At 34.3% G+C, this 72,089-nt stretch overlaps 6 protein-coding genes across 6 annotated transcripts; 3 read left to right on the top strand and 3 right to left on the bottom strand.

Annotated features, from left to right (window-relative positions):
• The first annotated feature begins 11,277 nt into the window (after window positions 1-11,277).
• Window positions 11,278-12,906, top strand: LOC109175198 (xyloglucan endotransglucosylase/hydrolase 2-like). Its single transcript, XM_019324453.1, has 3 exons — window positions 11,278-11,671; window positions 11,987-12,180; window positions 12,329-12,906. The coding sequence occupies exons 1-3, from the start codon at window positions 11,384-11,386 to the stop codon at window positions 12,690-12,692; spliced, it is 846 nt and encodes a 281-aa protein (XP_019179998.1). The 5' UTR covers window positions 11,278-11,383; the 3' UTR covers window positions 12,693-12,906.
• Window positions 12,907-13,716: 810 nt separating this feature from the next.
• LOC109175196 lies at window positions 13,717-17,640 on the bottom strand. Its single transcript, XM_019324451.1, has 7 exons — window positions 17,007-17,640; window positions 16,697-16,799; window positions 16,059-16,588; window positions 15,793-15,886; window positions 14,626-15,665; window positions 13,977-14,075; window positions 13,717-13,847 (listed from the first exon to the last, which is right to left on the bottom strand). The coding sequence occupies exons 1-7, from the start codon at window positions 17,571-17,573 to the stop codon at window positions 13,743-13,745; spliced, it is 2,538 nt and encodes an 845-aa protein (XP_019179996.1). The 5' UTR covers window positions 17,574-17,640; the 3' UTR covers window positions 13,717-13,742.
• A 7,461-nt stretch (window positions 17,641-25,101) lies between these two features.
• LOC109175197 (crocetin glucosyltransferase, chloroplastic-like) lies at window positions 25,102-26,628 on the top strand. The gene has a single exon (XM_019324452.1). It carries the CDS (start codon window positions 25,145-25,147, stop codon window positions 26,534-26,536), a length of 1,392 nt encoding a protein of 463 aa, XP_019179997.1. The 5' UTR covers window positions 25,102-25,144; the 3' UTR covers window positions 26,537-26,628.
• Window positions 26,629-40,396: 13,768 nt separating this feature from the next.
• On the bottom strand, window positions 40,397-42,280 carry LOC109175093 (crocetin glucosyltransferase, chloroplastic-like). Its single transcript, XM_019324342.1, has one exon. It carries the CDS (start codon window positions 42,216-42,218, stop codon window positions 40,821-40,823), a length of 1,398 nt encoding a protein of 465 aa, XP_019179887.1. The 5' UTR covers window positions 42,219-42,280; the 3' UTR covers window positions 40,397-40,820.
• Window positions 42,281-46,540: 4,260 nt separating this feature from the next.
• LOC109175128 (crocetin glucosyltransferase, chloroplastic-like) lies at window positions 46,541-47,926 on the top strand. Its single transcript, XM_019324380.1, has one exon. It carries the CDS (start codon window positions 46,541-46,543, stop codon window positions 47,924-47,926), a length of 1,386 nt encoding a protein of 461 aa, XP_019179925.1.
• A 4,858-nt stretch (window positions 47,927-52,784) lies between these two features.
• LOC109175177 (receptor-like kinase TMK4) lies at window positions 52,785-61,445 on the bottom strand. Its single transcript, XM_019324432.1, has 3 exons — window positions 61,302-61,445; window positions 59,099-61,249; window positions 52,785-53,749 (listed from the first exon to the last, which is right to left on the bottom strand). The coding sequence occupies exons 2-3, from the start codon at window positions 61,194-61,196 to the stop codon at window positions 53,265-53,267; spliced, it is 2,583 nt and encodes an 860-aa protein (XP_019179977.1). The 5' UTR covers window positions 61,197-61,249; window positions 61,302-61,445; the 3' UTR covers window positions 52,785-53,264.
• Between the last annotated feature and the right edge of the window lie 10,644 nt (window positions 61,446-72,089).

The following is a 72,089-nucleotide window of genomic DNA, read 5'->3' as shown; positions in this document are numbered from 1 at the left end:
TTTTTAGTCTTTTTCTTTTTCAGAACATCCCCTTTAGTCTTAGTATTATTATGACATTACCATTTTTGGTCCTTCATCAACAAAATCATTTAAATTCCATAAAATACAAGGGGATTTAGGACCAGGACTATGTGGTCCAATGGTACCCGGGTTGGACTTCCATTTGGATTTAGAAAATTATGAGTTCGAGCCTCAGTGGAGGCGTTATTGGTTCTTTGTGTTTCAATCAATAGGTTGAGAAAGTATATGAACAGATACTACAATGTAATAGAGCCAGTAACTTTCAAAACAAGGGCATTTAGGTCTTCAATTATGAATTTTTTCAAATAAAAAAGAAATAAAATTATAACAGGTCAACTTACTTTGTAAGCATTACAAGAAAAATGCACATAAACAACAGTTTTTAACCGGTGTCTATTAGAAAAAAAAAAAATTGTTGTTAAAACTAGTGTTGTTAATATAAAGTCACGCTCAAAGACAATGATTTTTTATCGTTGTCTTATATATCAAAGACAACGGTTAAAAACCATTGTCTATTCAAGTGTTGTGAAAACCATTACGTGTTGTTAAAGTTATGCTTGAAGACAATAGTTAAAAGCCATTATCTCTTCAAGTGTTGTTGAAACTAATGTTGTTAAAAGTCACGCATATATTATAATAAATTTTATTATTTAAAAGGAATGTGGTAGTGATAATGCAAATTACTTAAAGCGTGGGGACAGGGACAGTCTATGCGGGTACAACCACCCAATAAATTGATTGATATATTGTAAATATATCATTTACTTGAAAATTGAAATAAGTTATGTCTATATCAATTTTAGTGTTTTTCTTTTTTTTTTTTTTTGGTATGCAAAAAATGTTAGAGTTAGAATTGTGTATGTGGAGTTTAAATTTTTTATTTGAATCGGGTCAAAGTGGATTCAGGTTCTTCGTATGTAGTGAGACGAAGAAATCGATATATTGTACGCTCAAAATGGATAATGAGTGATGATATACGAAGAAATCGATATATTGTACGCTCAAAATGGATAATGAGTGAATGAGAAATTGATTATCAAAGTAGACTCATTTGAATTGGAAATTATGGTGGAAAAGATTGGAAAAAGTACTTGTCTACATTGATTTGGGAAGTAATTTGCACCACGTACTATATATATACAAAACCTTTTTAGGAAGAGTTAGAATTGTATAGCATAGAGATTATCTCTTGCTGCGGGCACAAGTTATTATATATGTCAATATATCGTATATTACTTCTAGGAGTACCGTTTTGGAAACATTAATTTCAATTTTAATTTTTAGAATTAATCTTCGGATTAAAGTTGTCCGTTATGAGGTTACAAATCTGATTTAATGTCATTGATTAATGCTATTAAATTCTACATCTCCTATAAAAAGTCTCATTATTGGTAGATGGTTTATTGGTTTTTTAAGCATCAAAATCCTTTGGTTTTCTCTCTTCCATCTCAAAATATTATTTTCTTGAAAGATATTCTACCAACACTTCCGTAAATTATACCAAGTGCTCGATCATTGTTTTCGTTCGCGCAAACTTTTTGTTTAAGTGCTCAAACACTAAAGTCGTAAACAATGTTCCTAGCACCCTCGAAAAGTAGCGAATCAGTTTTAAAGAGAGTTTGTACTACACCGACTTGAATTTCTTCTCCTTCGCGTTCTTTGTTTTCTTGGCGGTTTATATTTTCTAAAATTAAAAATCTTCTTTTTCATTTTTATTTATTTTGTATAAATAGATTTAAACCCTTTGGTTTTGTTCCAAATTTTACGGTTGGAATTATTTTTACTGAAATTATAAATCTCTATTTTCGTTTATATATATATATATATATATATATATATATATATATATATATATATATATATATATATATATATATATATTTATATTTATTTATTTATTTATTTATTTATCAACTTAATTATTCTACACCTAAAAAAAATTGAAATGGAATAGATACTAGTCTTAATTTTATTTTGGTTCTTCGTGTTTCACATACTTTTATTGATTTGGTGACCAAAACATGCACAACATTTATGACAGAACTAACAATTATGATGGATCAAAATAAGCATTTTATTAATAATAATGTATAATAAAGAGCGACATTTAATTGATGAGAAGCTAATTTCACAATTATTACATATCTTAGAGATCAAAAGAACAATTAATCATAAATACTGACAAATATAAACTATAATTTTGGATGAACAAAGATAAAGACTTTGGATATTTGATGCATTTTTCTTGATTAATTTAGAGTTACTTCATTTATCCTCTGTCGTATTTTACATGTCATATTTATTATTCATTGGGCAAATTAACTCTTTATTATTTGCTTATTATTTTTTTTAGCATTTTCTTATAATTTTTATATTTTATTCTTTTTGTATTTAATATTACTTTTAATCTAGTTTATAAATTTATAAATTTTATATAATAATACTAAACTTAACATTACAAAATTTTAAATTGTAATAAATAATTTTAGTTAAATCTCGTTAACTGAACCAAACGCATAAAATGAGATAGAAAATGTAAATATATAATATAATCATAGAGGGGCATATAATTGCATATGTAATTTTGTATACGTAATCTAGTCAATAATTCAGTCCTCATTAAAAAAATGTGCATCAATTTCACCAAACGAAAATAAATAAAAGAAAGGGGAATCTAATTTTATCTAAGGAGCATGCACCAAGGAAGTCCCAATATATGTGTAGAAAATTATGAGCAATATTATATAATAATGTAGGGAATATATCAAACTTCTTACAACAAAAATATAATATTATTATTAATTGCCATCTCTAAAGAATTATTTATTATTTACATTTATCTTAAGTCGGATAATGTAAGTTATAGGCAGACTGCGTAGTGGAGTATAGCTTTCGAGTGACTTTAATTTGGCCCCTACTTTAAATTATAATGCATAGAGGCCCCTAGTTTATATCCTATAATTGGACTACATACTAACTAAAGTTAAATATATCCTATAATTTCTGCAAATTGTTCTATATACTGACATATCCTATATACAAAGAAAAACCCTATTCTTCCATATTAAAATTATTATATAATAGCCAACTATTATATAGTGTGATGGTACCTCTATTATCATTTTAAATGGATAATCACATGATCAAATCCCGGTGTTGAACATAAACTATACTTTGTACAGAATCATGAACGTTGCAAAAAAAAAAAAAAAAAAGTATTATATAATATTTACTACTTGGCTTTTATTAATTGAAAAAATGTTTATTTTCATTAGCCATGTGTGAATAGACTAATCTCATTATAAATTAATAAAGAGTTCATACAATCATCAAATATAAAAAGGTACATAATAAAACAACAAGTAAATAATGTAATAAATTTATATAGTAATTTTCATAAGAAAATATAACATGTCTCACAAAGTACTTTCATTCATCAAAAGTCAAAACGTAGAAGTTTTCTTATTGAAATATATATAATACATTATACTTTCTCCATTGTGAATTGTACATTTGGCAAAGAACAATATATAATAACTTTATAAAGAACAAATGATTACAATTTACAACATTGCAAAATTTTCTATATTTTTTTTAATATGGCCAATCATTTGGTCCTATAATATAGGTGTCAGTTCACTTTTAGTCTTTTTTTTTTATCAGAACATCCATTTTTACTCCTAGTATTATTGTGACATGACCAATTTTAGTCCTCTGTCAAAAAATTATTGAAATTGTGTTAAATACAAGAGCATTTCGCTCTTCAATTATGAATTTTTTTTCAAAAAAATAAACATAAAATATATGACGGGCCAACACACTTTATATTAAAAAGATCAAAATATCTTTCTATTTAACGAAATTTCAACGATTTTATTAATAGAGGACCAAAATTGGTCATGTCACAATAATATTAGGACCAAAAAGAGATATTTTGATATATAAAAAAAAAAGACTAAAAATTGACTGTGACCTATAAATCTAGGACCAAAAATGAAATTAATTACTACTATTTTAATGAGCCATAATAGGGGTTTGTACTTTTTTTTTTCCTTCACTTTTTATACTATCCGATGTGATTGATTGATATCAACAATTCGGTGCTAGTAGAAAAACTAAATAGAAGTTGTTAGAATATTAAAATTTTCCATTTTAATTGTGTTTTAGGAAAAAGGGTAGGTTTGGTCCAAACAAATTTATTTTTTTTTGAACTTTAGTCCAAACAATTTAAAATAAAAATAAAAATCAAAAATCAAAACCACAAAGTGAAAGGGGGTGGGATTCCAGATCCGTGAATAGGAGCCAATAAAATAAAAGAAAAATTAAAGAATCCGAAAATGAAACCTATGAGATGATGTTTCTTCTTCAATTAAAGCTCATCTTTAGCATGTGAACTTTCTTAGATTCTAAGACATGTGTGGACTACCTTTGGACGTTTAACATCTTTTTTGTTTCTCTCTTTGTCTACTTCAACTCAATTCTCCTACATACCTCTATTCCATCCTCAAACATCATCTACCTCTCCCCTCCTTATTTTATATCACTTCAATTTTACTTAAATAAATTAATAATACATAGACTAAATTGGCTAATTTTATAGAATAAAGATAAAATTAAATATTTTACAACAATACTGACAACGTATTTGGTTGAATGAAAAACGATTTTCAATGAAGTCTATTAATTTCTTAAAATTTGTTGAACATGCTATTTTCTCTTGTTTGTTCATGAAATTTATTTTCTAACTGAAATATAATTCTTCACATTTGAAGAAAAAGTTTTCCAAGCTCAACACGACAACATTGACATTTTAATTTGTTTTCCATGACAAAAAACTTTCTTTGCTCACTTGTTAGGATAATTTTGCCATCATAGAACTTTCTTAATTACTCTTATTATTATTATTATTATTATTATTATTATTATTATTATTATTATTATTATTTTGTTGTTGTTGTTGTTGTTGTTGTTGTTGTTGTTGTTGTTGTTGTTGTTGTTGTTGTTGTTGTTGTGCATATTAAATTAGTCTTTATATTCATTATTATTTACAATTCCAAACCCGTTCAAACAATGTAATCAATATTTTCGATAATTTATTTTCTACCAACCAACAATGGAATTAATATTCCTGGTAATTCCTTTATCATGGAATTTCAATAATTTTATTCATCTTCAAAAAAAAAATTTTCACGAATCAAACGGGCTGTAATAGAGTATTTAGTATGGGTTTCCTGAATTAACAAAAAAGAATAATAAAAAAAATAAAAACCATCCATCTATTACTTGTATCTTTTGGCAAAAACATAAACCTTCTAATAACGTTAATCAAACTTTATTAAACATTAAATTTTTGCATAAAAAAATAAAGATATTGTTACAGATGAAAACAAGATTCTAATGAAATTACCTAGTGCTTGGTAAGATCGAATTGCAAGATCCCCTAGAAATTGTAATTCTATACTTTTTGGAATTGTAATTCAATGATAAATTACTCGTTTATCTTTCTTGTTATTATTATTATTATTATTATTATTATTATTATATAAGGACATTTTAGTTTTTATTCACTCATTCCCTTTTAATTTACAATCATACTATTTTTCCTATTAAATAATGTAATTTAAATTCTCACATTTTTTTCCATATAGAATTACAATTCCTTTCCACCCTAACTTTTTCTTCTAACAAAACGTCTTGTTAAAGAAGCGAGGGTTTCGGTCTAAATTAGTGAATGCACGGGAAGAACAGAAGAAAAAAAAAAAAGGGTATTTGGGGTAAGCATTAATGGGTGAATTGGATGCCTTGAAATTTGAATATTTGGATTAAGGGAGAGTCGATTTCATGACAGCTCAGAGGGGGATTTTGGAGCGGATCGAAGGTTGCGTATGAGGATGGGTTGTGTAATCCAATAATAGACTGAAGCATTTGATGGGTTTGTTTGTTTGAATTAGGAAATGTTGTCAGTGTTGTGTTCTTTGTTCATTTCGTACGATGCCCCCAGGATGTTTGCTCACACATTCAATTGGATGAGATCCAACTTCACCACAATCTATGACTCTGTAATGGTTCCGAGTATTAGGACTAGTATTATGACTCTTTGTATTTGAATCATTATATAACTACCTATCTTAGTCTTTGTATGATTCCTCTTGTATATATTCCCCGTCTGTACAGTTGTGATCACTGATCATCTAATATATTACATTCAATATAATCCATTCAGTTCTCATCCTGAGCAACTGTGCCCGGGCACGGACACGGACACAAACTCATGGGAATGGTAGACTTACAGGAACACTGGATCATATATATATATATATATGTGTGTGTGTGTGTGTGTGTGTGTGTGCGCGCGCGCTGAAGAAAAAAAAACGAATATGGATTAGGTTGGAGGAACGATCAGAAATAATGGTTCTGAGAAGCCGGGCCCGAGCACGCAGACTACAACCTATGCGGGGATCCCGAAGGGCTCGACTGCCCCCTACTCGAGGCTTGGAGTTTGAGTAGTTGAGTCTCATGCATTCACTTGCACCATTTTCATAGAATCAACTTATTAATCAAGTTGATTAATCTGGTTTGCTGACCACAAAATTTGATTTTATGTAAGAATTATCTCTTTAACATTTTAAATTTGAGTTAATCAGTTATAAAAAAAAAAAAAATTAATTCATCTCTTTAAAGTCATTTGCCAGTTAGGATTAAAAGACGAGGTTCACTCATCAGAGCACATTTTCAGAAAATATTTGCATCCGTTCTTGTTAATCAAAAAAATTTGTCAAAATTTATTACTAATATATAATTTGTATTTCATTGATTAAATAAGATTATTTTTTACGGAGTAAAACTTAAGATGAATTTGATCAATTCATTATATCTAATGAATAAAATTAGTAATTTTCTAATGAAAATCATAAATATATTAGACTTCAAGGCATTAAGAATATACCATTTGTCATCATCAAGCACTAATCAACTCTTCAACTAAGGCATTGCCAGATTTAGTTAACAAAGTTGAACTCAAGTGAAATACAATTTAATTTGTATATTGTACTGTAACATTTAGTTTGATGTTAGTATATAAATTTATATATTTAGAAATTACATTAGAAGTACTATAAAAAAAAAAAACGAATTCAAAAATTATAAGAAAATGTGAAAAAAAAAAAATCAAAGAAAGGAGAGTTGGATTGACCAATAATGCTAAATCAGTTTACACTATTCACCAATTGCAATCATGAAGTGGCTCTCAACTCTTCAACCAAGAAATGCTCTGTCGGGTCGGGGTGTGGGGAGCCCTTAGGGTTGGGGTTGAGCCTTTTGGAAGAAAGAAATGGATTACAAGCTAAATAAATGATTGAAAGTTAGGCAACAGCTGTTAATGAATAAAAAACCATGTCTTTAAAAGCAAAATGCAGCTTATAAGGAAGCCAAAACCAACTTTGTTCATTTAAAGAGCTTTCAATATAAAGCCAGCAAATTAGGGCATCATTTTCCTTTGGCTTATAGTGTGTGGTTTATTGATAAAACCAATAAGCAATATAATGGGTGCCCAGTATTTCCTCAACAATTTTTGATATGTGCCAGAAAAGTACCCCTCTTTTAGGGAACACCAATTCCTAAAACCTAATAATCTGCATGCACCTTCATTATCTAATCTACATGCATCATCATCATCATCATACTTGAGAACTAAGATTCACATGATTGTACCATGTATAATAAAAACATCTCCAACGAAAATTTTTCACAAGATATCATGTCTTTTCTTTAGACAAATCTCACTTGATCAGGAGAATATTTATAAGAATTAAATTTATAAAATTTAAATACAAAAAGCATACTCCACCCATTCAATTACCCCTTTCAAGACTATAACTTTAAACAAAGGAAAAAAAAAACACTATGTCTTGTGTACATCGTATAACAAGAGTTTGTAAGGATGCTTAATATTATAACAAAAAATCTATTATATATATATATATATATATATATATATATATATATATATATATATATATATATATATAGGTCATATATACAATTTTAGTTTACCTTAGATATACCTAAAAAAGGTTATAGATATAGATCAGAGGTGTTTTTTTTTTTTTTTTTTTTGCACCATATTGTGTAATTTCTGTTACTCCGTACTATTTAGCGAATTGATTGGCTTTAACTTGAACTATCATATTTTGTATTTTAGTTCTATTAATATAGCATTAAATGAAAAAAAAAAATGACATGATACCATCATATTAGATATGTAGAGATTTTCCTAGCGAAATTGATCAATGGTCAGGTAGTCAACTTGGTAACCACGAAGTTTTATGTTCGGCTCTTTATAGGAGCTGCAACGCATCTTCGACCCATCGAATAAGTCAAACATTAAAGATATGAAGAGATTTCTCTTCAACCCTTTCTTTTTAACCAATCGGACGCAGTATTATTCGTGAATCGTTGAAGCGTCATTTTAACATTTAATTTTTTTAAAAAAAAATTAGATTGTGTTGGACTCTTTCCCAAAAATAAATACTTTGTCTCTGACACGGGAGATGAAGAGCCTTTCTTCGTTTCCAATTGGAGACAAAGATTCGTGTCGAGCACTAGAATGAAGACTTCTCATCATCTCCGGTTAGAGACGAAGATTTCTCTTCATCTCCAATGTTGGATTTGAAAAGTACTCTGTAATTTAAAAGAAAATAACTGATTTAAAAGTAAGAAAATAATCGATTTGGGTAGGTAATCCGTAGAACCGATCAATTTAGTTTAATTGTACGAATTTGACTTGTTTAAAAAGTCAATTACACATTTTTCTGAGCTGAATGGTCCAATTATATTTTTGTATGTAGTTGATGAGCAATTTGAAACATTTTTCTCATATTTATACATGCACCTCTTTTTTTTTTTTTACATGGTAAAGAAGGGTTGCCAACTAATGGGAAATTAAATAAGTTGGAGGAAGATTCATTGTACATATAAATGTGGTGAAACCATGGGTTTTCTGAGATTTGAATTAAAGCACACATGGAAAGAGATGGAGTAGATAAACATAAACATTAAAAAGGACCACCCACTGCTCATACCCTCAAATAACTACTTGTGCTTTATTACATTCCGTCAGTACCCTCCCCCCCAACCTAGTCCGGTTGGCATCCACTTACTCGTCCAATCATGTCCAATGAGGTCTCAGGGGCCATACCAGGTTTCCATCAAATAATCATTATATTCTTCAAACCTTAATTTCCAAACCTCAACCTAAGATTATTACATTAATCTCAATTAGGTGGTACAAACCCTTTCGGTTGTTTGGTTAGAAGGAAAGAATTAGAGGGAAAAAGAATTGTAATTCGATTGGAAAAGAATAAGATGTGAATAAAGTAGGAATTCAAATTATAGTATTTGGTATGCAGATGAGAATAAAATTACAGTGTTTGATATACATAATAAGACTGAAAATTGAGTGGGAATAAGTGATACAATGATTGAAATGCCCCTATATAATAATAATAATAATAATAATAATAATAATAATAATAATAATAATAATAATAATAATAATTTGCCATATGAAACCACTTCCTGTGGTTTCTGATAGAATTCATACCCCTATAGAAGATTTTTTTTAATAAAAAAGACGAAGCTATAATATATAGGACAATAGATTCAAAGTTTCTATCAAGAATGGATGAACCAGTAAACATAAGAGAAGAAAAATATAAGAGGGGCAAAATTGTCTTTACACTTTCTTTTTTCCTCCATTAATCGTCCGAATTACAATTCTTTGGTGGGTTGGGGTTGGGGTTGGGGGTGGGGGAAGCGTATGAATTCTAATTTAGCATTTGGAAGTAATTGTAATTCCCTCTACCCAAACGGCATAATTGTGGCTCCCATTGAATTGCAATTTAACTACAGCTAAACTACTTCCAATCAGGTACTTAACCAGTTGACTAATTAAAAATAAAAAAAAAAAGTTATAAAGTTTTGCTTTACATATTAACACTCACAGGATGTAGGCAGGATTTGATTGATTTTTACTTGGAAAAAAGATATATGGAATTAACCCTATTGTAAGCATCGGTGTATAAACACCTTTTGAAACTTATAAGTTGTGATTTACCATTTCCACCAACTTCTAGAGTGAGACTTTAGGATTGGACAAATTTTAACCAATGAACATTTAGTATACTAAAAATGAATTTGTATATTAGTGATTCATGGTATAATGATGGTTAGGATTGTGATCCAATTCTTTTATTTAAAAAATTAAAAAAAAAAAAAAAAAAGGATTAGGTGGGTATGGAAGAGTGATAATGTTTTTTTTTTTTTTATAAGTCATATTTTTCAATTTCACCCGATTGTACCATGTGCCCCTTGAACCCGTTCCCAAACTCATGAGAAGGTAAATCAAATCTGTCTAGTTTTATGAGACACACCAAAATTGTGAAACAACTAGAATAATGACAGTGAGATTAGATTAATTCAATGACTTCAATTGCATTATTTCTATTGAACTCTTAGCTATTCAGTTGAATTTTTGCAATTTGAGTGGTGAAATATTCAATCACTCAAATAATATTTTGTCCAAGCATCATCGTTCCAATAACTTTTCCAAATAGGGTCTTATAATTTAAACTATAGCCCAACAAGTATTCGTGTGTATATATCACTATTAGAAATTATGGAATTTCCGACCACCTGAAAGTGATCTTAAATCAAGTCGAAAAAACCTTGTTCCGACCACTTTTGGTATCCGGAAAAACCTTCGTTGCTATTTTCGACCACTTTTTGCTTTCAACTTGATTTAGGATCACTTTCAGGTGGTCGGAAATTTCATAATTTTCAGTAGTATATATATATATATATATATATATATATATATATATATATATATATATTATTTATGCAACTTGAAACACAACTTTATCCACAAAGTGTAGTAAAAGAGTTTGGTTTGAATTTTGCCTTAATATTTCAGTTTCTGCACTACTAGATAATGGTTGCATTTTACGAAGTTAAGCACACAAGTCACAAGTACCTCATTGGGACATCAAAAAAAATGTAAAGAATCTTAAACCATCCAACTCCAGACAAAATAGACTCCCTCTCATATAGTAGTGCTAAGCTGGCAACAGCTCTAGGGCTTTCCAACTCAAGTTGCCCCCTTACCCAACCATAGTTAAAAGGGGGGTTTAGGGTCACAAGCATTATGCCCTATCTTTTATAGCTTCCCATCTCCATTCCCCACTATATATACTTCCCACTTTAAACCCCCATTTCCTCACACATTCAAAAACCAGAGCCAAGAACCACAAAGCCTCTCATCTCTCTACATATTTCTCACCAACCCATAATTAACTGTGGTGAAATGGGGACTTTGAGGATTGGGTGCTCAAAGATGTTGTTGGTAATGTTTGCTACAATCTTGATGGGTTGTTGCATGGTTTGTCATGGTGGGAATTTCTACCAAGACTTTGACTTGACTTGGGGGGGCAACCGGGCCAAGATTTTTGGGAAAGGGCAGCTCCTTTCCTTGTCTCTAGACAGAGTTTCTGGGTCTGGGTTTCAGTCCAAGAAAGAGTATCTGTTTGGCAGGATTGATATGCAGCTCAAGCTTGTTGCTGGCAACTCTGCTGGCACTGTCACAGCATACTATGTATGTATTTTACATTTTTACCTTCCCTCTAACTATTATATTCTAAAAACAAAATTATACCCTGAATTCTTGCTGTCAACTATGGATAACATAGACTGGTTTACTTTCTTGTGGTCCTTTAACGATTATGAATCCTTGCTGAACTGATCAGCTATATATGGGTACTAAGCTGGTTTACGTTCTTGTCGTCTTTTGACGGCTAGAGCCATAAGACAGGGATACATACACTCGAAAGGGGTTGTGGGGTTTTGCTCGTGATCCAAGAAAAATTAAACCTTGAATTGGTAACTGAATTGATGTTTTCTTGATGAGCAGCTATCTTCACAAGGGCCAACCCATGATGAAATTGATTTTGAGTTCTTGGGGAATGTGACTGGCCAACCTTACATTCTCCACACTAATGTCTTCACTCAAGGGAAAGGTGGCAGGGAGCAACAGTTCTACCTGTGGTTTGACCCTACCAAGAACTTCCACACATACTCCATCATTTGGAAGCCCCAACACATCATGTAAGCTAAGCTAGCAATTAATTAATTAACTCAACGAGCACATCTCGCAATTTACATCCTTTCACAATTCCAGGACATGGGTTGAAAACCCTCAGGTTTACGGTTTTAAACCTATATAATATAATGCAAAATAATTATGGTTTTGCAGTTTCTTGGTGGATAACACCCCCATAAGAGTATTCAAGAATGGTGAATCAATTGGAGTGGCATTCCCCAAGAAGCAGCCTATGAAGATATACTCAAGCCTGTGGAATGCTGATGACTGGGCCACAAGGGGAGGCTTAGTGAAGACTGATTGGTCCCATGCACCCTTCACAGCATATTACAGAAACTTCAATGCCCAGACATTTACAGCTTCCCAGTTTAATGATGGGAAATGGCAGAGCCAAGAGCTTGATGCCTATGGCAGAAGAAGGCTCAGATGGGTTCAGAAGAACTTCATGATTTACAATTACTGCACTGATTATAAACGTTTTCCTCAGGGCTTCCCTGCAGAGTGCAGACATTTCTGATGGTTCCTCATCAAAAGAAAAACACAAAAGGGATGTATAATTGGGCTGGAGATTGTATCATAATTTGTGTTTGAAATTCTTTTGTTTTTGTTCCTAGTTTTACATATACTACTTGCTCTTGTAATAAAAATGGGATGCTTTGTACTTTGCCACTTTGGGGCCCCTTCTGTGTATCTATGATCTAAATAGTTGGTTTAAATATTTTTTTTTTATACATTAAGTTTTTCAACTAATGTTAGACTAATAAGTTCTCAGAACCCCTGCCCAAGAATCGATAGAGAAGATAAATCGCGAGTTGCTAAGTAATCTCCCAGTTAGTCTCTGTCGTTGACTCCACGCACAACATATTCATTTCCACACTTTCACCAACTTGAAAAGTCCAATCTCCAACTTAAGGAGTCTAAGAACCTAAACTATAATTTGGGGAGTTCTAATTCCAAGACGTTGGTGAGAATCGAATCCCCACCCTATCGCTAGAGTGGTGACTTAAAGTCAGCCTGAGTAAGTTGAGAAAGTAATTATGAACAGATACTGCATTGTAACAAAGTCGATAGCACTAAAAAAAAAAAAAAAAAAAAAAAAGTCAGCTTGATTTAAATATTTGCAATTGCCTCTCGACTTCACACTGGCCCACTAGATTTATTATTCTTTTCTTTCATTTTAACATTTTAATGGAGATACAAATTTGTGTAGTACAAAAGTTGAGCAAAGATTGACACAGTTCAATATTAATAACAAAAACCAGTCAGACAACATATATTTGAAAGATTTGTTACAGTTTGCTGTGTATTAATCATATCACATATTTCAACACAATGCACAAACAGATAGTAGAAAAAAAAAATTAAAATTAAAATAGTGTTCCTTTGAAATACAAATTACAAATCAACCTCAATAGTCAATACCATGCATCATAAAGATATAGATGTCACAAAGAGCTAAGTATGTAGTTTCTCAATTGAACAATTGAAGCTGCTTCTAATACCAATTAGCATTTTCATCTTGTTTCTGATGATCTGTACACGCAAATAAATAAACTCACATAGAAGCTCAGGAATTGCGGTTCCTCTTTCTTTTGTTATCTGTTGTGTTCTTGGCGCGGGTTGACCTATCTGTTGTTGAGACTGAAAACGTCACCCTTGGCCGCTGCAAAGGCTGTAAATGATACACATGGATAAGCAAGTAAGAAACTCATGCTTGCATGATCAACTAAAGAAATTTAAGCTTTAAAATGTGACTGGATAATTTAAAGAGGGATATTTTAGAACAAGCATTGGTACTAACTGTTATTCTGCAATGATAATGGAGCTCATCATTCATTTGGACGAGTCGTTCTTTTGCTAGTTGTTCTGCTTGCAGTGCTTTAGTGCGTGCTTCTTTAACCTGAAGGCAATGGAATTATAAGAGATGAGATCACCTAAACGTTATCAGATTCATAGACATAAGATAACATCAACCTCAACTTTCTCCCTTGAGAGAGAGAGAGAGAGAGAGAGAGAGAGAACTTAGAAAAAATGGGGAATTGTAAATTTAGCAAGTATCTAGTATCTCTGTACAAGTACCAGCAACTTTGATCACAGATGAAGAAAAATTGTTGGCAAACCATTGTGTAGCCCAGCTACAATTATATAGGCTAGAAGTTCAAAAAATTATGTCCTCCAACTGTTGTCACTTGAAATTTGAAAACATAAACTAAAAGATTTGGATCAGTTGGTTATAGAATAACCATAAATACAAGATCCTCTCTCTCCCTTTCTCTCAACAAGAAACAAATCATATTTGCAGCATCTCAAACTATGATGAAACATATGAAGGAGAAAAATAGTTAAATGTACAGTGACCATTAAGTAGTTATTGAGAGGGAATGCAATCATAAATATAGCATGAAACAGGAAGACCTACAATGGTAGGAGATAGTTTCATGTAGCTTTACCTGAGTTGGTTCAAATGCAGCAAGATTATTCTTTTTAGATGCAGCATTCTCCAGAAACTTCCGAATGTCTGATAATTCCTTGATCAACTCAAGAGCAACTTCTTCAGCATCCTGCATCTGATGTTTTGAAAATTCAAATGCTCTTTCAGCATGCAAGCGGAATGACGTGCAATTCAGACAATCACACCGTCCTCTGCACCCTCTTGGGTTTCTCCTCAATACTCCTTTCATGGTACCGTCAGTTTGAGTAACTGAATGGTTTGAAGCCTGAACCTCAGATGACACTTTGTTGATAGTAACTGTTTGAATCAGAGCTCCATTGTTGATATAGTTTTCCTCAAAATGCTTAGACTGTAGGGTTGCTAACTTGCAGTCCTTAATCAAAGTTTCAGCATGACCAACAGTATGAACTACTGGGAGACTGGATTCTTCAATAGGTGTTGAGCTTTCATCTGAAGTGCTCTCTTTAACTAGATTACCACTGCCTTCTTGACAATCTGCCTCCATCCACACAGAAGACTCATTTAGAAGAGTTTCAGTAGGAACAACAGTATGAATTCCCGCAAAAGTAGAGGTGTTGGAATGCACGTCATCTGAAACATCTCTTTCATCCACATGTTTGCTATCTTCATGGTTAACAGCTTGGATGTCCCCTACTTCACAATTAGCTGCTTCAAGCTGTGAAATTTCTGGCATTTTGGGTGAAGATTCAGCATTAGCTATAGGACTTGAGGGAACTTCACCATTTTCCTTTCTATCATTGTTTGCAAGATCTGGCTCTAACTGTTTGGTAGTATCTGACAAAATATGTTCTACTTGAGGTGTCCCATCCATCTCAGGACTGTATGAAATAATGGGCTCAGTAATGTCTTCCGATGGTGCAAGAATTGGCTTTTCTATGGCTGAATCACTAGTAGAACTTGACATGGCAACCGATAAATTTGAAGTATGGACTTCAGATGCATTGTTAGCTGTAGATGCTTGTGAGTTCGGTGGATTAGAATCTTTTGATTCTAAAATATTTGGCTGGTCTTTGTTATCTACAAGAAATTAGCATCACAAGTTTAGCTTGACAGCTAAAATGTTGAGATGGCTAGTTACATCTATATGGATAGTAATGTTATCTATGTGTATTAGAATGAAGGACATAAAGAACAAGAGGATTACCTTTTGCAACATCCATCAGATATGGAAGCAGTCGTCTATACATAACTGAGTTTGGAGGTTTGAGAACCTTCTTTCTAGAACAAGGATTCAGAACCTATACAGACCAAACCATCTTAAATTAGGACTCATAGAAAGAGAGGTGAAGGAGTGGAGTGTGACTGCTATTCCCCAAAAATCTTTACCCAAGATAAAATAAGGCCTCCCTAAGCTCTAATGAAAGTAAAGTGAACTTCAAATTGAACTGAAATTCACAGGATGTCACTTACCATTTTGGTTTTCCAACTACTGCCATTTCTCTCAGAAGGATTCTGATAAGACTGCTTCGAGCTGAAGGCATTATTGCTTCTGCACCTTCCATTTGAGGGATTACCAAGAACATTATTCTCAATCTGCTGAGCACTTTGATCTGTGCTGGCCTTATAGTCATTTAAGTCAAATTTACTGAAGATGTCAGGATCAGGTGGTGTCATTGAAATGTCATCTCCCATTACATCATCAATTCCATTCAGAATGTTATCACGCATTGTGTCAACACTATGCAATCCACTATTGACCTCGGTTTGAGCCAAGTGAAGATTGCCACAGTTTTTCTCTGTTTGTTTGCACGGAGAGCTGATACCAAGATTGTCAATTTCTCCTCTTGCTAAAGGTTTACTATCATCTGAATCTGCAACCGTAGGTTCATTTTTAGAAGCATTGCAGTTGCTATTGTCTGGTGAAGAATTAGGCTTCACATTGTTCATATTCTGAACTTCGGGATTTAATCCTGTATCATCAAACTCAATTTCAGAAGCACCTGAATAATAGACAGATGTCAGCACTATTTGATAGCCTTCAAATTTACACACAATACTAATTATTAGTTCTATTATCCAATAATAATCAGTAAGGGCCAGAAAATTACAAGAGTCATCTTTTTCTAAGCTCATCAGAAATGGCAGCAATCTTCTATAGCTGAATGAGCTTGAAGTTTTAAATACCCTCCTTAACAAGCCTGGCTTCACAACCTACACAATATTTTTTTTTTCATTAGCATCTGGCCACCATCCTCTCATCATTAGTTCAAATATACATACAAATAACTTATAAAGAATGACACTGCTACTCTCTAACTAAAGATCAGTTCTAATAATTTAAAACAGCCAAAAGCCACAGTTAAAAAGGAACATATATAGTTCTCAAGGTGAAATTCAATCAAAAGGAAAATTCAATACCGCTTTATTTGTAGTGCTTGAATCATATGGGCGAATAAACTTGACTGGAGGCTGACCAGTTTCACGGTTTTCAATTGCTTCTTTTGATGCTACCTTAATGGGTTCTTCATCGGCTCCAACTTTCCTATCGAAACCATGGTTTTCTAAGCCCAGATCAGCTTCGCCTTTTTCCAAATCCCGTTTTAGATCCTCCAATACCATTCCAATCATCTCCGCACAGCCATTTCCAGAAGAATCGACACTCGCGCTTTTCAAACCCAGCTCCGAACTTTCGCCATTTTGTTCAATTACAGAGCTCGTAGAGAAAACCCTCCGGACTCGGAGGTTGCGTGAGCCGTCGTTGACATCCAAAAGAGCTTCTTCAGGCTGCTGCAAATAAGAGTTTTTGCGCTTCTTGGGAGTTGGATAGAGCTTTTGGAAATTTTGGTAGCTGGGACTGGATCTAGTGGTGTCTAATCTGACCCGACCCGAACGATTTTGATGGGAATAGGTCTGGGACTTGCTGCGAGTGAACATGCCTTCCTTTAATGGCTGTGGTTTGCTGCTCTTGAGGTCTTGCCTTTCCATGAATGGCTTTCTCGATCGTTCCCAAGCTTGGAGATTAGGGTTTGAAGAACGAGAATGGAGGGAAATGCATTGTGGAATTGGCGCGAGGGAGGCCCTGTAAGATTTATAGAGTCTACTTTCTGGCGGGAAATATTTAGCGCTTCTTTTATTTATTTATTTTAAATCTTAGGGATCGTTTGGAATTATTATTTGAAATAAGGTTCAAATTCGTCACTGAATATAGTCTGAAAATATAATTTTGCCACTGAACAAAAAATATATATATAATTAGACCACCAAACACTCCAAATATATGTAATTTCATCTTATAACAAGTTATCATTCAATTCATCAGGTTACCTACTTACTTGAGAGGTGAGTTGGCAAACTTAGCATTTTAAATAATTTTAGTAATAAATTTTAAAAATTAAATTAAAAATTAATTTTTTTTTTAAAAGGCCAAGGTGGTGTGGGCAAAGGACATCTCTCACGCCACCCCCGGCCCCTTCTCCCTTCCTTCGTCTCCACCATAAACGAAGGAGGAGGGTGGAACAGGGTGGCTGGCGGCTACCCTAGTGTTTTTTTTTTTTTTTAATTTATTATTAAAAATAATTTTAAAATGTCAACTCATCATCCATGTAAGTTAAGGAATTTTAATATTGCTATGTTGGGTAAACAAGCCTGAAGACTCATTCAGCAGCATGACTCTCTCCAGTCTAGAATATATAAAGCAAAATATTTCCCCGAAATTCATTCTTTGAAGCTCAACTTAGCAGTAATGCTTCTTTTATCTGGCGTAGTACCCTTGAATCCCAAGATGTCCTCAAAAGGGGTTATATATGGAGGGTTGGTGATGGAATGTCTATTAGGGTATCGGATGATCCATGGCTACTTAACAATAATTCACCTTTTATTCAATCTCAAATGACAGATCATTTTGCAGATATTAAGGTGGCTGCCCTCATCAACATCCCTACTTCTACTTGGGATCATTCTATGTTGGCGAATCTTTTCTCTCAAGAGGATATTGATCTGATCAGGAATATACCCATAGCTGAATCCTAGGGATGACAATTTCAATCCGTCCCGCGAATATCCACCCGAATACATCCTGTATGGATCGATTTTTTTTCTTTTTTTTTTTGGTGACAGTCGGGGTGGGTCTTAAAAAAGTAAACCCGCAGTTGGTCGGGTTGGCTTCGAATTTTATGTACAAAACTCGCATAGAACCCCATCCGACCCACCATGTAGTTATTTATAAAAAAATTTATAATTTCATGTAAATTTTTACTATTTTTATATCTAAACTACTAAGTTTATTTTTAAAAATTAACAATTTAGTTATTATATTTAAATATTTATATTATTTTATGTTTTATATAACTAATGAATTTTATTATTTTATTATGTGTAGGTAATTTAAATATTATTTAAAAAATAATAATAAGATTATAAGTGGTGGGGGCACCTGCACTCGGTAGGGGTGGGGGTGGATTTTGAAAAAGTCCACCCGATGCGAGTTGGGGTTAGGGGTGGAGTGGGTAGATAAAATATAAGGTGGGTCGAGTGATGGATGTAGCACTCCCCGATCCACACTCGACTCATTGTCAATCGTTATACCCTACAACACGGCGCGCGTAGCACTGTGCGCCGCACGCCTCCCAAAACGACGTCGTTTTGGGAGGCGCGGTAGGAAGTTGCTGTGATTATGTATATTTGTTCATACAATTATGTACATTTTTTATACAATTATGTACATTCTTTTTATACAATTATGTACATCCGAATCAGGAAATTTTTGTGTATTATGTTAAGAGTTTATGTGTATTATGTTAAAAGTTCATGTTTATTATGTATTAGAGAAAATTTCAATTTTTTGGTCCACTGACTATTGTAGTTGTGTTAATTGCGACACTTGACTTTCAAAAATGTTAATTTAGTACTTTGACTATGTAATTCTTATCAATTTTGGTCACGCCGACCAAATTACCGGCCAAATGTGATCAGAAAATTTTAACTCATTAAATAAAAGGGGCAAAATTGTCATTTCATGTTATTCAAAACTCCTCCTAGCTTCGTTCTCCTCTTCTCCAACCTCCTTCTCGCTTCTTCTCCGATCTCTTTCTTCTCTTCGCTGTCGGCCTCCAATTCCTCTCCTGGTCCAGACCCTAATGCACCAGGCACTTCTAAAGGTTTTTTTTATTTTATTTTATTTTATTTTATTTGATTCAAGTTCTAGCTTCCTGTTGATATTCATGTGTCTTTTCATGGTTTATATCCTCAGGAGATGGATCTAAGTCCTTCCCTCTTCAGTTTGGGTCGTTAAATCCTAGTTTCATGAATGGGATGCAGGTAAGTTCGACTTTCTTGAGCCATGAAGCTTGATATTTATAAATTTCATTTTCTCTTTAGGAATTGAGGTCTTTTTTACACCATGTTGATCTTTAGGTTCCTGCTCGAACAAGCTCAACACCGCCAAACTTGGATGAGCAGAAACGTAGCTAGGTTAGCAGTTCTTTGCTTTGTTTTGTAGTGAATAAAATATATAATCTGCCTCTCATACAGATTGCTGATTATTACTTAATTATTATCAACATGCATATAGGATATAGCCTGTTGTTTTCTTTGTTTTGTGTTAATTACATGATCATACTTAAGGTTGCTAGTTTGGCTCTGATTTTCCTTTTTATTTCTTCTCTTCAATATTTTTTTTCTTTTTTCGAGAAGGCTCGCCTCAACTCTTTTCTGATGACTCTTGCCTCGTCAAAGGCGTCCACGACGATCTCGACTCGAGATCACAAGCTCATCATTTTTTTCTCCTTCTTTGCTTCTTCTTCCGGGAACGCAAGTACAGTCACGTGAAAGTCGATTCCGTCTGTGGAGTCACGGCATCTGCACTTCTGGCCTTGTGCTCGCCGTCTGGTTATTCAAAACGACGTCGCTTGTGTTCGGCACGAGATCGGAGAACACGGTGGCGGGCGGTTGAGGCAGAGCGGACTGGAGCTTGGAGGAGGCGACAATGGTGATGATGATGTGCATGGACGTCATAACCCAAATGACCAAGAACGAGGTCGTCACCAACTTGTTGCGGTGACCAGTTCATGAAGGACGGGTTTGGGACCCAAGTGACGGTGAGCTTTGCCGCTGGGTGAAAGTCGGAAATATCGGAGAGTGAATATTTGAGTTTGCAGAGAATATCGAAGAATGAGCTTTGCCGCTGACGACATTTTGAGGTGCAGAGAATATTTGGAGAATGTTTGATATGTGCCTGAGATCTGGCTAAACATGACACCACTATAATTTCTTCTGTTTAATTGTACGTTGTAATTGAATAAGATGCAACTTCTGTCTCAGTTTGTGTGTTGAATAAGATGTAATTAGCGAAGAGGAGAAGGAGATTGGAGAAGAAGCGAGAAGGAGGTTGGAGAAGAGGAGAACGAAGCCAGAAGGAGTTTTGAATAACATGAAATGACGCTTTTGCCCCTTTTATTTAATGAGTTAATTTTCCGGTCATATTTGGCCGGTAATTTGGCCGGCGTGATCAAAATTGATAAGAATTGCATAGTCAAGGTACACAATTAACATTTTTAAAAGTCAAGTGTTGCAATTAACACAACTCTAATAGTCAGTGGACCAAAATTGAAATTTTCTCTTATGTATTATGTTAGATTATGTGTATTATATTTTTAAAAAGAGTATGTATATTTTGTTATATAATTATGTACATTCATGTATACAATTATGTGTATTCTAGTATAACATTATGTACATTTTTGAACATGTTTTTTTTTTTAAAGAAAACTTAACTGCCAAACACTGGGGCGGGAAATTTCAAAAAAATAAAAAATAAAAAATTGAAACGATGTCGTTTTGCATCTGGGCGCACAATGCAACGCACGCCGTGGTGCAGGATATAAATTGCCGTCATTCCTACTGAATCCAGACTACCTGACAGAATTATTTGGATGGATACTGATAATGGAGATTATTCAGTTCGTAACTGCTACAAAACCCTCGCTGAAAATCATCTTGTGCAGTCCCCCACCTGGACAAAAGCTTGGAAGTTGCACTTGCCACCTAAATCCAAGACATTCTTTTGGCAAGTTTTCTCATCTGTTCTTCCTACCTCTGATCTACTTCGTACTAACCATGTTCAGGTCCCAGACATTTGTGAACTTTGTACCAGTGAGGATGAATATGCTCTCCATTTATTTGCAAAGTTTTCCCTCTTGCTAGACACTGCTGGAATATCACTGCAGCTGAGGTACCCACCATCACAATTGTGACTCTTTTCTTGAATGGATTGATCTCATTTTTAGCACTAATACAAAAGTTGACTTATGCCTAATCATCACTATTTGCTGGAAAATATGAGAGGCTAGGAATGAGAAGATCTAGAACCACAAAGTCTTATCGGCTAATTACATCTGTCAAAGTGCTCAAACTTTTCTCCATGAATGGACTGCTGCCAATCAAGACAATAACCATTCCTCTTTTCCCTCTAGTGTTGCTGCTAATTGGTCAAAGCCCCCGATAGCGGGGACGGGGACCCGTTTCCTGTCAACTTCTAGTCAAATTGTTAAATAATTTTAAATTTTAATAGTAAAAATTTTAAAATATAAGTTCTAATTTCAAATTTTAAAAAATTATATATATATATATATATATATATATATATATATATATATATATATATATATATATATATATATATTCGGAGACGGGGCGGGATGGGGAGGGTTGTCCCCGTCCCCATACCCGACAGGGAATCACAAATGTTCACCGTCTCCGTTCTCGTCCCCATTCCTCGAAAATCTTCCCCATCCTCGTCTCTTTCCGGGCGGAGATCGGGGATCCCTGTCGGGGACGGGGCACATTGCCATTCCTAGTCCTGGTTGGGTCTGGTGCTGTTCACTCAACCAACGTACCTACTGCTCCAAGTCTGAGAACATATGTTGCGCCAGTGATTAAGACTAACGCCAGTGTGATGACTTCGGTGGTCTCGTCGGCGCATGTGTTTCGCCCGGCTAGCTTGGCTGTTCGACGGAGAAACTAGAAATGCCATAGGCCTAAGGCATGTTAGCTCTTGTCATAGGGTTATATAATTTGGGGGAAAACTCAATTTGGGAGGAAAGAGATGTCAACATAGAAGGAACAAAGAAAATACTTGTGATAGGACACATTTTCCCTCCCACTTAACACCCTTTTGACAGAAAAGCTAACAGAGGACCATGGGTGATTATTTAAAAAAACTAGTAGGACGTCTACTGGTCATTTTAAAGTTGAGGGACCACAGGTGGTAATACCCCAATACTCGGAGGACTATTGGAGGTATTAACTCATTTTAAAATTGTTAAAACTTGTGTAGTATTCGATGTAGACTTTTAAAAACTCTTTAATAGTCTACCAGTATTCCATTCAAACTCTTCAAGAGTCTTTAAAGGTATGTTGTATTAATGTATTCGATTCAGACTTTTATAAAATCTTTAAAAGTCTATTAGTACTAAAACATTTAATAACTTTTATAGCATCTATTAGGATAATATTTATGTAGATCGACTTTTCTTTCACTAATCTAAGGGGGGTGTATTCAATCATGACTTTCATAGAGTTTTAAAGACTTTTATGAACTTTAAAAGTTTGGGGGTATTCAATTAAACTTTTAGAGAGTCTTTAAAAGTCATGCGGTATTCAATCAAGATTTTTAAAGAGTCTTTAAAAGTCGTGTGGTATTCGATTAAGACTTTTAGAGAGTCTTTAAAAGTCACGTGGTATTCAAAAAGTTGTGAACTTTTGTAAACTTTTTAATTTTAAGACTTTTGTAGACTTTTTCTTCTCAAATATAAATAGTTGAAATCCAACCATCAACCCCCAGATTTCAAAATTTTCTTTCTAACAACTTTGAATGTTTTCTCTCTCTATTTAAACTCTATTTTTCTCCCAATTTAAACTTTATAAACCTATTTAAATTTAATAAAATTATTTTTTTCTTCATTATCTTATATTTCCCTCATACCTAAACTCTACCAATTTTTCTCTCTCTCCTAAACTTTACAATCTTCCTCTAAAAATTCGAAATAATATTATTTTTACTTCATTATTGCTTGTTTATATTGATTTTTATTTTTTCTATGAATTTTTTATCCCTAACTTTCTCTAATTCTCCCTAAATACATGTAGAAAATAATTTTTTCATCATCAAATTTTAGTATATGTGTCAGAATATTCATATAAATACTTATATATTTTGATTTTGATTTTTTTTATTTTTATATTCGTAATATATATTTTTTCTTTTTTCTTTTTTAACAATAAGTTACTACGAATAGCGAACTACTGTTCGCAACAATAATTTGGGGTTGCAAACAGTAACAACTTGTTGTTGTTCGCAGTCTCAAATTGCTATTGCAAATAATAGTTCTTGTGTGATGTCTAGCAATATATCAAGTGTAATTTTATACAAATATATATATATATATATATATATATATATATATATATATATATATATATATATATATATATTAGATTTTTTTTATGCAACTTGTAATTATATTTTTAAATATTTTATTTGATCAATTCTTTTATTATAAATTTTATTATTCAATATTGTTATGAATTTCTAATGAAATAATTTTTTTTGATGTTGATTAATAATATATATAAGTAATTAGCATATAAGTCTCAACATACTATGGATAAAAATAATAATGTTAAGAATGTTGATGTGGGTGAAGAACTACATAATAAGAAAATTGTATGATATATTATAAATGTTTTGTAAGAAAATTATAAATGATAAGAATCTAAATCATTGAAAGTTTGTAAGGATGTATTCAATTTAGAATTTCAATGACTTTTGTAGACTTTTTAAAATAAAAAGTTGATAAAAGCCTATGAATGTTTTTTATATAGACTTTTATAGAGTCTTATAAAGTTTTAAAAAATTTTGAACGACTCTATGAAAATCAATCAAAGTTTATTAAAATCTATCATTTTAAAAGTCTTTAAAACTCTACAAAAGTCATTATTGAATACACCCCCTAAATAGATGAAATCAAACTCTCAAACCCCAAACTTTTCTATTGCTAAGTAGTAAGTAGATGATAGTATATGTAGTAGAGTAATTTTACATGTATTCTTATTTTATACTCCGGCCTATTTTCTACTCTCTATGATGTGGCATGTTTTGATTATTTAATATAATTTGGAGGTTATGATTGTTATCCATTTTTATTTTTTACTCCAATAAAATTTGAACACAAATGAAAATAAGAGCATGTTTTTAGAGTTCTATATATAGTATAACTCATAATATAATTTGGGTGGTTGATGTAATCATGTGTAGTTAGTGGAAATTAGTGTTTTGGGACCGACCAATTAGTAGTGTTCTAGTTTTCTCAGACATCCAACTAACCTCATCACTAACGTAATTATTCTTGTCTTTCCTTAGTGCTGGACATATATAAACACCCAGAAGTCCAGAACCGCTTTCAAAAAAAAAAAAAAAAAAAAAAAAAAAAAACACCCAGAACCTACTTTGCTTAAAATTACACCTGACACCACACATTATATTTCATCACCATCCAAGAATGGAGGGCTGCCATGTTCTTCTGGTCATCTTCCCGGCGCAAGGCCACATTAATCCCTCTTTACAATTTGCTAAACGTCTTGTCAATCTGGGAGCTAAGGTCACCTTATCAACAGGCTTCTCCGCTATGAATCGCATGTCGAGCCGGCCGGAAATACAAGGCCTAGACTTCGCCCCCTTCTCCGACGGCTACGATGCCGGATTAGAACCCGCCGACTTAAAGGACTTCTGGGCTTCCATGAAGACCAGAGGCTCCGACGCCGTGGCCAAGCTTATCACGGCCAAGAAGGAGGAAGGCAGGCCCTTCACCCGCCTTATCTACACCTCAATCATGTCTTGGGCCGGGGTGGTGGCGCGTGGCCTTCACGTTCCGGTGACGTTGCTCTGGACCCAACCCGCCACGGTTTTGGATATTTACTACCATTACTTCACGGAGTATGGGGATTTGTTCAGGAATTGTTCTGGGAATCAAGTGGTGGAGGTTCCAGGAGTGCCGGCTCTGGGTGTCAGAGATTTTCCTTCTTTTCTGTTCTCCACTGAAACAAATGTTAATTATGATTTGGATTGGGCTATAGAAGCCATGAGAGACCAGATTGAGGATATCAACGGTGAAGAGAACCCCAAAGTTCTAGTGAACACTTTTGATGCCTTGGAGTTTGATGCTTTGAGGGCCATAAAGAAGGTGAGAATGGTTGGGATTGGGCCTTTGATTCCTTCTGCGTATTTGGATGGGGAAGACCCTTCTGATACTGCGTTTGGGGGCGACTTGAGACAAAACTCAAACGACTATGTTGAATGGTTAGATTCCCAGCCCAAGAGTTCAGTGGTTTACTTAGCATTTGGTAGCTACGCTGATGTTCCAAACACAATGCTAGAAGAGATTGCGCAAGGGCTTGTGAAGAGTAAGATGCCATTTTTGTGGGTTTTGAGAGAGACATCCAAGGGCGAAAAGCCCGAAGAAAAGTTGAGGTGCAAAGAGGAGTTGGAGGCGCAAGGGAAGATAGTGCGTTGGTGTGCACAAGTAGAAGTTCTGCAACACCCGTCTATCGGGTGTTTCCTGACTCACTGCGGGTGGAATTCAACGCTGGAAAGTCTGGCTTCAGGAGTGCCGCTTGTGGCATGTCCGCTATGGAACGACCAGTTCCCGAATGCTAAACTCATTCAAGATGTTTGGAAGTTGGGGGTGAGAGTGAGTGCTAATGAAGAAGGGGTTGTCAAAGCTGATGAGTATAAGAGGTGCATAGAGTGTGTAATGGGAGGAGGGGAAAAGGGAGAGGAATTGAGAAATAATGCTAAAAAATGGAAAGAATTGGCTAAGGGTGCAATGAAGGATGATGGATCCTCATATTTGAATCTCAAGGCATATATGGATGAAATGCTTAGCAGTCCATAAATTAGTATTGAAATTAATCTTTCAAGTAGTTTTGTTTTGGAATATACCGATATTTTTACTTTTTAAATTAATCAAATTTTTATTTTGAAATATCTTTACTTCTTACAAGTGAAAACATTGTAGAAATTTTATATTAAATTTAGTTAAATTAATAGGTAAGGACTAATATAAGATGTTAATTTGGAGTTGATGTGAGTGTAATGTAAGTTGTGTATATAGAATGAGACTTTTAGATAAGGTTGTGTTGTCCTCTCAGAATAGTGTGTGGGTAAAGAGTATAAAACAAGTTAAGCACTAGTTATATGCCAATCATGTAGAAGCTAATAACAAAGCTAAGGTAGAAGAAGTAAGAAAATTTACAAGGTGACAAGTATGCAAAATAAAGATAGGAGTCGTACTATGCCAAACTTTGACAAGATGGTACAAGGTGTCTTCACTGTCTTGGGATGGGACCATGCAATGACTTAGCATGGTCAGGGAAGATGCTGAGAGATCTAAACATAATCTAACTATACAGAGAATAATCTACGAGAAACTTAACTTGTAGTAGTGGAAGCGGAAGCACTGTAGATCTCCAGCCATGGTTGATATCCTGTTTGTATTGCCTCTTGAACAGTAGATCTGTAGAATATGGTTAGCCGTTTTGTCTCATACTTGACTCAGAACCCTAGATGATGTATTGGTATTTTCTGAGCAGTATGAGTACCATATTAAATCATATATCTTGTATCCCATCAATACAAGCTTTATATAGGCACATTGGTGGAATACAGACTTAAACCTAAAGGTCCAACCCAACCAATTACTTAATGGGCCTAGTCCACTTGCACCACATAAGTAAGACCCATAATATATAATATATATTATACGGGAAAGTCTTACAGTCTCCCACTTGGTGCAGGTACTAGAACAATTCTCATCAAAGAACAAAACAAACGAATCATAGTAATATGTCCTCTACTGAATAAGTGAGTAATATCTCCTATGATCACATGCATTTTGATTCCCTAACTTGAATCCTTTATGAACAAACCCAACGTTTATTCTTGGTACCTTAAGGGATGTTTCTCAAAATAAAATATATATATGCGCAACTTAAGAGAGGGAACTATCCAAATTGTACAAAAGAGTACACTTTATGATCTCTAAGATCCTTAAAAGCATGCCTTAAGTAGAGATCTCTTAATGTTAGCATAATGCTAAATATATTCCATGACTTCTTTATAAGTTAACATAAGCACTACCTCCAACGGCTAAGAGCTTGGAGTTGACACGTCTGTCACTCCCACTCATCAAAATAGCCAAAAGATAGTTTAGTCATAGAAGCATTCCAACAACTTAGACAACCAACCAAAACTCTAAGTCCACAAATTTGGAATGTTAAACATACACCATAACCTCCCAAATAATCTCAAGGTCCATTTTAAAATGATCTGGACATTATGAGTCTTACTTTTATATCTCTCAAAATTGTCTTGAGCCTTACAAACCAAAATGGCAAGGATCAATTTTGATGAAACTAAAGACTCTACTAAATGCAAAAGAATTTATTAAATAACAGTGCACCACAAGTTAAATGTTTTGTTCTAATAAACTCATTAATATTGTTACAACATTTTCATAAATATGTTGCACAACCAATATGAATTTATATGAACAAATACAAGATTAATACTTGTGGAATCTTTTGGACTTATTGTTTGACATACAATCCAATATGGGATGTATAAAGCCAATTAAATCTAAAATCTTTAGTGGAGTATCTTAATGATCACTTTTCTAAATGATCACTCCCACTGATTAAGATATTCTTTAGTAAAATTAATGATATACATACTCATAATTGATTTGACCAACTAATTGATGAAGATATAATTCCCCACCATTAGTTGGGCATACTAAATAATCAATTTTGGTTCCAATTGAAGTCCAACTAAATAATGAAGATATTAATTTCCCACTATAGTTGGACATACTGAAGTAATAAAATACACTTTCTAAAACCATTTTTGGAATTTGGCTTGAAAGATACATTTTATTATTATTAGAATTCAAAAGAGGTATGTCAAATCACGTAACTTACTACATTTAGTCCGAAGAACCGAGCAAGAATCGTGGATCAATTAATAAAAGTGGCTAAATTTTGAGAAGTAACTAAATACATGTTTTGCCAATGCAACCCATGAAACTTAGAATTATAATTGAACTAAATTTATTATAAATTCTAAGAAATTGTGATAAAAATATTATTTAGTAGGTTGTGGGATTTATTGACATAAAACTTGCATGTAGGCTAAAGTTTTAATTCTATTAAATCCAATTAAACCCTTATGATAATATTTTATCTCAATTACTAAATGGACAGAAGAACCTAGTGACATAAAACTTACCTGTGGGCTAAAGTTTTACTCAATTAGATCCAACTGAAATTTTATGATGAAACAATTATCAAATTAAATAAGTTGAAGAATCAAGTGACATAAAACTTGCCTGTAGGCTAAAGTTTTACTTAATAAGATTCATTACAACTATTATGATAAAAACTTAAGAAATAATGTTCCTTTCCTTAATCCGTGTGGATAGATTAAGAAATATGATATAAAGTTTACATCATAAAATTAAACTTTGTGATAGAGATGGGAATTATTACAAATAACTATAAAGTAAATAAAATTGATTTATTTCTATCACCACTGATAAAACTACTAAACTACATTCCGATACATAATTGCCTGTGGGCTAAATTATGACCGTAGTTCAGTATTTCATCCTGATTAACTATACAAATATAACGAAATTGCCTGTGGGCTAAATTCCATCATATTACATACAATTAATCACAAATGATATGTCCAAAACTGTATGTGATCAAGATAAACTGCTTAATATATAATTTTAACTGATTAAGGATGCTGTGGCTACTCCCCTACTCATTAAAATTATAAGATCACTAGACAATTACCATTGCCATCTTTATGTAATTTAAACCTTAGACAATTAGTAAATTAAAGATGCTATAGCTACTCTTTAATTAATCTAAAATTGTAATCACTTGGCAAAAAGGGGAATTTAAAGCCTAACAAAAAAATTAAACCAACACATGATAGACAATTATTAGGTATACACCCAGAAAAGTTGGTCGAGACGAAGCTCGGTTAAATACCAACTCATTAGACAGAGTAGCGTCGCAAGGGGACTAGTAGCAACAAGGCTTTTAAGCCAGGGCCATAGAACTAGTATTCCTCCCCAAGAAACTTCCCTAAGTCATGCGTTTTCATGTTTGAAGTAAAATCGTTTGGAAGATCTAAATATTGTAAATTCACATATGGATAAGGCTTTAAATTGATAAACTAAATTAACGGATTAAACGTGCTTAAATTTAGACACTACCGCAACTAAAGTAGGAACTAATATAATTCCATCCTAAATTTATGCATTTCTAAAGACATAATAAGACAAATTTGCATAATTTAAAACAGAATATTATGCTTAGGACAAATATGCATAAAAATAAACATTAAACTCATATATTCCAGACAAATTGCATAACCTAAAGCAATTTACAATATGAGATTTCAATAATTTTTAAATTTTAAATTGTAAGCCCATGACAATATGTTTTAATGCATAAAGATCAAATTTATGAGAAATAACTGAATTCACAAATTATAACAATATCAAACCAAAAAGGGTATGTTGTCATTTGTAAATCAAAATCTCACAAAACATAATTGCATAATTAAACTCAATATTATGCACTTAATGTGATCAAATGCATAAAACAATCTAAATAGTATGAAATCACACCAAATATTAATTTGTTCATACTTAATCAAATATGGGCAAAAAAACATTAATCATAATTCAAAGACTGAATGAATTATGGAATAAATGTACAGTAATGGCAATAGTTAGTTGCCTTAAAAAAAAATTTCTTATATTAAGCATTGTCACATAAACATAATTGGAAATAATTTAGTATTCATAAATAAACCATAATAATAATGTTATCATTAAAATATTAATGGTAATAAATAACCTTATAATCACCATTAATATTTGGTAATAACAACCAAAGTAGGGTAATATACCTTCTTTAATGTTTCCATTTTTCTTAAGGAAATAAAATGTGGCAATTTCAAAATTATAGCAGGCAATTCACTATAACTATAGCACTAATTACCAAAAATAAATAATGATAAAATTTAATGACTAACCTTAATGATGCAAACTGCATCTCCCATAGTGCTATAATTCTCCCATCTTCATCGTCAGTAACCTCAATGCAACGTCACGTAACAATAAACACTAAATAGGTAATCTTTCCAAACATAATAGATTACCAAGAAATAATAATTACTATGAAAGTTAATAAATGAGATTAGCCACTAAACTTAATAATAGTAATTAATAATGCCAAATTTAACTTAATAAATGACAAAACTATAATTAAGGGGATACTGAATGTCAATCTCATATTACCACATAATAATTAATCAAGACTATAATGTCTTTTAGGGAGACTGAAGTTATGGTAATAATCAAATTACCATGTAAAGACAATATACCAACTATATTGCTTACTATATTATTAAAGGAATTAATATTATTATTAAGGCCCTGAAAACTATTGATAGATTAAAAAATATAATCAACTTAAACAATAGTTGTAATTCTTAAAGGCCAAAATAACAATTATAATCCTTAAATTCTTAATGGCTTATAAATAGACCCAAGATAATAATTGTAACACTTAATCACTCAAATTAGACCCATAAACTCAATGGTCCAAGTGAGTTATGACATGGATATAAAATGGTCTAGTATTGAAATATATCCAAACATAATATTATTACCAACCATTAACAAAATATGGTAGTCGGTAATAATTAAGACTTAGTGAACATGTTAAGCATAATAATCAATATTATTACCATAATAAACATGTTATAGGTCAAACTAAAATAGTTATAATTAATATTAAAATATCACCCAATAATGATGGGATCCAAACTTTAATGACCCAATATAGGTTCCAAATAGCTTGTTCAAAATAGGTTTTAAAATCCCAAGTAAAATATAGGACTAAAATATGCCCATAATTAAATGAAAAACCAAAACAAGCGACTTTAGTAGGCCATCATGAATAAAATTGGCCTAAGAATCTAAGTAGAATGATATTTTAATAATGAATCTATGAGTTAATAATATGCTAAATCCAATCTTAATGCATGCTTTTATGAATGTATAATTATAACAAAATAATTTATGAATATACATAGCATGTTTGGATTTTTGCATATTAATATATTATTAACCCATATATCCTAAATAAATTGCAATACTTCAGGCAATTAAATATAATCTCAATATTAAATTAAAATTCAAATAACAAACTTAAAGACCTAATATTTGCCCATAATTGAATAATAATTTAATAATGAATTCAATGCCAAAATTAAAAGGAAGCTAAAAGGCGTCATCCATAAATCAAGCAATTACCATACACTTACCATTTATCAAAATAATATACAATATTAATTAAGGTAATATTAATATGACAATATTAAACCAAATAAATACCATTTACCAAAATTAATATTAATATATAATATTTAGTTAATACTCAAAATCGTCCTCGACTATAGTGGTTTTTCTCAATTTCGTCCTAAACGACTTTGGTGACCTAATATCGTCCCAGACTTTTGTGTTTCGAGCAATTTAGTCTCAGACTTTTGTGTTTTTGCTCAATTTAGTCCCCCATTTGTTATTTTGTCCATTTGGTGTTAAATAAATATACAATTAAGTAATTTTAATATTGGCATCTCTTTACTCATAGACATGTGAACTGCGAAATCCTTTTTTTTTTTTACGAATTACTCCCAGAATTACTCATAAAACTGCGAATATAAAATTTGATTTGCAGGTCCGGGAGTAATTCTGGGTGTAATTCGTACAAGAAAGAGGAATTCCGCACTTCACAAGTTGAAAATAAAGAAAGATCAATATTGAAATTACTGAATTGTCCCTTTATTTAACACCAATTTGACGGAATAACAAATGGAGGACTAAATTGAGCGAAACACAAAAGTCTGGGACGATATTAGGTCATCAAAGTCGTTTAGGACGAAATTGAGAAAAACCACTATAGTCGAGGACAATTTTGGGTATTAACTCATATAATATTAAATCAGGCAAATATTAATATGGTAAAAATATATTAATGATAAAATGGCAATTACCTTAAATGACGCAAACTTATCTTAATGCACTTGCGTCTTCTTTAGAAATTCAACGTAATGAATTGGTAGCCGTTCATCTACTGCAACGGAAAGCTGGCCATCCGATCGACGCTACTCGGAGAAGAATCGACAAAATGGAGTCTGGACGAAGCCGCACGGAGAAGGATCGGAACACCTCCGCCGGACAGTAACTTCATGCAGCGCCAAATTAAACTGCTGCAATTCGTAGAAGCCATGCAGCTTTGTTTCTCCAACAAGGGCGGTGCTACATGTATTGCCCAATAGCACTTGTACCAACAATTCTCCATGGTGGTTCCCAAAATGGCAAACAATTAAGCTCATAGTTTCATATATAATTAATCAAAATATATATATGATGATTGAAGATTCAAAATGAAATATATACACAACACAGTATACACATGTATACATACAATAACTAATTTTGTGCTTAATGTTAGATTTGAATCCAGCATACAAATATATACGAACTCCATGTATATATAAAACTTAATGTTGATTAAGGCAAAACAATCAACTAGGCAGAGATTGATAAAGGTTCTTGATACCAAATGTGAGATCTAAACATGATCTAACTATATAGAGAATAATCTACGAGAAACTTAACTCGTAGTAGCGGAAGCGGAAGCACTGTAGATCTCCAGCCATGGTTGATATCCTATTTGTATTGCCTCTTGAACAGTATATCTGCAGAATATGGTTAGCCGTTTTGTCTCATACTTGACTCAGAACCTAGATGGTGTATTGGTATTTTCTGAGCAGTATGAGTACCATATTAAATCATATATCTTGTATCACATCAATACAAGCTTTATATAGGCACATTGGTGTAATACAGACTTAAACTTAAAGGTCCAACCCAACCAATTACTTAATGGGCCTAGTCCACTTGCACCACATAAGTAAGACCCATAATATATAATATATATTATACGGGAAAGTCTTACAGATGCGACAAGGGTGTCAAGTCTCAAGTGGATTATTATTCATGAGTTATGTAATACACAATCAACAATCAGATTAACATTATCCCTGCAAATCTCTCACACTCTCAAAAATAAGTCTTACTTTTACATCATCTCATTTGCAAATCATTTACTATTCACACTACATTCCTACAAATTCATCTTACTCTAAAAAAAAATGGGTACCACATTCATATTATATTATAAATATAATAATAAAATAATATTAAAAGAAATAATCTACAATTTTAATAAGAGCCAATAATGTTAGGCCCTTAACTGGAACAAAAAAAAATGTCGGTCCTAATTGTTTCTTAAAATGAATGGTTCATATTATTTTGATTTTAGTATTTCTTAATAATTTTCCTTATTTACCCTCTATTATATTATTTTCTTCCCTTAAATAACCTTAAATTCCGTTAGTATAAACTTTCTTAACGAAATATTCCGTTAACTATTTATTATTCTTAACTTACTCATTAATTTCTATAAGAAAGGTATTAGGGTTGAACCACATCCCAATTAGAGTTGGCATAATTGTTAAACATATACTACGAATATGTTACAAAGTATTAAAAAATATAATATAGAATTTAATATAAACTTTGGTCAAATAATTAGCTCATCTAAATACATAGCATTCAATGATTATAAACCATGAACTTTGAAAATCATTTGATTTTCTTTCATTTAAAAAAAATAAATTTAACATAAACTTTGGTCAAATAATTAGCTCGACTAAATACATAGCATTTAAAGTTGAGCATCAAAGATTATAAATCAGGAACTTTAAAAATCATTTGATTTTCTTGATTTTTTTTAATTTAGTTTTAGGTTTTTTTTTTTGTTTTAATTTTTTTTTTTTTACGTTTAATTAATCTTATTTTGATTATTTAGAACAAAACTTAATATTTTAATTATGCTTTTGCATTATTGGAATGATTTAGGTCATTATGGTATTAATATTTTTTGTATTTTTTTTTATAATGGTACAATTGTACATTACTTTACAAATATTATACTATTATTTTTTTATTGGACAAAATTATTCTTACATCATTGTCAGACCGGTGCGGCCTAACTACAAAGTTGTTGATCATAAATATATTTACACATGGACTCTAAAACGGTATAACCATTTTTTAAATAATTGACAATGTTAACATCCTACTAGCTCTAATTGAACAAGTTTACACATCAGAATTTTATTAATGCATGAAAACTTCTAAAGAAATTTGTAAATTAATTTTTACTATATCATTATAACAATATCTATTTTAACCATATATTTTGAATTATTTATTATTATCATCTATTGACAGCAATTGTCATTGACAAACTCTTAAAACAATTTGTCTCAACAAGGAATGAAAATTTAAAAAAAAAAAATCACTGATTTCATTATTGTTGCATGAAAAGTATGTACGACACTTTATTACTCTTATTAAATTAAATAAATTAGTAGCTACAACAAAAAATAATACATATGCATTTAATTAATTTAGAATTAGATGTCTATAATGCTTTATTTTAATAATAAAAATCATTATAAAAAAATTTAAAAGAAATATAATTTCATTAGTTATATTATCCTTATTTTCTACAATTCAAAGATTTCTTACATTCAAATGTATTAATTTTTTATATTCACTACATCCATTGTCTTCTTTTTACATTATCTTGTAATTAAATATCAAAGTCATTTTTCTTTCAAAAAAAATATCAAAATTATAATACAAACATGTTATATATATATATATATATATATATATATATATATATATATATATATATATATATATATATATATATATATATATATATATATATATATATATATATATATATATATATATATATATATATATTTATTTATTTATTTATTTATTTATTTATTTATTTATTTATTAATTAATTTATTTATTTATTTATTTATTTATTTACCAAGTATTTTATACAAATATAATAAATAAAAAAAGAGAGGACATGTACGAAGATGAAAACAATGACAATGCTACCAAAAAGAGAATTAAGAAGAATTAGAGAAATTTAAACAAAAAATAGTATTTATTTTGACTATCGCTTTAAGACTAAATATTTATACTAGCGTTATTACAAAGTTGCAAATATTTATTTTAGTGACAATTATAATCAATCTCTCATATATTATCTTGAATTTATATACTTTAAATTACCGATTTAAATAAACAAATTCAACATTTATTTACCTATGCATAAACATTACCTATATAATATTGCATTGATATACTTTGAAATATTTATTTAAAAATAATCATTGGGCATTATCCCATTCGCGCAAAGCGCATAAAAAAAACTAGTAATAATAATAAAATCAAAAGATGCGTGCATGACAGTCATTTACAGCCCTTATCAGCAGCTTTTCAACTTTATCCTTTCATTTGCAAATTCTCTCCCTTCTTGCAAATTTTGCAAATTCACTCCCTTCTTGCATTACACTTGACATTAAATAATAATTTAACAAAATTCCCTCTCTTGCCAAGTAAGCTTGCCAATCCCAAATTTGCAGGGATGGGGTTAGTCTCATATAGGTTCCTTACCCACACATATATAGGACATGATCAAAAGAAAATATGATCCTCTTGTAAAAAGTAATGATTGATCTCCTACCAAGGTTCATCAATGGTTAAGAGTTTTAGTAAAAAAAAATATGTGATCAATTTTATAAATATTAAAAACTACTAAAAGCGGGGTTCGTTTTATAATTATTATAAATTTGAAAGTTTAGTAATAAGATTCCGGTCTTTGATTTCTCAAGATAAAAGGTGTGGATCTGTCTACACTTTTTACATAATGAAGTATTATATTCTTAGAATTTGGTTCTAATAATGCGGTTGGTTGTTCCCATGCAATTGTGTGGACTCATCTGGACCATTAAATGCGCTCAGATTAACGGTTGAAAATCAATGAAGATGGGAAAAAATGTGATGACATTTTGATAATTTATTGCACCATGTATATTTCGCTCTTGCACTAAGTGCTGGTGTGTGGTGCACTTATGAGTGCTCTGTGGTACACTTTTGAGTAATCTGATCTGTGGTGTACCACAAAGTGATGGTATATGGTGCACTAATGGAAAAAACACGGTGACATTTTGGTAATTTTATGCGTCAAGTTTATTTATGTGGTGCATTAAGTGCTGGTATGTGGTGCACTTAGGAGTGATACGTGGTGCACCACATAGTGCTAGTATGTGAAAGTGCGGGTTTGTGGTGCACATATCTAAGTGCACCATCAAACATAGTTAAATACACCAGCCATTACAAGAAATATCTGAGTCCGCTGGTGCACTTATAAGCGATTTGTGGTGAACTTATGAGTGTCTTATGGTGCACTTAGGAGTAGATGCACCACCAAGAATATGTAAATGAATCAAGTTACACAACCGCACGGAAAGAGTCAGCCACACCTGATATCTTACCATCATGACACAATTTGATAAGATTATTTAGCATTTAATTAAAAGTGTGTGGGGTCAGCAAATTCATGGCGCCCAATAATTATAAGTCACATCATGTTGGGAGAGGTACCAAGCATTACAATATAGTTTCAGTTTTACTAAAATAAAGACCGGTTCAGCCAAGGACCTTGTAATCTAATGGCACCAAGTTACCCTAAGTGGGAGGTTGTGCGATCAAACCTTAATGGATGCGATATGACTCTTTGTGCTTCAATTGGTTGAGAAAGTAGACGATATTGACTCTTTGTGCTTTAATTGGTTGAGAAAGTAGTTATGAACAGGTAAGTAGTATTCAAAAAAAAAAAAAAGACCGATTCATTATTATTATGCTACATGTTCATTTTTACTATATTATTCATCAACTTTGTATAGATGGATTTGTTCAAATTCATTTTTTTTGGGTTCATTTTCAATCAATTACAAGTTTATTCTTAGTGCACCACTTTTTCATGTATTACATAAATTAAGGATGTTCAAGTTTCACAATCTCATGTATTACATAAATTAAGGATGTTCAAGTTTCACAATCTCTTCACACATAATTTTATGTTCATTAAATAACACTTCAAATTGTGTGATTATTAAAATGAACAATAATCGCACTTTTAACTTCTAAAACCCTAGATTGTTTCTATTATGATGTATAGTAAGTAAAATGAAGTGATATGTTTTTATATTTGTGTTTTTCCATTGCATTTTAGGAATGAAAATAAATTTCATTATAACAAGAGAATACCATTTGTTGATAATTTGGATCATGGTACACACTATTATATAAATCATGATGCATCATATAAAGATTGGAAACTGCCCCCATTGGCTCCCTTTCCCTCTGTCTGGCAAATTATATTATGAACCATAATTTACATTGTAAAGTTAACCGCTAATAAATGTTTATTTTTAGTACACTAAATATTCATTTTTAATGTACTATATGTTTATTTTTAGGTAATATAATAAAAAGGAATAAGGTTCAAATTGGCCACTGAACGTAACCTGAAAGTGCAATTAGGCCACTGAACAAAAAAAAGTGCAATTAGGCCACTGAACACTCCAAAAATGTGCAATTTCACCTGATAGCAGGTTACCCTCAATTTTAGCAGGTTATCTGCTTACGTGGCAGCTGAGTTGGCATTTTTAATAAATTTTAATTAATTTTTAATAAATTTTAATAATAACTTTTTATTAAATTTTTTTTAAAAAAATAAAAATGACTTTATTTTATTTTTTATTTAATTTTTTCCAATTTTTTATAAAATTTATTATTAAAATTAATTTTTAAAAATTATTAAAAATGCCAACTAAGCTGCCACGTAAGCAGGTAACCTGCTAAAATTGATGGTAACCTGCTATCCAGAAAATTGCATATGTTTGGAGAGTTCAGTGGCCTAATTGCACGTTTTTTGAGTGTTCAATGGCCTAATTGCACTTTTTTTTTCGTTCAGTGGCCTAATTGCATTTTCAGGTTACGTTCAGTGGCCAATTTGAACCTTATTCTAATAAAAATGAATATGCAATATGCTAAACATTAACCTTCAAGAAATAAATGTGTAGTACACTAAAAGTGAACCTTATGTATACTAAAAATAAAGGTCAATATTCTTGAGACACGTCGAGTCAATATGAAAATGTAATACTTATACTGAAAAATATAATACTAATGATGAATAAAGTGTTTATTACTAAATGTAATACTTATACTGAAAAATATAATACTAATAATGAATAAAGTGTATGCAAATACTTTTTAAAAAATGTAATACTTTCAAATCAAAATATAAAAAAATTACATTTTTTTTCAAAAGTATTACAATTTAGTAATAAACATTTTATATTCCAAATTAATATTACATTTTTCAATATAAGTATTATATTTTTATCTTGACTTGACTCGTCTTATGATAAGAATCCAAGAGATAATCTCATACAAGCATATACATCAATGGTCTGATCTACCTTGTAATGTGGATCATGCATGGTCCACTCGTATATATCTACAATGATTACCATCCGCCGCTTATCCTACACTATAGTTATAATCTAGAAACTAAATTGTCACTTTCCCAAAATTTAACGTTGGATTTATAATTTATTAATTGGATAATTTTTCCTAAGTGTTATGCATTTTTCAAAGAACAGAAAACTTTTTTGATTTTTATCCCCATTCCGGTTAACCATTAACTAATTAACCGCTAGCATTCCAGTATTAACTAATTTAGTGAAGAAATCGTCCAGTATCCCCATGGCGGATTAGGATGCCGGTGTTGTGCGCCGCCAAGGTGTTCCAGCTCACCAGAGAATTAGGTTTTTGTTTTCAGTCATCAACCCACCACACGAACACAAAATTAGAGCCAAACTTGTAGACAATTTGATTTTTGTTTTCATCTATTCACCAGAGATTGGGCTCCCCATCAAATTGTAACAATGCCCACAAGGCGGCGAATTGAAGGAGGAGGAAAACGATGGCCCTCCAAACCCACGTCGCTCTTCATCCACCGTAACCTCAGCGAACAGAATCGGAGGAGGAAAACGATGGCCCTCCAAGGCTCAGATCCGAACGCTGGCAAGTCCTTCTGGATGCTTCCCCTGAGCGGGGGTACTACATGCAAGCGGGACACCTGGCGGCGCACAACGAAAGGCGTTTTTATTTAATTAATACTTTTGTTTAATGACATATCTACCTCTACTTTTGACGGCTAAGACGGAAGGAACTAACGAGAGGATGACAGTAGGTCAATTTTTGCAACTCGAGGAATCACATATTATAATTACGGAAGTTAGGACTATAGGTGAAATCATCAAACTCGAGGGACTTTGACTAGTAGGGATCCACACCCTCTAAAATGAACCCTGCTCTTAAAAGTGTTCAATATTTATAAAATTGACCCTATGTATTTTTTTACTCATGATATCCTTAACCATTGATTAATCTTAATGAACAGCTGAGATCAGTATGTCTTTATTTTTTACAAGAGGACCATGTTCTCTTTTGATCTTACCTCTATATGTGTGTGTTTTAAAGGAATATATATGTGTATTACATGACTCATGAATAATAGTTACATCGTGAACCAAGGTGCATGTAGCAACATGCATGTAAACATATCCATATTTTTTTTTTCTTCTTTATACATTTGTATTTAACTTAAATTTATTTATTTATTTTTTTTAATTTGTACAATAATGACTATGAGGATACTGGTGGCACCCCTGTTGCATCTCCCCTGACCCTGCTAAGTCATTCCATGGTCCCATCCCAAGAAACCTGGTACCATCTTGGCAAAGTTTGGCATATTCCGACTCCTTATCTTTATCTTGAATATTTGTCCCCTTGTAAATTTTCTTAGTTCTTCTACCTAGCTTATCTTACTTGCTCATCACTTATTCCAACATTTCACTACACTTGCTTGGATTAGCTTATACATGACTTACATAACTTGTGCTTGTTTTAATTTCTACTATTTACCACACACTATTCCTAGAGGACAACCTTATGTAAATGTCTCATTCCATACAAAACTAGCTACTTGAAAGATTATATTAATTCCAATACTAATTTATGGACTGCAAAGCATTTCATCCATATATGCCTTGAGATTCAAATATGAGGATCCATCCTCCTTCATTGCACCCTTAGCCAATTCTTTCCATTTTTTAGCATTCTTTCTCAATTCCTCTCCCTTTTCCCCTCCTCCCATTACACACTCTATGCACCTCTTGTACTCATCGGCTTCGACGACCCCTTCTTCATTAGCACTCACTCTCATCCCCAACTTCCAAACATCTTGAATGAGTTTAGCATTCGAAAACTGGTCGTTCCATAGCGGACATGCCACAAGCGGCACTCCTGAAGCTAGGCTTTCCAGCGTTGAATTCCACCCGCAGTGTGTCAGGAAACACCCGATAGACGGGTGTTGCAGAACTTCTACTTGGGCACACCAACGCACTATCTTCCCTTGCTCCTCCAACTCCTCTTTGCACCTCAACTTTTCTTCGGGCTTTTCGCCCTTGGATGTCTCTCTCAACACCCACAAAAATGGCACCTTAGTCTTCACAAGCCCTTGAGCAATCTCTTCTAGCATTGTGTTTGGAGCATCGGCGTAGCTACCAAATGCTAAGTAAACCACTGAACTCTTGGGCTGGGAATCTAACCATTCAACATAGTCGTTTGATGAGTTTTGTCTCAAGTCGCCCCCAAACGCAGTATCAGAAGGGTCTTTCCCATCCAAATACGCAGAAGGAATCAAAGGCCCAATCCCAACCATTCTTACTTTCTTTATAGCCCTTAGAGCATCAAACTCCAAGGCATCAAAAGTGTTCACTAGAACTTTGGGGTTCTCTTCACCGTTGATCTCCTCAATCTGGTCTCCCATGGCTTCTATAGCCCAATCCAAATCATAATTAACATTTGTTTCAGTGGAGAACAGAAAAGAAGGAAAATCTCTGACACCCAGAGGCGGAACTCCTGGAACCTCCACCACTCGATTCTTCCCAGAACAATTCCTGAACAAATCCCCATACTCCGTGAAGTAATGGTAGTAAATATCCAAAACCGTGGCGGGTTGGATCCAGAGCAACGTCACCGGAACGTGAAGGCCACGCGCCACCACCCCGGCCCAAGACATGACTGTGGTGTAGATGAGGCGAGTGAAGGGCCTGCCTTCCTCCTTCTTGGCCGTGATAAGCTTGGCCACGGCGTCGGAGCCTCTGGTCTTTATGGAAGCCCAGAAGTCGTTTAAGTCGGCGGGTTCTAATCCGGCATCGTAGCCGTCGGAGAAGGGGGCGAAGTCTAGGCCTTGTATTTCCGGCCGGCTCGACATGCGATTCATGGCGGAGAAGCCTGTTGATAAGGTGACCTTGGCTCCCAGATTGACAAGACGTTTAGCAAATTGTAAAGAGGGATTAATGTGGCCTTGGCCCGGGAAAATGACCAGAAGAACATGGCAGTCATCCATTCTTGGCTGGCTCTTTTAGTAGTAGAGTGAGATGTATATATGATTCTATGATGGTGATGAAATATAATTTTATGGAAAGTAGGTTCTGGGTGTTTATATATGTCCAGCACTTAGGAAAGACAAGAATAATTACGTTAGTGATGACGTTAGTTGGATATATCAGATATGGTCTGAGAAAACTAGAACACTTTGGTCCGTCCCAAAACACAATTTTCCACTAACTATACATGATTGGCAACACTTTGTGAGAATACAGGTCGAATCTTTGACATTATTAATTAAAGATTCGATTTGTCTCACGGATTGATACCCGTGAGACGGTATTACATAAATTTTTATCATACATAATTACATCAATCAGTCAAATTATATTATGAGTTATACTATATACAAAAGTACTACTAGTACTCAAAAAAAAAAAAAAACAAAAATACTACTTTAACTTCAAAAATTTATGTATTTAAATTTTATTAGAGAAAAAAAAAGAATGGATAAAAACACTACTGGAAATTATGAAATTTCCTACCACCTGAAAGTGATCTTAAATCAAGTCAAAATCCTTGTTCCGACCACTTTTGGTATTCGGAAAAATCTTTGTTGCTATTTTCGACCACTTTTTGGTATCAACTTGATTTAAGATCACTTTCAGGTGATCGAAAATTCCATAATTTCCAGTAGTGAAATCATGACCATCATATTATATTAAACAATCAAATCATGTCAAATCATAATAAGTAGAAAATAGGTCGGAGTATAAAATGAGAGTACATGTAAAATTACTCTACTACATATACTATCATCTACTCATAGGGATTAGAAAAGTTTGGGATTTGAATGTTGGATTTCATCTATTTATATTAGTGAAAGAAAAGTCAATCTACATAAATCCTATTCTGGTAGAGTTTATAAAAGTTAATAAGTTTTTGAATATTAATAGATTTTTAAAGACTTACCTGGCGTTTGGTTTGAGGGAATTACAACTCCATTCCCAAATAATTTCGAAGGCAAACAAATTCATTTGTTTGGTTGGAGGAAATTGCAATTTCGTGGAATTAAAATTCCATCATTTTCAAGGAATTAGAATCACATGTCCCCCCATTGGTATTTCAATTCGATGGATTTTAGGAAGAAAAAAAAATAACTTTGAGACAAAATTAACACTCTATTTTTTAACATAAAATTGATGTTTGACATCTCTCTTTTGATTATAGCGCGTCTTTTCCTTCTACCCTCAACATAGAACTTTAATTACTAGTCCAACCTCAATCAAATATGTTTTCTCAAAACTCTCATTCCTTTTCAAATTCACATTATACCAAACATTTAAATTGAAATTTCTAGTAATTCTATTACTGCAAACCAAACACTAGAATTAAAATTAAAATTACTACTTTATTTTCATATTATTCCTCTCCCATGGAATTGCAATTCTTTTCCTACCTAATTCCTTCCCTCCAACCAAACGAGATGTTAAGAGCATCCCAATTAGGAGATTTAAGATCAATTTTTGAGGAATGATGGGTGAAGGGGAGGAGAGAGGGTGAGGTGTGATACAACCAGCTGCAATACTATTATTATTATTATTATTATTATTATTATTAGTGGTTTAGTTTATAGTGTAATAATGGGTAGTTAGTTATTCATGTAATGGGATAGTGGATAGTTAAAGGGGTGGTGGGTAGTTTTATTATCAGTATAAATAGCTACATGTGTATTTGTCTATTTGAAGAATATCAATGAAGAATATATTTATGAATGTCTGGAGACATTTTGGGAGTTAGACTATCGCTCGAAGTATAGTCATTGGGAGTTTGGCTGTGACTCGAAGCACAGCCATGGAGTTTGGCTCTTGACTCGAAGAAGAGCAACCCATACAACCTCAGGGTTGTATCAATTGGTGCTTTCATTGAGAGTATCAACCTGGAAAAATTATTTTCAGGCTTGCGAAAAAAAAAAAAAAAGAAAGAAAAACCATAAACAGAGTAACACTTGTTGAGTCGTGGATTTGCATAGCAGCTTCAAGAAGATATCAAGTTCCATACAGTTTCCATACCAATACAGTATCACTCGTGCTGTCTTGCAAATCCCACAATTACATTGGAGTACCTAGCAAAGCATGTTTTGCTACAACTTCGGTCGATTCTTGCAAGGCAACATGAACATAAAATGGAGGAATTGAAGCTAGGTGGCCATAATTTACGTACATCACGTTGGGTACTGAAGCAGAGTTATTCAAGCTTTTGGAGCTATTTCTGATTAATTATCACCTTGAGGACAAGGTGAATTTGATGGGCATGGCAATGATACAATCAACCATTGTGTACCATCACCTTGAGGACAAGGTGATTTTGACGGGCATGGAAATGATACAACCAGCTGCAATATTATTATTATTATTATTATTATTATTATTATTATTATTATTATTATTAGTGGTTTAGTTTATAGTGTAATAATGGGTAGTTAGTTATTCATGTAATGGGATAGTGGATAGTTAAAGGGGTGGTGGGTAGTTTTATTATCAGTATAAATAGCTACATGTGTATTTGTCTATTTGAAGAATATCAATGAAGAATATATTTATGAATGTCTGGAGACATTTTGGGAGTTAGACTATCGCTCGAAGTATAGTCATTGGGAGTTTGGCTGTGACTCGAAGCACAGCCATGGAGTTTGGCTCTTGACTCGAAGAAGAGCAACCCATACAACCTCAGGGTTGTATCAATTGGTGCTTTCATTGAGAGTATCAACCTGGAAAAATTATTTTCAGGCTTGCGAAAAAAAAAAAAAGAAAGAAAAACCATAAACAGAGTAACACTTGTTGAGTCGTGGATTTGCATAGCAGCTTCAAGAAGATATCAAGTTCCATACAGTTTCCATACCAATACAGTATCACTCGTGCTGTCTTGCAAATCCCACAATTACATTGGAGTACCTAGCAAAGCATGTTTTGCTACAACTTCGGTCGATTCTTGCAAGGCAACATGAACATAAAATGGAGGAATTGAAGCTAGGTGGCCATAATTTACGTACATCACGTTGGGTACTGAAGCAGAGTTATTCAAGCTTTTGGAGCTATTTCTGATTAATTATCACCTTGAGGACAAGGTGAATTTGATGGGCATGGCAATGATACAATCAACCATTGTGTACCATCACCTTGAGGACAAGGTGATTTTGACGGGCATGGAAATGATACAACCAGCTGCAATATTATTATTATTATTATTATTATTATTATTATTATTATTATTATTATTATTATTATTATTATTATTATTATTATTAGTGGTTTAGTTTATAGTGTAATAATGGGTAGTTAGTTATTCATGTAATGGGATAGTGGATAGTTAAAGGGGTGGTGGGTAGTTTTATTATCAGTATAAATAGCTACATGTGTATTTGTCTATTTGAAGAATATCAATGAAGAATATATTTATGAATGTCTGGAGACATTTTGGGAGTTAGACTATCGCTCGAAGTATAGTCATTGGGAGTTTGGCTGTGACTCGAAGCACAGCCATGGAGTTTGGCTCTTGACTCGAAGAAGAGCAACCCATACAACCTCAGGGTTGTATCAAGGTGAGAGAAAAATTGCGGTCTTTGCAGTAAATGAGGTTTTTGGTCAGAAATGTAGGTTCCATGAACATTTTGATCTGCATTGGTTTGTGCGTTGCGCAAAACTTGCGTGCCCAGCGGACGTGTTAAGTAGTACTGTCTCTGTCCCATTTTATCTGTCCTACTTACTATTCATTGGTTAAACTAACTCTTTATTTTTTGTTTATTTTATTTAGTATTTTTACTTATTTGTATTTTTTTTTTGTGTTTAATAGTACTTTAGTGTAGTTTCTAAATATATAAAATTTGTATACTAATTCTAAATTTTATATTATAAAAAATTAAATTAAAAATAACTTCAGTCCAGGATCGTTAACCGAATTAAATACATAAAATGGGACAGAAAGAGTATTTTTTTTTTGTTTTCTTTTTTTATTTTGTTTTTCCCTCCTCTCCCATTTTCTCTTTCCTCCTGCAAAAATTCTTCAAAAACCAACCACTAAGATGCCCTGTAATTTTCAAAGAACAGAACTTTTTTGATTTTTATAGATCCCCATCCCGGTTAACCATTAACTAATTAACCGCTAGCATTCCAGTAAAATCCCATCTATCTTTTAGTCCTCCATGTATAAAAAAAATGTTCTTGTTTGACGCTAATAATCTTGGTTAGCCGTTAATTTCTGCCATTGTTGGGGCATGAACTTCAATTTATATTTGCCAATTGACAGGCTTCAATTCCCTGATCATATCCACTATCTAGCACAATGGAAAATTGCCATGTTCTTTTGGCGGTGTTTCCATCGCAAGGCCAACTTAATCCTTCTCTACAATTCGCTAAACGTCTCGTGAAAATGGGGGTTAAAGTCACCTTTTCCACAAGTTCTTCCGCCATTAATCGCATGTCTAACCGGTCGGAAATACAAGGCCTGGATTTGGCTCCGTATTCCGACGGTTTCGACGGCCAGTTCCAAGGCGTCAGCGTAAACGACTTCTGGGCTTCCGTCAAGACTAAAGCCTCCGCCGCCCTGGCCGACCTTATCGCCGCCAAGAACCAGGAAGGCAAACCCTTCACCCGAGTTATCTTCGCCACGGCCATGGCCTGGGCCGGAGTGGTCGCCCGGAGGTTTCAGCTTCGGTTCACTTTGCTTTGGATCCAACCCGCCGCGGTTTTCGATATTTACTACCATTATTTCACAGATTATGGGGATTTGTTTAGGAATTGTAGTGGGGATCAAGGGGTGGAGGTTCCAGGGTTGCCGGTTCTGACTGTACGAGATTTTCCTTCTTTTATGTTGTCCAAAACGACAACAGATGATTTGGATTGGGCTTTGCAGAGTCTGAGGGATCAGATTGAGGAGATTAAGAATGAAGAGAACCCAGAGATTCTAGTGAACAGTTTTGATGCCTTGGAGTTTGATGCTTTGAGGGCTATAAAGAAGGTGAGAATGGTTGGGATTGGGCCTTTGATTCCTTCTGCGTATTTGGATGGGGAAGACCCTTCCGACACTGCGGTTGTGTGCGACTTGCGAGAAAAGTCAAGCGACTATGTTGAATGGCTAGATTCTCAGCCCAAGAGCTCCGTGGTTTACTTGGCATTTGGTAGCTACTCCGATTTCCCAACCACAATGTTGGAGGAGATTGCTAAGGGGCTTTTGGAGATCAAGAAGCCATTCTTGTGGGTGCTTAGGGAGTTGAACACGGGCGAGAAGCCCGAGGAGAAGTTGGGGTGCAAGGAGGAGTTGGAGAAGCAAGGGAAGATAGTGTGTTGGTGCGGGCAAGTGGAGGTTCAGCAACACCCGTCTGTCGGGTGTTTCTTCACTCACTGCAGGTGGAATTCAATCCTCGAATGCCTGAGTTCTGGAGTGCCGATCTTGGCGTGTCCCGTATGGAATGACCAGCTTTCTAACGCTAAGCTCGTTCAAGATGTTTGGAAGTCGGGGGTGAGAGTGGGGGCTAATGAAGAAGGGGTTTTCACAGCTGATGAGTTCAAGAGGTGCATAGAATGTGTGATGGGTGGAGGGGAAGAGGGAGAGGAATTGAGAAAGAATGCTAAGAAATGGAAAGATTTGGCTAAGGCTGCAACTAAGGAGGATGGATCCTCATATTTGAATCTCAAGGCATATATAGATGAAATGCTCTGCAGTCCATAAATTAGTATTACATACAATTGGATTAGATCATAAATTAGTATTACATACAATTAGATTGGATCCCGAGCTGCGAGTCTAGTGGAGTCAGCTAGAAAGTAATAGAAATGCATACTCATTGAATGTCTCGTCACCAGCCACTTATTAGCATCCGATAAATATAAGCCGCAACAGTAGGTAATAATGGAAATTTGCTTTTTAAATCAAATTTGTAGTTTGAAATTTACTCACTTTTTTAAGACATGCATTTCACAAAATTTTTACCCCACTATCTGAGAGTGTACGCACCACACTAGGAAGACAAAGCGTGATGTGCTTAACATTGTGACCATCCAAGTATTAGAATCATGATTTACCTACCTAATCAATTCTTCCAGGACAGAAATAATTCTTTTAGTATATCAATTGTGATTGTAATATAAATTTAGTATTTCAATTATTTGCAATGTAGATTTTGGCTCTGTTGGGCAAACCTAGCTGAAAAGCTATAAGCTAAGAGCTGAAAGATGAAAAGCTATAAGCTTGGAGCTGAAAACTGAAGAGTTGTTAAGCTAGCTGTTATGATTGAAAGTGTTTGGTAAAATTAACTTTTTGATAAGCTGATAAATGTAAAAAGACTAAAAAGGACATCTTCATAAAATTTAAATTAGTTTGTTTACATATTAAAATTTAACATTTTGTCTTTAAAAAAAAATTAACATTTTGAAATAAAACTATTAGCATAATCATGATCTAGCATCTCATGATGAAGTATCAATATTGTTGATCTAATAATAATAATAATAATAATAATAATAATAATAATAATAATAATAATAATAATAATATTTGCGGTGAAAGTTGCGAATAAAAGAGAAGAGAAAGGGGTTTTAATTGGGAAGAATAAATTATGTCATTTCTTTAAAATAATAAGGATAAAGATGGAAAAAAAGTTAGGAAGATAGGAGCTTATTTTGAAACGCTACTTAAGGTAGCGTTCCAAAATAAGCTCTTATTTTAAGCTAGGAGCTTATTTTGAGAACATTACCAAACAAAGTTTATAGCTTATTAGTAACTTAAAATAAGTTATAAGCTCCTAAATAAGCTCTGTCAAACTGTATTTAAATATTTATGGAAGTTTTAGATTTGGTATGATCCATAGAGTTTTTAACAAAATGCTAATGTCATGCCAAATTTGTCACATGACTAATAAGAATCTAGAGGTTAAATATATATTGTGAATAATTGAGAAAGTAAATCTATACCACTATGACACTATATGATAAATTAAAAATGCCATTTTTACACACAAAATTTACTACACTTGTTTACTCATTTATGTAATTTTACAATTTACAATTATTAATATTCATTACATACTTGTAAATTTGTGAACTCCATCAAAAATTGAGAATAAATGTCAAATAAACTCTCAAAATTTCCTTAAAAAAATTCATTTGAACTCTCAAATTTTTTTAAAAAATACAAACAAACAAACCAACGAGGTGCGTACCAAGCTTAAAGCTGACCACTGTGCCCGATGTCTTACCATTGAGCATTTTATCATCCTACAAAACTTGAAAATTAGTTAACAAAAAGAAAAAAAAAACACACATGCACTAGGCGCGTACCTTCCTTATGAGCTGTTGACCACCGATATGGTGGGAGAGTAGTTAACCACTTAGGGGTGGGAGAGCAGTCGAGTGCCGAGTGGTGGGGAGTCGGCCAACTTTCGCCATTTTACTCCTCTACATAACTGCATGCTTAAACGCTCAATCTCTGTTCAATCTGTTTACTCTTCTCCAACACTCCGTTTTTAACTCCTCACCGAATCTCCTTTCCTTATGTTTACTCCTCTCTATAACTCTGTTAAAATTTGAGAATGTCAAGTTCTTAGTACCTCCGACCGACCGGTATTGCCTCCACTCCACACCAATTTTTTTTAACAAATAGTATGACTGGTCAGCTTCCGACGAACCACCTTATGCCCAGACCGTGAGGTAAATTGACCAGTTGGTCACCTTGACTGACTAGTTCGCCCCTGGCTTATCGGTCAATCTTTTTGACCGACTGGTCAGCTCTTCTGTCAGCCAACCAATCGGCTGACTCACCGCATTCGGATTAGCCGGTTAGCCCCTCCTGGTTCCCTGGTCAGTCTCTCTGACCGACCGGTTAGCCGGGCTGACTAGCCAGTCTCTCATGTTTTTTTTTTCTCGGCTAGTCGCCTTTTAACTGACCAGTCAGCTCCCCAGGCTCGGCCAACCAGTTAGTTGGACCCACCGGTCAGCCATGCTGACCAGCCCGTCCCTCCATTTTTTGGTTATATCTGTACAGTCCATCCATCCAATCCACCGACCAGTCCGACCAGTTCACTTGACCTATCCGTTCGTCCGGTCTGACTAGTCTACTTGATCGGTCTACTAACCGGTCTATCCAACCAGTTCAACCATCCAGTCCACATGACTAGTCTATCTAACAGTCTGTTCGACCAATCCACATGACCAATCCTTCCAATACTCATCTTCGATCGCCAAAATTTTGAGAACGCTCAAGTTTTCAAACTATCCATCCGATACTCCTCTCCGATCGCCAAAATTTTGAGAACGTTCGAGTTTTCAAATTTACCATCCCATACTCCTCTCCGACCTCCAAAATAACGAAAGCATCCGAGTTCTCAAATTAACCATTCAATACTCCTCTTCAATCGCCAAAATTTTGAGAACATTCGAGTTTTCAAACTAACCATCCCATATTCCACTTTATCAATTTCGTATAGTACTCCTCGGGTTGTTAATGAATCGAACATAAACGAACGAAGGTTGTTCGTGTTTGTTAGTTAAGGTTTTGGAGTGTTCGTGTTCGTGTTCGTGTTCGTTTATTAAGGTTTTTGAAAATCATGTTCATGTTTGTTTGTTAAGCGTACATTAGTGTTAGGAACATTTGTAATTTAGATTTTGGTGTTACCAAAAGTTAGGAATTTTAGTCGCCTACTTATTTTATCTTCTAGACTTTGGAACTCTTTTCGAATAATTCGAACGATTAACCTGAGAGGTTATGTTTCAAAAAAACAAAACAGTCTGAATGGTTACATCTTAGATAACCAGAGACAGAGCTTTGAAAGGTTGAAGACTTGAAGAGTTTGAGAAGAAGAATAGTAGAAGATTTCAAGACTGAAAGGTTTCAAAGGCCGAATAGTGGAAGTGCCTATCTTTCGAAGAGTAACAGACTTCAAGATCGAAATGTTGCAAGGCTGAATGATGGAAGGGCCTACCTTTTTGAGTAAAAGGAGGAACGAATGGTAAGTTCAACAATTTGTATATGAGAGGTAGTAGAGTGTTAAGGTTCGAAACGTTAACTCGAATAGTGACAGTTAACCATTCAAAAAGAACTGCTCGAGACATTCTCTGAGCCAACAGTTTGGAACCTTAAAACACTAGTGCTTTATGGTAGTATGTGACCAAGGCAAAGAGAGTCCTAGGTACACATCCCAAGGAAGATTTTCCTAAAAAAAAGCCTAGACATTTTGTGCAGAACAAAAAGAAATGTTCAACGCAAATTAAGTGGTTTAACGACTGGAAAGTATGACAAGTCTACTTAACCCCCGGATTATACGACGATCTCTACCCACTGGTCATTAGACGTTTGAAATTGGTTTCCCTCTAACAGGCACATTTCTAAAACGCCTATAAATATCTTCACTCAAAACTGAAGAATGTGCTGGTTTATTCAAAAAATTTATAAGTGTTCAAAGTGTGTAAAGCAATACTCAAGCAAGACCAGTGAGAGAGAAAAAAAAAAAAGTTCAAAGTTCTTGTCCAGATTCAAGACACTTGTGCTGCGAAAGAAGTTAAATTTAGGTTCAAAGAAGCCAAGCTCTTAGTTGGAGATTGAAGAAATCTTATCTTCAACCCTTTGTATCATCTCTACTCGGTAGACGTATAAAGAGGTTGAGTAAACTCATTGAGGAGTTGAAAAACTTGTGGAGTTCAAGACCCGCTTTGTGTTCAAGGCTTGAACGTCCCTTTTGTATTAACGTGATAGTGCAAACCTCCCTAAGTGTTTTAAGGAGAAGAATGGAGTAGGCTGAGTTGGTCGAACCACTATAAAAAAAATTTCTCCTTCTATCTCTCTATCTATCCTTTACATTACTGCTTTATTTATTGCATATCATTCACGCAAACATTAAAACTTTCAAAGAACAAACTATGGCGTAAAATTATCTAACATGGGGTATAAATTATTTCTGCCTGCGTAAAACTCTCTAATCATTGAAGTTGCAAAGAAGTAATCCTTCAGAGCTTCTTCAGTCGAATCGTTAATTTTCACGAACGGCGCCAATGTTGGTTTTATGAGTTTTGGGTAGTCGACGGTTGGCCAACACAACCGTTAAAATAACGAGTATATGAGAGTATAGAAAATAGGAAGAGAATATCAATGTTGTATTGTTGAATATTGCTTGTCATCTTTCATAAATGGGAAGTCTATTTATACATATTTTGGGCTAGGAGTCCTACGTACAAGGAATATGAATCCTACATTGACTCATCATATTGAGAGTCCTTGTTATATTGGTACTATAAGCCTAATTTTTATTATACTAGGAATAATTCTTACCAATTTCTCCTTATTTTTCAACAATTCTCGATCGTGATTTATTGGAATGGATGGATTAGATCTGTCCTCAATTTTTACTTATGAGTCCATTCTCACCTGAACTCTTCCGCATATGTATGTGTGTGTAGGGGCAAGTGCGAGGTGGATTGGGGCAGGGATATGAGTAACACATTTGATCTGGGTAAAATTAACATTCCTATATATATTATATATACATTAATAATGCATTAAGCACAATAATTGAGAGAAAATCTACAATAGTGATTAATTAATAAATTAATAGGAAGAAGCACTCCATGCACATAAGCCATGAGATTGAAATAGGAAGATCCTATCCACATTCTTTCATGCTACTTCTTGGTAAATCTCTTCATTTTTTAGCATTCTTTCTCAACTCAGCTCCTCCCTCTCCCATTACACATTCTATGCATCTCTTGAGCTCGCGAGCTTCAACAATGCCGTCCTCATTGGCTTTCACTCTCGCCCCTGTTCTCCAAACATCTTGAACCAGCTTAGCGTTGCAACATTGGTCACTTCACAACGAGCATACCAAAACAAGCATCCCGAATACCAAACTTTCTATCGTTAAGTTTCATCCGCATTAAGTTAAGAAACACCCAATAGACGAGTGTTGCAGAACCTCGACTTGCGTACACCAACACACTATCTTCCTCCTTGCACCTCAACTTCCCTTCTGGAATCAATTAAGAAGCACTTCATGCACATAAGCCTTAAGATTTTGTGTAAATTAAAATCGTGCACTCTGATTGAGACGATATCCACAAAATTGGTCATCCGTGGAGGACAAATTTTGATTTTGAGTGGATAAGTCATCAAACTGGAGAGGGAGGCTGATGTGAAGGTTAAGGCCACCATTTCTATCCCCAATTTCTTCGAGTTTCAAAGGCTTCCACTTCTGTACAAGAGGACTGAGGACGTTTATAACATGTTCCATATTGGGTCGCCGATATGATGTCTTGGCAGTGCAGTGAGCTGCTAATAATGCAACCTTAAAAATGCTCTCAAATGTTTGTTCATCTTGATGATCAAGAGTTGGGTCGATAGCCTTTTTAAAGTTGTGGCCTTTGCTGCTAATAACTTTGTGAAACCACGTGACTAAATGACACGTCTCGTTGGGCACCCTTTCATCTATTGCTTTTTTGCCGGTAATTATCTCCATTAACACAACTCCAAATGCATAAACATCTACTTTTGTTGTGATTCGTCCAGTAACTGTTTGACAAAAATCCATAACAAAAAATATCCATAACTGCATAAGCACTATATATGCCAATCATATCAAAAATGATTTTAATTTTACGCCACCAAAATTCATAAATATGCGAGTGGTAAGTTTAACCGAATTTCAATATATTAAAAATAAACATTCCATATACTAAAAATGAACATTATGTCAGTGTTTCACCTTATAAAGTGAACCATGATCTATGGTATGATGATTGCTTAATGGTAAATTGGTAGGTTGATTAGATTAAGAGTTAATTACCAATTTGGTCCTTCGATTATGAGTATTTGACCAATCTGATCTTCGACTTTCAAAATTCCTTAATTTAGTCCACGACTATACTTTTTTTTTTTTTTTTTTACCCAAAATGGTCTTAACCATTAGACATTCATTAACTCGGGACCAAATTGGTAATTTTGCTATAGTCAAGGGACCATTTCAGTAATTAACTTTCAGAGAAAATGGTGCATGTGATGACCGAAATGGTCCCTTAACTATAGCAAAATTATCAATTTGGTCCCTAGTTAACAGATGTCTAACGGTTATTACTGTTTCGGGTAATAAAAAAGCATAGTCGAGAACTAAATTGAGAAATTTTGAAAGTCGAGGACTAGATTGGTGAAATCCTTATAGTCGAGGGATTAAATCAGTAATTAACTCATTAATTGTTACTTGCACTCAATGTTTTACTTTCAAAAATGTCACCACGTTTTTTAGTCAAGTATTTTTAGTTTCAAATAATATAATTAAATATAATTATTATTTCGATAATATAAAAGTTAGATATCTACTATCTACTATATACTTATATATATATACTAATAAGAGCCCAAGAGAGTTAGGCCTATAATGGGTAGAAAAAATGACGGTCAAATTTTTTAATCAAATGAATGGCTCAGATTGATCATATTTTAATTTTTCTTTAGGATTTCCTAATTTATCCTTAATGAATATGATTATCCGTTAACTTTTTCGTTAAATGTTATCTTTTCCGTTAATTTCTGTTAGTTCACCGTTAACTTACTCATTAATTTCAATATAAGAAAGGTCTTAGGTTCGAATCTCATCCCAATCACAGTTAGCATAATTAGTACTCGATTTTACTCTTATTAAATTTAAAAATAATAATTTAGTAACTACAAAAAAAAATAAATACATATGCATTTCTTTAATTTAGAATTATGTGTCTACAATGTCTTTATTAAAAAAAAAAATTATTCATTATCAATAAATTAAATAAGAGAAATAATTTCATTAGTTATATTGTATTTGTTTTTCTCCAATATAAAAATTCTTAACATTCAAATTCATTAATTGATTATATTCGCTACATTGTCCCTACAATGTCTTTATTAAAAAAAAATTATTCATTATCAATAAATTAATTAAGAGAAATAATTTTATTAGTTATATTGTCTTTATATTTCTCCAATGTAAAAACTCTTTAAATTCAAATTCATTATATTCACTACATTGTCTATTATCTTTTTTGTGCATTATTTTTAATTAAATATCAAAGTTATAATACAAAATAATGCTATATATTTATTTACCAGGTATTTTATTAATACCATGAAAAAATTTAAAAAATATAATTAATAAATTCAATCATATTAACTACTTGAGGGATTTGTTGACAAAGAGAATATTCAAATCACATAACAAATTGAAGTAAGAACTACCTCGCAATGTCCTTGTTTGACAATCATCTGTTAGCAGTTAGCGTTAGCGGATTATATTAGCGAATTTGACTAGCGAATTATATCAACGGTTGGTAAGAACATATTTGAAAAAATTAGCTGTTTAGATTAACATGTAAAATGACCTAAGGGTATATATGTATATTTAATAATAATAATAAAATAATAATAATAATAATAATAATAATAATTGTTTTAAAAAATAAAAAATATAATTAAGTCAATCATATTAACTACTTGAGAGATTTATTGACAAAAAGAGTATTCAAATCACACAACAAATTGAAGTGAGAAACTATCTCGCAATGTCCTTGTTTGACAATCAGCAGTTAGCTCTTCAATATTAGTAAATATTTAATATTTTATGCCCTAATTTTTATTTGCTCTCCCTTATGCCCCGTATTTGGTTTCAATCATACCTATACAATTATTTTATTGACAATTATAATCAATCTTGACTATATTATCTTGCATTTGTAAATTTAGAATTGCCTATTTAAATACGCAAATTTAACATTCAATTATCTATGCATGAACAATTCCAATATAATCTTACATTGATATACTTTAAAGTACTTATTTAAAAAAAACATTGGGCATCATCCCAATCGCGCAATGCGCGTAAAAAAACTAGTTAAATTATAAAGTTCTAAAGGTTTGAATATAATCACCATGAGTATAAAGCTAAGGTTTTGAGCTTTTTTTTTTTTTTTTTTTTTTTTTTAATATTTTTTTTTAAAGATCAATAAACCGAAGAGGAATAAGTGGTTCCAGTAGTCAACAATAGGTAAATGGTTATATTATTGTTTATTGAGTTAATATCCAAATAGTCCTCAATTATAAGTCTATAATAGTTTTTCTTAATTTCGTCTAAAACGACTTTAGTGACCTAATGTAATCCTAGACTTTTGTGTTTTTGTTCAATTTAGTTCTCCATTTGATGTTAAGACAGGTGGAAATTTTTTATTTTCCGACCACCTAAAAAATGGTTGAAAAGGTGACATTTTATCAAAATAGGATTTCCGACCACCTTTACCAAAATAGGTCAGTATTTCCAACCATCTTTACTCCTTTACTTAATGGTTGGAAATACCGACCACAAAGTAAAGGTGGTCAGAAAAAAATTCGTTCTGAGTTGGAAATTTTCACCAATCTTTGTAGTAGCTGATTTTTTCCGATCACTTTACAAAATTGGATGTTATTTCCGACGACCTTGTCCGGTGGTCGGAAATAGCAACAATGGTTTTTCCCGATACCAACAGTGGTCGGAACAAGGACTTCCGACTTGATTTAATATCACTTTTAGGTGGTCAAAAATTCCTTGATTTCCAGCAGTGTAAACAGAAGGAAATTTTGTAATTCCAATCTTCGCATCTCTTGACTCCTAGATTCGTGAAGTGTGAAATTCTTCATTCTTTAACGAATTACTCCCAAACCTGCGAATATAAAATTTGATTCGCAGGTCTGGGAGTAATTTTGGTGGTAATTCGTAAAAGAAAGAGCGATGTCGCACTTTGCATGACAAGAGTAAAGAGATGTCAATATTGAGATTACTGAATTGTTCCTTTATTTAACACCAATTTGACAAAATAACAAACGGAAGACTAAATTGAGTAAAAATACAAAAATCTGAGGCTTCATTAGGTCACCAAAATCGTTTAGGAGGAAATTGAGAAAAACCATTATAATCAGGATCTTTTTGGGTATTAACTCATTGTTTATTGGTTATATCCTTTTGCTTGCCGTTATCATTATAAGCTTACTGGTGTAAAAATTTTTAGTTTTTTAACCTTGTAGCTAAATTTTTTAAATTTGACAATTTAGTACCAAATATATATACCTTGAAAATATTTCAATTATGCATAACAATTAACAATTACAATTTGAAAAATTAATATATATCAAACATTTGTATTTATAACAATAATAATGATTCCCAATCTAACCAAATAAATAAATAAATAAAAATCCAACATAAAACAAATTTCTTAAGTTGGTCCATAACTCCATAAGGCATGAATGCAATCATCAAACCATTGACCATAGTTCACCTTACAAGATGAACATTTGACATAAGATTCATTTTTAATATATTAAATGTTTTTTTTTTATGTACTGAATTTTATTTGATATACTGCATAAAAAATGAATTTTTAGTATACTAAAAATAAACACTTATTCATAGTCCACATTGCAATGTGGACCATGATCCATAGTATAATTTATCGCATGAATTATTTAAAGAAATAAACAATTAAAAATTTCAAAATTACGTTCTACACATAAAATTGTTTGATATTAAATTGTCAAGTTTTAAAGATATGGATACAATTGAATTGAATTATTTTTAGGAGTATATATTATAATTGTCTAATGATACAAATGTTTGGTATTAAATGGTAGGGAAAATGACACTTTTTCCCCCTGTGTTATATGCTTATAGCACTTTTTCCCCCTGAGTTATTTATGCATTCACATTTGCCCCCTCAATTATTATAGAAGTGGCGGTTCCCCCCCCCCCCCCCCTCCTGATAATATTAAATGGACATTTCTACCCTTAAAACAAATATTTTATTTATTTCTCTTCTTCACCAAATTATTGCTTATACGTAGGGATGACCACGGTTCGGTTTGAACTGAACCAAACACTATAGCAATCAAATTAAAAAATTTCGGTTATGATTCATAACATAACCCAATATTTGGGTTTCCGTTTATTAAAATCGTGAACTGGAAAAAAATGGATCCTAAACCGTGAACCGGAGGTTCAAATCGGAACAACTACTAGCAATAGCTTAAATTAGAATTATAATATTTGCAAATAATGTATGTTTTTTTCCACATTTATATTGACTCTCACATATAAGTATATATAATCGCGATTTGAGTTTTATTTTGAACCGTCGGTTCACGATTTTGGATCCAATTTGAACGGTTGGTTCAAACTTTCTTTTAAAATTTTATTTTTTTATTTTTAAAATATTCTAAATTTAACACTTAATGTATTTTATTTTTTCAAATCGTGGTTATAATTTGTTGGAGAAGAAAAATAAATGAAATATTTATTTTAAGGGTAAATATGTCCATTTAATATATCAGGGGAACAACTGACACTTAAATAATTTAGGGGGGAAAAGTGCTATAAGTATATAACAAAGGGGAAAAAAGTGTCATTTTCCCTAAATAGTAAGTTTTAAAAGTTTGTATGACATCTTCCAAAAAATAAGTTTGTATGACAAAGTACAAAACTACAAATGCTTAAATTCTTTTCGCCAATTAGCCTAATAGTTATTGCGTAGACCGCAAGTGTGTGGGCTACGGTCTAAAAATGATGTCATTTTGTGTAAAAAGAATTTTACACGACCACTACAATATACATTTTTATGACTTATAATGTACATTATTCTAACTCATAAAGTACATTATTTTATTCTAGAAGTTTCATTATTCTAACACATAATGTACATTATTCTAACTCATAAAATTCAACAACATCGTTTTAGATTGTGGTCCACATAATAATTTGCCCAATTAGCCTTAACAATAGATGTCAAATGTTAGAAGTATGTTAATTTTTGAAATATTTATTTTGTGGGTTAGATTTATGCATGTGAATTGAATATGATAAAAAATTACCTGCATATTCGGGTGCAAGATAACCGAATGTTCCAATAATCCGTGTCTCAACAAAACTTTTATCATCCGGAATCATTTTGACCAACCCAAAATCCGCAACCTTAGCTCTCATGTCGTCACTAAGAAGAATATTTGAAGGCTTTATGTCTCTATGAATGAATCTCTGGTTAGCCAAACTATGAAGATACTCAATCCCCCTTCCCACATCCAATGCAATCGTTACCCTTTGGTTCCAAGTTAGAGGATCAAAGCCATAGTTTTGCCATTCAAAGAGGCGATGGCTCAAAGTTCCCAGTGGCATATACTCATACACCAAGATCCTCTCACTCTCGTTAATGGAGTAACCAAGCAATGAGACCAAATTTCGGTGCCTAACTTTGGCAAGAAACGAGATTTCTGCTTGGAATTCGTTCAATCCTCTCATCATTGTCCCATCTTTCATCTTCTTCACAGCAATCTTAGTTCCATTGTCTAATTCGCCCTTGTAAACCACTCCATATCCTCCGCTCCCCACCACATTCTCCTCGCTGAAATGGTCGGTCGCTTTTTGAAGAACTTGGATGGGGAATATAGTGCCCGTTCCAGTCCCGGTGGTAATCGCCGTGGTCCGGCCAGGTGCCTTCGATTGGAGGCGTTTGGTGTAGAACTTGTAAGAGACGAACAATACGAGCACGATAACAAGCACAAGAGCCGCTAGAACAATACAAGCAATCTTGCCGGCGAAATTCGACACATGAATTCGAAGCAAGGGGTTTCCGAAGCAATTGAAACGTAATGAATCGGGGAAATCAGGAACGGAGCCGGACAAATTGTTATGAGACACGTCGAGAATTTGTAGCAGATGCGGAATGGCCAAGTTATCCGGAATCGAGCCGGTAAGATTATTGTCGTTCAAAAGCAATTTCCTCAATGTAGTCAATTTCTCGCAAGATAGCAAAATCTGCGAAATGTTACCTGAAAATCGCTGTTTTTCCAGATTCACAGTGGTCACCTTCCCCTGCAGATCGCAACTAATGAATCTCCATTTTCTGCAAGGATCATTCCCGGACCAGGATTCGGCTAGGGTTAACGGGAAGCCGAGATCGGCAGCCACATCGAGAAGCGCCGTGACCTGCGGCTCACAATCCCCCGGAGTTTCCCTGCAAAAACTGTTATTCCCTAGATTTACCTGGATTTTGATGAACTGAAATTGGGGAATCGGGCCCTGTAACTCGTTGTTCTGCAGAAAAACAGTTCGTAATCCGTGAATTTCCGTCAGATTCCGCATCCAATCGGGTATAAAGCCGGTTAATCGGTTGTTTTCTAGGCGCAAATCGGAGAGAATTTGGAGCCCGTAAAGGTCCGGAATCTGACCCGTGAAGGCATTCCCTTGGAGCCATATTTGGGATAGTTTTCTCATGGAGGAAAGCACGCTAATAGTACCAGAGAGCCCTAGCTGCTGATTATCCAGTCGCAATACCCGTATCTTGGAACCCGAAAACGACCCGGGGAGTGACCCGGTTAAATTGTTGAAGGATAATATTACGTTCTCGAGATTTGGGAAAGAATCGAAGAAATCAGGAATGATACCAAAAACATTAGCGTTACTGGCGTAGAAAGAAACCAAATTACTGCTTCGGTTCAGGTGCGTGGGAATTTCCCAGGAACTAAGGTTTCGATTTCCAGAAACGCTGAAACTCTTCAAACGGGGAAGACCGGAGAGGAAATCCGGCGGGACTGAGCTGAAGTTATTGCCGTCTAACCGGAGCTCTTCGAGCTCCGGCATGTTAGCGAAAGAAGGTAAGGGTCCGGAAAGGGAGTTCCCGGAGACGGAGAGGTTTTTGAGCGAGGAGAGCTGTGTGATCCCGGAGAAGAGTTCGCCGGAAACGGAGAGCGAGTCGATTTTGATGGATATGACATTCTTCCCGGCGGTGTCGTCGCAAGTGACGTGAGTCCAAGAACAGTAGTGGGTGGAGTTTGACCAGTGGTTGGGTGCGGGAGAAATGGCAGCGAGGAGCTGGGACATTACAGCGCCGTCGTCGGAGAATGTGATGCCGGAGAAGAAGGTGAGTACGATGATGATGAAGAGGTGGATGTGAAAGGGACGGAGTGAGGCCATTAATGATGAATTGATGATGATGAGGAGGTTAATGTGGTAGGGATGGAGTGCAGTTTGGATGACTATAACAGCATGTCAGCATCCCATTTGTAGGAGATTGGTGAGAAATAAAGGAAAAGTTGTGTATTTGGACATATTCTCGTCTGAATTATTGCATGGCACCAATTGCAGGGAAGTAATGGACTAATCGGTAGGAAAAGCCAAGAAAAAATAAGATAAAGGAGAACGAGTGAACTCAGAAACCCCAGAACTACCTTTCATTAGATCGATCAGTAAAATACAGATACAATATGGGATAAAAGAGCATATGATGCATTAATTTCAAAACATGTGTTATACGAGGTTGCCTCATTAAAAACCTTAGGCTAAGAAAACTAAATGGGAAAAAATTTGGCTAAAGAAAAAGAGTACAACAATAAATCTTTCATAAACCTTCCGGGCATAATATTTAGGATAACCAATCATAAACCTTCACCTTTTGATATTATTATATCATATTTAATCCGGAGTATGGTGAACAATTGATTGAGAGGATCACTTCAAACACGGCATATTGGTATAATGAAAGAAGTGACCCACCAAAAAAAGAGAAACCACCGAGATGTTTGAGGTTGAAGAAAAGATGGCCATGCAAGCTCAATTGGATTCAATTCAACACATGCTCAAGAATATGATGCAAGCTCCAAAGCAAAATGTGCAAGTGGTGACTCAAACTCCTCCTCAAGCATCGTACATGTCTACTCCTTATTCCTTGCCACAAGCTACTTACAATTCTCCCGGTTCCCAAAGCATGGCAATGGTAGCTTGTTGTGCCATATGTGGTGGAGCTCATGCTTCTCAAGCTTGTCTATTGGTGGCCAAAGCTCTTTACCAAACATGGAGCAAGTGGATATGATTGGGTATTCTAGACCCCAAAACCAAGGGCAAGGATATGGAAATTATGGTCAACAAGGAAGGAATCAATTTGGATCTTCTTAGAACAATCAAGGTGTGTAAGGAAGGAATCCACCTCCGAGTTTTCAAGGAAATCAAGCAAATAAAGGTGGAAATCAATTGAATCAACAATGGAGAGGAAATCAAGGACATGGAAACAATCAAAATCAACAAGGATCCTCTCAACCTTCTCAAGATGTGGATATGAAAACATTAATGAACATGATGATGTCTCAAATGTCTCAAATTAGCAAGTTGCAATCTCAAGTGGAGAATCTACAAGCTCAAAATCAAGGAGGAGGCACTCAAGGGTCTACACAAGCCTCATCTTCTAGTGGTAGACTTCCGGCTAACACCGAAAATCCTAGAAATCATGTCAACGCCATCACCACTAGAAGTGGAAAATCTTTGAAAGATCCACATTTTCCTTCTAATGATCTTACACTTGAATTGAAGAAGATGTTGAGAAAGATGAAGATGAAGAAAGGCCAAATGAAGAGGGAATTGAAAAAATTCTTGAAAGTGAAAATGATGATGAGCCTCTAATTCAAAGAAACAAGTCAAAAGGGAAGCAGCCAATACAAGAAGGAAATAACTCAAGTAAGAAGAATGTGAACAAGGGCAAGCACATAGATGACTCGGTGATTCCTTGCAACTTGTTGCCATTTCCATAAAGGTTGTGGAAAACAAAAGAAACTGAGAGAGAAAACAAGTTTAAAACAATGCTTGATAAGTTGGAGATTTCTATGCCCTTTGTGGAAGCCATTACTTAAATACCTTCATACAAAAAATTCTTGAAGGATATTTTGAGTAACAAGAAGAGATTGGCGAAGAGTGCGGTGGTGGACCTTAGTGAGGGAGCTTTGACATGTGCCGTTCTCCAAAAGAATTTGCCTCTTAAGTTGAAAGATCCGGGAAGTTTTTCTATCCCTTGCATTGTTGGAGGATTTGTGGTGAGCCGTGCTTTGTGTGATCTTGGAGCTAGTGTAAGCCTTATGCCTACTCTCTATGCAAGAGGCTCAATCTTGGAGAGCCCAAGCCCACTACCATGACACTCCAAATGGCGGACCGTTCCATTAAGCGCCTGGTGGGAGTACTTGAAGATATCCCGGTCATGATTGATCAATACTGTACATCCCGGGAGATTTTGTGATTCTTGATATAGAGGAGGATACGAAGGTTCCAATAATCCTTGGTAGGCCATTTCTAGCCACCGCCGGGGCAATCATAGATGTCAAGAGAGGGAAACTTGTGATAGAGGTAGCCGGCCATAAAATTGAGTTTGACATCTTCAAGATGGCCAAGCACCAACCTTCTTACATTGATGAGTGCAACATGGTGGAAGCCATAGAAGAATGTGTTGGAGAGGTGCTTGGGATTGGAAGAGATAACCAAGGAGGCTCTCTTGTGAAAAATTTCTTTGAAAAGTTGGGAGAGTGCACACAAACCAAGGTAGACCTTGGCATGAAAAAGTGGAGAAGCAACTTTGAAAACATTGCGGGAGCTCTTTCCATTCTTGAATCCCTTGGAGAGGAGCATGCCCCAAAGGTAGAATTAAAACCTTTACCTCCAAATCTCTGATATGTTTTTCTTAGCTCTAACTCTACTTACCCGGTGATTATTAATTCTTCTTTGCACAATGATGAAATTGATAAATTGCTTAATGTGCTTAGAAAACATAGGAGGGTAATTGGGTACACAATTGGGGATTTGATTGGCATTGATCCTAAATATTGCATGCATAGAATTTATTTAGAGGACAATGCCGAGCCTATTGTGGAGCCCCTTAGGAGATTGAATCCTAATTTGAAAGATGTGGTAAAGAAAGAGATTTTAAAGTTGCTTGAGACCGACATTATATACCCTATTTTGGATAGCAAGTGGATTAGTCCCATACATGTTGTTCCGAAAAAAGGCGGTATAACGGTCATTGAAAATGAGAATAATGAGTTGATTCCTACTAGACTTGTTACTGGGCACCGAATGTGCATTGATTATAGAAAATTGAACAAGTCTACTAGGAAGGATCACTACCCCCTCTCATTTATTGACCAATTGCTTGAAAGAATGTCCAAAAACGAATATTTTTGCTTCTTAGATGGATTTTCAGGATATTTTCAGATTTCTATCCACCCCGAGGATCAAGAGATAACCACATTCACATGCCAATATGGCACCTTTGCCTTTAAAAGGATGTCATTTGGTTTGTGTAACGCGCCGGCCACTTTCCAAAGATGCATGATGGCTATTTTCTCCGAGTTGGTGGAGGAGATCATGGAAGTGTTCATGGATGACTTCTCCGTTTATGGGAAGTCATTTGATGAATGTTTAATCAATCTTGATAAGGTTTTGTGTAGGTTCAAAGAGGTGAATCTCGTGCTAAATTGGGAGAAGTGTCATTTCATGGCAACCGAAGTAATAGTTCTTGGGCACAAGGTCTCGGCAAGAGGAATTGAGGTGGACCCGGCAAAGATAGAAGTCATATCAAAATTGCCACCGCCGACCACCGTTAAAGGAGTGAGAAGTTTTCTTGGGCATGCCGGGTTCTATAGAAGATTCATAAAAGACTTTTCCAAACTTGCAAAGCCCCTTACTCATTTGCTTGCCAAAGATGTGAATTTTGATTTTGATGAGTCTTGCCTTATATCATTTGACAAGTTGAAGGAGGCCTTATGCCATGCTCCCATCATTCAACCCCCCGATTGGAGTTTACCGTTTGAGTTAATGTGTGATGCAAGTGACTATGCGGTTGGGGCAGTGTTGTGCCAAAAGAGGAACCGGAGCTACCATGTGATCCACTATGCAAGGCATACGCTTGATGAAGCCCAAGTGAATTATGCAACAACCGAGAAGGAGCTTCTAGCGGTGGTGTTTGCCATGAACAAATTCCGGTCTTATCTCATGGGAAGCAAGGTGATAGTTCACACCGATCATGCGGCTTTGAAGTACTTGTTCCAAAAGAAAGATGCCAAGCCGAGGTTGATCTGTTGGGTTCTTATTCTTCAAGAGTTTGATTTGGAAATAAGAGACAAAAAAGGCTCCGAGAATGTTGTGGCGGACCACCTTTCAAGACTTGAGGGCCACAAGGAAAATGAGTTGCCCATTGATGACTCATTCAAGGGAGAAACACTTTTCATTTTGAGTGAATTGGGAAGAAACTATGTGCCTTGGTTCGCAGACATTGTGAATTACCTTGTGAGCGGGTACATCCCAAAGGATTTCAATTTCAACAAGAAAAAGAGACTTTTGCATGACGTGAGAGATTACTTTTGGGATGAGCCCCTATTTTTTAAGAGATGTGTCGATGGAATTGTGAGAAGGTGCATACCGGAGGAGGAATTTCTAACTGTTTTGAGTCATTGCCACTCTTCACCATATGGAGGACACATGAGCGCCGACCGCACGGCTTTAAAAGTTTTACAATCCGGGTTATTTTGGCCCACTTTGTTTGCTACCACTAGAGAATTTGTGCGCAAGTGTGATAATTGCCAAAGGACCGGGAACATTGAAAGAAGACATGAGATGCCTCAAAAGGGTATACTTGAAGTGGAGTTGTTTGATGTGTGGGGGATGGACTTCATGGGTCCATTTCTTCATTCTTTTGGGAATGAGTATATCTTTGTAGCGGTGGATTATGTGTCAAAGTGGGTAGAAGCAATTGCAACTCCGAGGAATGACTCAAAGACCGTGCTCAAGTTTGTCAAGAAGAATATATTCTCCCGGTTTGGCATGCCAAGAGCTTTCAAAACCGACAATGGCACACATTTTTGCAACAAGCTTTTGGAGAAACTTCTTCTCAAGTATGGTATTCATCACCGGCTCTCTACGCCCTACCATTCACAAACTTGTGGGCAAGTAGAGTTGGCCAATAGGGAAATCAAATCTATTCTTGAAAAGGTGGCGAGTTCAACAAGAAAGGATTGGTCTTTGAAGCTAGATGATGCATTATGGGCCCTAAGGACCGCATTCAAGACTCCAATTGATGTTTCTCCGTTTAAAATTGTGTTTGGGAAGTCATGTCATTTGCCGGTTGAGTATGAACACAAGGCATATTGGGCTGTTTCAAGGTTAAATTTGGATGAGAACTCGGCGAGAGAAAAGAGGTTGTTACACTTGAATGAGCTTGAGGAGTTCGGGATGGATGCCTATGAGAATGCAAGTTGCAATCTCAAGTGGAGAATCTACAAGCTCAAAATCAAGGATGAGGCACTCAAGGGTCTACACAAACCTTATCTTCTAGTGGTAGACTTCCGGCTAACACCGAAAATCCTAGAAATCATGTCAAAGTCATCACCACTATATATATATATATATATATATATATATATATATATATATATATATATATATATATATATATATATATATATATATATATATATATATATATATATATAATTTGGTATAAGTATTAGAAATGGAATTGAAGTTAAAAATTAAAAGGCAACATACTTATGACAACGGTTAAATAAAACTGTTGTCTTGACAAAAACAAAAACACATAGACAATGGTTTTAAAAAATCTTTGTCTTTGAAGTGTTGTATATTCAAGTATGCTTAAAGACAACTATAACACCCCGTGTTACGGCCTTCAATCCCGAATTAATTATTTAATTAATTCCGTTAATAATAATTAAAAAGGATTTAATTTGATTAGGGTTCCCTTTAATTAATTAATGTGGTCCACCATGGATTGTGGACCCTTGCCTAAACTAGAGTTTTAAGCCCATTAGAAATAAAGAGGGTAAACCTTTTACTAGCCAGATTCTAATTAGGAATCCTAGACCTATATATCTATTAGGAATAAAGAAAGTACACCCTTATTATTCAGATTATGATTAGGATTCCTGATTCTATAAATAGGGGATTAGAAAGCAATTAGAACCCTTACCACCCATAGTTATATTACACGAAAATATTCCCGGGAGATTCCCCACCACCGAGCCTAGGGAGATCAGCGGATGGAAATCTTAGAGAAGAACCTTAATAGCCAAGGGAGGATTAATTAAGGCTAAGAGGTAACCCATGTCTTAACCAGTCGTTATATTATAGACCGCGGTGCATGTGCACCGCGGTAAAAAACGGCGCCGTTTCTTTAAGTAAAGAAACGGCCCGCCGTTAGAGTTAACGGAGTCTGCTTGTTTGGTGTATTAAACACCAACTGACACTATAGTATATCTAAACCGACACTACAGTTATATCAAAATGATACTGTAGTTATAGTTAAATGAAACTGCAGTGTATATAAAATGAAACTGAATAACATTTCACATATTTGAGTGTATATTGTACAATGAAGCTGTAATTATATCAAAATGATCATGTAGTTGTATTTTAATGAAACTATAGTGTATATAAAATAAAATTAAATTACATTTTCACATATTTGAGTCTATAAATATCGAATGAAACTATAGTTATATCGAAATGAAACTGTAGTTGTGTTGAACTAAAACTGCAGTGTATACAAAATGACACTGAATAACATAGTTACTTTTTGAAAAAGGGTGCGAAACGGCAGAAACAAACACTATTTATTTTCATTTAAAAAAAAAAAGACGCGCGGTGCATAATCGATTATGCACCGCGGTGCATAATATCTATACTCGTATCTTGATAAATCGTTTGTGATATTGATGATATGATCTTGATGATTGATGAGATGAATTTATGTGTAATCTTGATGATCTTGATGATGATAAGAAGTTCTTGATGATTATGTGATGTTCTTGATAAATCTTGATGTTTCTTGATGTTAAAAGATGAACTATGATCTTGATGATTTAAACATGATTAGAGCCCTAGGATGAATCGTGAAATTCATATTGTGGTATTCTTGATATATTTGGGTGGGAATTCGCATGTTCGGATGTTAATTATGCTTAGAAGTTATGATAGGATATGTGCTATATGATTCTTGCTTTTGATCCGTTAATTGTCTACGTGGTGTCATCAATTGCGTTTAAAAGTGTCTAAGCATGGTTTCGGGTTCCACAAAGGATCCCGGGACAGTTGTTTTGATAAAGAGTCAGTGGGGGGTAGGGGAACCCGCCACCTACCCGCTGCCCAAAAAGACGCCGCTGACAGCGGGCAGCCGGCGGGTGGTCCTCCACCCACCGGCTACCCGCTGGAATTTGCCCAACTTGGGTCTTCGGCTTCCCCGTTTGATGTTTTCCCGACCCCCGTGGTGTCCCAACGGACTCCGTGTATCGTGCCTAAGTCTAGTTTGATGTTTCGGGTACCGTTCATAGGATAAATGAGTCTTATGTATTGCATGCTAGTTGAATTGGTATCCCGTTGGCCTAGGTGAAAGGAGTATGAACCCTTAGGATTATTCCTAGTATGTGGACGACCACGCATAGGTTTCATTATACGTTTTCTTCCCTTTCCCAATGTGTTAATTTGGGTTGCATGTGCTTGCTATGTGTTATGTGTGCATGATACCCCAATTTGGTTGCGATCAAATTGGTTATTCCTGAGCTGCGGTTCAGAAGCTGGCTGCGGTCATAATTACACTCTTGGACTGCGGTCCACCGTTTGTTTGCGATCAAACGTTTTACATGAGCTGCGGTTCATATTCCTTGCTGCGGTCAGATGATCATTCTTGGGCTGCGGTCCACTGTTTGGTTGCGATCAAACATTATGATGATCTGCGGTTCATCGGTCGGTTGCGATCGACCCCTTCGTGTAATACGAGGTAGGGTGCTGCGGGGTCGTGTCAGAGCTATATGCGCTGACCCTCATGTATGGGCATGCGATTGGTCCTGTGGCGCCACCAAAGTGTGCTTGTGTGATGAGATACGAATTGAATGATGATATGAATGAGATGAAGTGAATCTGTGACCATAGGATATATGCTAGTATCTTTATATGCTTGGCTATAACTGTTGAATGTGCTTATCCCTATCTGTCGAGTCTATTCCAGTTTTGAAACTAGAGTTTCCTAGGATATCTCATGTAACAAGATATGTCATAATGCTATTTAAGGTACATAGGTATATATATATATATATATATATATATATATATATATATATATATATATATATATATATATATATATATATATATATATATATATATATATATACACACGGTATTTCAACGCGTTAGAGTGGGTTACCAGCATTATTCGCTGAACAGATATATTTGGCTTTCAGGCACAGACGATTAGCTCCGGAGCGCGCTAGAGGACCCAGGGCTTAGATAGATAGTTTCACATTCGGCCTGCGTGCCATAATGATGTAATGATGTTGTTTAAAGGATAATTAGATAGTTTAGCCTGTGCATCTGAGTTCTCTAGCTCAGATGTGGCATAACACCCCGTATTCTTATGTTTATTACTGCTCTGATTAGGATTTAATGAGAATTTACCTTTACTATATAAGTTTTAAAAGTTTCGAAAATCTGGGGTGTTACAACAACGGTTAAAAAATAGTTGTCTTTAAAAAAAAAAAATACATAAAGACAACGGTGTTTAAAATTCGTTGTCTTTGTAGTGTTATGTATTCAAGTGCGCTTAAAGACAACACACCAACGACAACGGTTAAAAAATAAACCATTCTATTTTTTAAAAAAAGAATGCACAAAGACAACGATTTAAAAATATCGTTGTCTTTGTAGTGTTGTGTATTCAAGTGTGCTTAAAGAAAACGCCTCAACGACAATAGTTAAAAAATCGTTGTCTTTAAAAAAAAAAGGCATAAAGACAACGATTTTTTAAATTTGTTGTCTTTGTAGTGTTGTGTATTAAAGCGCGCACAAAGACAACGGTTTTAAAAAATCGTTGTCTTTGTAGTGTTGTGTATTCAAGTGCGCTTAAAGGCAACACACCAACGACAATGGTTAAAAAAACTGTTATCTTTTAAAAAGAAAACGTCACAAAGACAACGGTTTAAGCAATTAATGCATTAATTATGGTAGATTCCTAAGCTAATTTAGTTACTATTTTGCCCAACTTACCTTATAGATGATCTATCTCCTTGCATAAATACCCCCTCGGGGTCACCGTGTAAAGCGTCGAATTCTTGAATAAGATCTCATTACTGTGTCTCTTTCTCGACATCACTTACCTTCACCCTATAACCCTAATATTTTACGATAGTGTTGGCCCGCCGATTGGCTAGTCTAGGTTGTAATACCAACAAAATCAACGGGTGAAAATACTAGTTATTAAATAAAAAAAAATCAAATTTAAATTTAAAAAATACTTTAAAAAAAAGTAAAGAATAAGAGCAACCCCATCGGTGTAATTTTTTAATGTTTTTTTTTTTCCAGTTCCAACTAGGAAAGAGAGAAGAGGGAAAATGAATGAAAAAAATCTAACAAAAAAAAAAGAAGTTCTTTCACGCTTGAGCGGGTGTGTGCAGTGCACACGCATTTACATTTTTTATTTTACTTTTATTCATATTTAATGGCCCCGCAAAAAAATTGTATTTACAAGAATAAAAACTTTGAGAAAACCTTACCCCATCTATTGAAAAATCCCATGTTAGTTTTTGAATATGAAAAAAACCATGTAATAAATCCATCTTGGGATGCTCTAAATAGTTTATCGTTATCAATTTATGTCATGGATCAGGGTCCACATAAGACACATACACATGTTTCACGGTCAACAATGCACTATGAACCCTAGTCCATAATAAGGATTGGGGTAGAATTCATCCGAAGCATTGAGTTACGTTGCTACTGTAATTAACGACTAGGAATTTTCTAGGACTAAGCTAGTGTTTCGATTTTCAGAAATGATGAATCTGTTCAAATGGGGAAGACCCAAGAGAAAATCAGTAGTGACTGAGCTAAAGTTGTTGCCGTCTAATCAGAGCTCTTCGAGCTCAAAAGAAGGTAAGGGCCCGGAAAGGGAGTTTCCAGAGACCAAAAGGTTTCGGAGGGAGGAAATTAGAGTTCGCCGGAAATGGAGAGTGAGTCAGTTTTGATGAATATATATATATATATATATATATATATATATATATATATATATATATATATATATATACATATATATATATATATATATATGTATATATATATACATATATATATATATATATATGTATATGTATATATATATATGTATATGTATATATATATATGTATATGTATATATATATATATATATATATATATATATGTATATATATATATATATATATATATATATATATGACATTCTGTGTGGTATCTTCGCAGTTGACGTGGGCCCAAGAGCAGTTGTCCTTGGAGTTTGACCAACAATTGTTATGCTATGGACCATAGTCCTGTTGGTGATAATAAACCAAAAATCGATTTAATATCGTAAAACAATATTTATATATACACACACGAAGTATATAAAATATTATTCGATATATTATATCCGAAATATATATATATATATACACACACACAAATATAAATATAAATCAGACCACCATGGTTATATGCATGAGTATCTACGGAAAAGATATATGCATATCAACCAAATGGAATTTATAATACACAGATTATAATTCCAACCAAACTATAACATAAAAGGAGGATTTTTGCTTAGAAGCATAATCCAAAACCGAAAGAAGGAAAGTGATAGGGATATTGGAGGTGAGCCATGGACGTAGAGGGCCCATGTAATTGGGCCGACAGGGGGAGGTGACAAATTTGGGCCGAAGGCCGGGAGGGGGCGCCGGCGGCCGGACCGGGGCACTGGCCCCGGTCGGCCACGGCGCGCCTGCACGCTGGACGCGGGCCAATGCGCCCCGGTCTGCGACGCCGACCGGGGCGCCGGCCCCGGGCAGCGACGCCGACCGGGGCGTTGGCCCCGGTCGGCCACGGCGCGACCAGCGCGGCCTTGGCGCCCGGCGCGCTGGGGCCATGGCCGGCCGGCCGTGGCGCACCCGGTGCATCCGGCGTGCGGTCCTGTGCGACCGCGGTCCCGGCGTCCCGGGGTGTTGGTCTCGGGCGGCATCCGCATGCAGGAGG

The sequence above is a fragment of the Ipomoea nil genome, unplaced genomic scaffold (genome assembly GCF_001879475.1).
Source record: "Ipomoea nil cultivar Tokyo-kokei standard unplaced genomic scaffold, Asagao_1.1 scaffold0684, whole genome shotgun sequence".
Taxonomy (NCBI): Eukaryota; Viridiplantae; Streptophyta; class Magnoliopsida; order Solanales; family Convolvulaceae; genus Ipomoea; species Ipomoea nil.
The sequence above is the reverse complement of the archived record's forward strand: the minus strand, read 5'-3'. Positions and strand labels throughout refer to the sequence as shown.

What these genes read in the sequence shown, in the direction of transcription:
- LOC109175198 (XM_019324453.1), top strand. Translation starts at nt 11,384, where the DNA reads ATGGGGACTTTGAGGATTGGGTGCTCAAAGATGTTGTTGGTAATGTTT. An exon ending in GCACTGTCACAGCATACTAT is followed by an intron (nt 11,672 to 11,986) that starts GTATGTATTTTA and finishes CTTGATGAGCAG; the next exon opens with CTATCTTCACAAGGGCCAAC. An exon ending in TGGAAGCCCCAACACATCAT is followed by an intron (nt 12,181 to 12,328) that starts GTAAGCTAAGCT and finishes ATGGTTTTGCAG; the next exon opens with TTTCTTGGTGGATAACACCC.
- LOC109175196 (XM_019324451.1), bottom strand. Translation starts at nt 17,573, where the DNA reads ATGGAAAGGCAAGACCTCAAGAGCAGCAAACCACAGCCATTAAAGGAA. An exon ending in GTAGTTGGAAAACCAAAATG is followed by an intron (nt 15,887 to 16,058) that starts GTAAGTGACATC and finishes TGGTCTGTATAG; the next exon opens with GTTCTGAATCCTTGTTCTAG. An exon ending in ATTATCATTGCAGAATAACA is followed by an intron (nt 13,848 to 13,976) that starts GTTAGTACCAAT and finishes TATCATTTACAG; the next exon opens with CCTTTGCAGCGGCCAAGGGT.
- LOC109175197 (XM_019324452.1), top strand. Translation starts at nt 25,145, where the DNA reads ATGGAGGGCTGCCATGTTCTTCTGGTCATCTTCCCGGCGCAAGGCCAC.
- LOC109175093 (XM_019324342.1), bottom strand. Translation starts at nt 42,218, where the DNA reads ATGGATGACTGCCATGTTCTTCTGGTCATTTTCCCGGGCCAAGGCCAC.
- LOC109175128 (XM_019324380.1), top strand. Translation starts at nt 46,541, where the DNA reads ATGGAAAATTGCCATGTTCTTTTGGCGGTGTTTCCATCGCAAGGCCAA.
- LOC109175177 (XM_019324432.1), bottom strand. Translation starts at nt 61,196, where the DNA reads ATGGCCTCACTCCGTCCCTTTCACATCCACCTCTTCATCATCATCGTA. An exon ending in TCTTGCACCCGAATATGCAG is followed by an intron (nt 53,750 to 59,098) that starts GTAATTTTTTAT and finishes TTTGTCAAACAG; the next exon opens with TTACTGGACGAATCACAACA.